Source organism: Oncorhynchus nerka, linkage group LG24 (assembly GCF_034236695.1).
Source record: "Oncorhynchus nerka isolate Pitt River linkage group LG24, Oner_Uvic_2.0, whole genome shotgun sequence".
In the NCBI taxonomy this organism is placed as follows: Eukaryota; Metazoa; Chordata; class Actinopteri; order Salmoniformes; family Salmonidae; genus Oncorhynchus; species Oncorhynchus nerka.
In genome coordinates this window covers 20,470,883-20,542,971 of record NC_088419.1, presented here as the reverse complement: position 1 = coordinate 20,542,971, position 72,089 = coordinate 20,470,883, and the positions used below count along the sequence as shown (strand labels likewise).

At 42.2% G+C, this 72,089-nt stretch overlaps 1 protein-coding gene and 1 pseudogene across 1 annotated transcript in view; one reads left to right on the top strand and one right to left on the bottom strand.

Moving 5' to 3' along the window:
- Positions 1-26,136: 26,136 nt before the first annotated feature.
- On the bottom strand, positions 26,137-63,431 carry LOC115107279 (meiosis-specific protein MEI4-like; annotated as a pseudogene).
- A 7,998-nt stretch (positions 63,432-71,429) lies between these two features.
- LOC115107278 (5-hydroxytryptamine receptor 1D-like) overlaps positions 71,430-72,089 on the top strand; it is a 1,542-nt gene continuing 882 nt past the window's right edge. The window contains exon 1 of the mRNA XM_029630665.2: positions 71,430-72,089. This exon is cut by the window's right edge and continues 882 nt beyond it. Coding sequence (XP_029486525.1) covers positions 71,656-72,089 — 434 coding nt within the window. The 5' untranslated portion in view covers positions 71,430-71,655.

Below are 72,089 nucleotides of genomic sequence, written 5' to 3'. Positions count from 1 at the left end.
CATAGAGAGTCAAAGGATGCAGAAAGGGAGGAGAGGAGGGTTGAGGAGGCAGAATCAGGAGATAGGTTGGAGAAGGTTTGAGCAGAGGGAAGAGATGATAGGATGGAAGAGGAGAGAGTAGCGGGGGGAGAGAGAGCGAAGGTTGGGACGGCGCGATACCATCCAGTAGGGGCAGTGTGGGAAGTGTTGGATGAGAGCGAGAGGGAAAAGGATACAAGGTAGTGGTCGGAGACTTGGAGGAGTTGCAATGAGGTTAGTGGAAGAACAGCATCTAGTAAAGATGAGGTCGGCGTATTTCCTGCCTTGTGAGTAGGGGGAAGGTGAGAGGGTGAGGTCAAAGAGGAGAGGAGTGGAAAGAAGGAAGCAGAGAGGAATGAGTCAAAGGTAGACGTGGGGAGGTTAAAGTCGCCCAGAACTGTGAGAGGTGAGCCGTCCTCAGGAAAGGAGCTTATCAAGGCATCAAGCTCATTGATGAACTCTCCGAGGAACCTGGAGGGCGATAAATGATAAGGATGTTAAGCTTGAAAGGGCTGGTAACTGTGACAGCATGGAATTCAAAGGAGGCGATAGACAGATGGGTAAGGGGAGAAAGAGAGAATGACCACTTGGGAGAGATGAGGATCCCGGTGCCACCACCCCGCTGACCAGAAGCTCTCGGGGTGTGCGAGAACACGTGGGCAGACGAAGAGAGAGCAGTAGGAGTAGCAGTGTTGTCTGTGGTGATCCATGTTTCCGTCAGTGCCAAGAAGTCGAGGGACTGGAGGGAGGCATAGGCTGAGATGAACTCTGCCTTGTTGGCCGCAGATCGGCAGTTCCAGAGGCTACCGGAGACCTGGAACTCCACGTGGGTCGTGCGCGCTGGGACCACCAGATTAGGGTGGCCGCGGCCACGCGGTGTGGAGCGTTTGTATGGTCTGTGCAGAGAGGAGAGAACAGGGATAGACAGACACATAGTTGACAGGCTACACAAGAGGCTACGCTAATGCAAAGGAGATTGGAATGACAAGTGGACTACACGTCTCGAGTGTTCAGAAAGTTAAGCTTACGTAGCAAGAATCTTATTGACTAAAATGATTAAAATGATACAGTACTGCTGAAGTAGGCTAGCTGGCAGAGGCTGCGTTGTTGACTATGTAGGCTAGCTGGCAGTGGCTGCGTTGTTGACACTACACTAATCAAGTCGTTCCGTTGAGTGTAATAGTTTCTACTGTGCTGCTATTCGGGGCTAGCTGGCTAGCTAGCAGTGTTGATTACGTTACCTTGCGTTAAAAGAACGACAATAGCTGGCTAGCTAACCTAGGAAATCGCTCTAGACTACACAATTATCTTTGATACAAAGACGGCTATGTAGCTAGCTATGTAGCTAGCTACGATCAAACAAATCAAGCCGTTGTACTGTAATGAAATGAAATGAAAAATGTGATACTACCTGTGGAGCGAGCGAAATGCGACCGGGTTGTTGAGTGCGGAAGTTCTGTTCGGTAGACGTTGGCTAGCTGTTGGCTAGCTAGCAGTGTCTCCTACGTTAAGGGCGACAAATAGCTGGCTAGCTAACCTCGGTAAATTAAGATAATCACTCTAAAACTACACCCTCTAAACTACACAATTATCTTGGATACGAAGACAGCAAAGACAACTATGTAGCTAGCTAACACTACACTAATCAAGTCGTTCAGTTGAGTGTAATAGTTGTGCTGCTAATCGGTAGACGGTGGACGTTAGCTAGCTGGCTAGCTGCAGGGCAGATAGCAGTGTAGACTGCGTTAGGACGACGAAATACGATAATTACGCAATTATCTATGATACAAAGACGGCTATGTAGCTAGCTAAGAAGAAATTGCTAAGATTAGACAAATCAAACCGTTGTACTATAATGAAATGTACTGAAATGTAATACTACCTGTGGACACCTACACCACCCGATGTTACAGGAAGGCCATAAAGATCATCAAGGACATCAACCGCCCGAACCACTGCCTGTTCACCCCGCTATCATCCAGAAGGCGAGGTCAGTACAGGTGCATCAAAGCTGGGACCGAGAGACTGAAAAACAGCTTCTATCTCAAGGCCATCAGACTGTTAAACAGCCACCACTAACATTGAGTGGCTGCTGCCAACACACTGTCATTGACACTGACCCAACTCCAGCCACTTTTAATAATGGGAATTGATGGGAAATGATGTAAATATATCACTAGCCACTTTAAACAATGCTACCTTATATAATGTTACTTACCCTACATTATTCATCTCATATGCATACGTATATACTGTACTCTACATCATCGACTGCATCCTTATGTAATACATGTATCACTAGCCACTTTAACTATGCCACTTTGTTTACTTTGTCTACATACTCATCTCATATGTATATACTGTACTCGATACCATCTACTGTATGCTGCTCTGTACCATCACTCATTCATATATCCTTATGTACATATTCTTTATCCCCTTACACTGTGTATAAGACAGTAGTTTTGGAATTGTTAGTTAGATTACTTGTTGGTTATCACTGCATTGTCGGAACTAGAAGCACAAGCATTTCGCTACACTCGCATTAACATCTGCTAACCATGTGTATGTGACAAATAAAATTTGATTTGATTTGATCCTGTGCCTGCTTGTTCACCTCTTCAGCACAGAAAGAGAGAGAGAGAGGTCTTTATTTATTTTGGAACTTTTGTGAGTGAAATGTTTACTGTTAATTTTTGTATTGTTTATTTCACTTTTGTTTATTATCTACTTCACTTGCTTTGGCAATGTTAACATATGTTTCCCATGCCAATAAAGCCCTTCAATTGAATTGAGAGAGAGAGGGGGAATTTGGTTGTGGGAGGATGTGGTTCTCGAGGGCAATTTTCTTTAGTGGGCCCCCCTCTTGATGGTGGAGAGAAACATTTACATTTTAAAGTTCATACAATTCTACCAATTTTGCCCTTGGGTGAAGAGAAATTGTTTCAGTCTTTAAGCAAATTTCCAGCAAATCTACCCATTTTGCCATGACCTATGCCATGTTAATGATATCTGAGTGAGAGTGACTAACAAAATCAATGTGGGCCTCCTGGAGGTCAGGTCCCCTGGGCACGTGTCCTGCGTGCCTGGTCGGTATTCGGCCATGATTAGTTTAGATTGCTGGCTAGACTTACTTACCAATCAAATAATTGTTAGCTGAAATGGCTACTTGAGTGACAGTCAATGACTGACATAAGAGAACAATTGCTGGTGCACAACCAAATTTCGAACATAAACCTTTTCTATTATACTATTCTAATTCTCAACAGTAAGTTGAGACCCCAACTGAGTCCCCCCCCCAATTTAAAAATAATAATATATGTATAATATATACACCACTTATGTCGCTTATGCCTGGAGCCGGCCCTGAATAGAGGACGAAATAGGTAATAGGGTGCAATTTGGGATGCAGCCAACCTCTCCTCTCAGTGTGACAGCCTCAATTCCCTCAGTCATTCCAAGTAGAACACCCTTACCCAGTCATGCTGCCATTTTGATTATGCACCAGTTAGAGCTATTTACAGGTAAACAACACCTACATTTCTTTCACCTTTATTTAACCAGGTAGGCCAGTTGAGAACAAGTTCTCATTTACAACTGCGACCTAACCAAGATAAAGCAAAGCTGTTCGACAAAAAACACAGAGTTACACATGGGATAAACAAACTTACAGTCAATAATACAATAGAAAAATCTGTATATAGTGTGTGCAAATTAAGTAAGGAAGTAAGGCAATAAATAGGCCAATAGAGGCTGGGTAATTACAATTTAGCAATATACACTGGAGTTATATATGTGCAGATGAGGATGTGCAAGTAGAAATACTGGTTTGAAAAACATCTAAAAATGCCGTTTGAAAACATCCCAAAATTCACTTTAAAAACAACAAGAAATTGAGCAATGTGTTGTTGCTACAGTAAAGATCCATGTTAGATACTGGTCGTTGGTAGGAACCCTTTCTAATTCTGGGCAGCGGCAATTTATTTGCATGTAATTACCGAGTCTTTCAATGAATTATTGTCTAAATTCACAAGACACTTTTATTGTCTATTTCCACATTGACTTTGAAATGTATTCCATTAAAAAGCTTGTTCCGCTGTCACCCTATCTTTCATCAATATGGAATTAGATTCATGTATTTCATCTGTCATATTTGGAGTGAGTGAGAACAACCTAAATCTATGCTCTTGCTTAGCTAAGTATGCAAATGCACAAAGCACCTGTCAATCTTGATGAGGTGTAAATTATGGATTCTATTGAAGTTCCAACCACTGACTTTCATTAATGTTGTGAAAATGACAGAGAAGAAAGAGAAAAATAACTCTGCGAGATGACTAGAACAGTTTTCAGTAAAAGCGTCAGAAAATGATTGATTAACCATCCTGTTGTGTTCCGGTCGTATTGGACCGATTTACACGTTTTCTCTCTGAAAAATGTAATTAATTTAATCTGATTGTCATTAGGTTCCATGACTTTGTCCACACAGTGCATCTGAACACCAAAATACATTTGGATGATTTTCATTACATTTTGGGTGTTTTATTTATTTAACTTTTGTACACCTGTGGTGTTCCCAGTCAAAAATGACCGGTCATTAGAAAGTAATGGGTGAGATTACAATTAGTGTATAAAACTGAGTTCATTCCCATTCATCAGATGGACACACTTCCTCTCTCTCTCCCAGACCCCACATGCATGTATGTTTGAGCACACACACACACACACACGCACGCACGCACACGCACGCACACGCACGCACGCGCACACGCACACGCACACGCACACACACACCTACCTACCTTCTTGGATTCCATGGCAACCCCCTCAGGAACCTTTCCCCAATATAATCTTTCTCCTACGGGAACCAACACCTGATGGCATTCTCACAAACAATCGAAACATTGTTTCAAAAATATATAGAACTTTTCTCGCAGCTCTGGTATATAAAGCTTTTTTAGGCCTTGCTCACAATTCATTCTGTGGCAGCACAATGACCAAAAAAAATACTGTATGTGAGGCGCTTGATCATATCTTTGATCATGACACTGGTGAGGAGGAGAGGCCAGCAAACTGACAGTGAAGATGCATTAGAGGAGGAAGTGTCAGAAGTTGAAGACAACACAAAATATGATCCAGACCAAGAGACAACCGATGTGGAAAAATCCAGTGATGAGGAAGAGCGCCCTGCTGAGGTTGTTGCGGTCAAAGATGGGAATTTGTCCTGGTCTTCATCCCCAACTGAGAGGAGAGGTCAACTGTGGGTTGAAAATGTTATCAGGATGATCCCAGGGCCAACGAGATACGTCATATTGATTAACCATCCTTGATGATGACATAAAATCCTGCCGCTATTAAAAAATGTGAAATGGTTTCAAAACAAATGTCATTGTTAAACTTTGACACAAAGTAGTCTGTGATAAATAGAACAATATGTTTCATCTGAGTATTTGTTATAGTCAAAATAATCCATACATTATGCTATTTGTTACTCAAAATGACTTGTATGAGCTCAGGTCAATGATCTTGTCACGTTCTGACCTTTATTTCCTTTGTTTTGTATTTATTTAGTATGGTCAGGGCGTGAGTTGGGTGGGCAGTCTATGTTTGTTTTTCTATGATTTGGGGATTTCTATGTTTCGGCCTAGTATGGGTTCTCAATCAGAGGCAGGTGTCATTAGTTGTCTCTGATTGAGAATCATACTTAGGTAGCCTGGGTTGCACTGTTTGTTTGTGGGTGATTGTCTATGTTAGTGGCTTGTGTCAGCACAGGTCTCATTTGTAGCGTCACGGTCGTCATTGGTTTATTGTTTTTGTTACTCTTTTGTATAGTGTTTCAGTGTTCTCTTTATTAAAATTCACTATGAACACATACCACGCCGCATTTTGGTCCTCTGATCCTTCTCGCCTCTCCTCTTCAGATGAAGAGGAGGAAGACCGTGACAGATCTCAGGTTATGAGGCCTACAGGCCATAAATAGCAAATAGAAGTTCAAATATTCACAAGAACTGAAGTTGATAAAAATATCTAACACAACATTAGGTGATAATATATGTATTATGGATTTATAAATCAGCAAATATGGAGTGGTCATTTTGGACCGAGAACAGAATTAATTAACATGAAACGAACGCAACAGGAGGGCTAATAGCAACCTGTCGGCCTTCTTGTTGTAATGAAGACAGGTAGATTATTTCATAACAAGCTGTAGACCACAATATCTACCTAGAGTTTTCATCTGTATTTTTCGTAGCTACATACCACCACAGACTCATGCTGGCACTAAGACCACACTGAATGAGCTGTATACCACCATAAGCAAACAGGAAAATGCTCACCCAGAGGCGGCGCTCCTAGTAGCCGGGGACTTTAATGCAGCGAAACTTAAATCCGTCTTACCGAATTTCTATCAGCATGTTAAATGTGCAACCAGAGGGAAAAACTGGACCACCTTTACTCCACACACAGAGACGCATACAAACTCTCCCTCGCCCTCCATTTGGCAAATCTGACCATAATTCTATCCTCCTGCTTACAAGCAAATATTAAAGCAGGAAGCACCAGTGACTCCATCAATAAGAAAGTGGTCAGATGAAGCAGATGCTAAGCTACAGGACTGTTTTGCTAGCACAGACTGGAATATGTTCCCGGGATTCCGCAGATGGCATTGAGGAGTACACCACATCAGTCATTGGCTTCATCAATAAGTGCATCGATGACGTCATCCCCACAGTGACTGTACGTACATACCTCAACCAGAAGCCATGGATTACAGGCAACAACCGCACTGAGCTAAAGGCTAGAGCTGCCACTTTCAAGGAATGGGACTCTAACCCAGAAGCTTATAAGAAATTCCGCTATGCCCTCCAACGAACCATCAAACAGTCAAAGCGTCAATACAGGACTAAGATCGAATCGTACTACACCGGCTCTGACGCTCGTCCGATGTGGCAGGGCTTGCAAACCATTACAGACTACAAAGGGAAGCACAGCCGAGAGCTGCCCAGTGACACAAGTTTACCAGATGAGCTAAACTACTCCTATGCTCGCTTCGAGGCAAAGAACACTGAAACATGCATGAGAGCATCAGCTGTTCCGGAAGACTGTGTGATCACGCCCTCTGCAGCCAATGTGAGTAAGACCTTTAAACAGGTCAACATTCACAAGGCCACAGGGCCAGACGGATTACCAGGACGTGTACTCCGAGCATGTGCTGACCAACTGGCAAGTGTCTTCACTGACATTTTCAACCTCTCCCTGTCTGAGTCTGCAATACCAACATGTTTCAAGCAGACCAACATAGTCCCTGTGCCCAAGAACACTAAGGTAACCTGCCTAAATGACTACCAACTCGTAGCACTCACGTCTGTAGCCATGAAGTGCTTTGAAAGGCTGGTCATGGCTCACATCTACACCATTATCCCAGAAACCCTAGACCCACTCCAATTTGCATACCACCCTAACAGATCCACAGATGATGCAATCTCTATTGCACTCCACACTGCCCTTTCCCACTTGGACAAAAGGAACACCAATGTGAGAATGCTATTCATTGACTTCAGCTCAGCGTTCAACACCATAGTGCCCTCGAAGCTCATCACTAAGCTAAGGACCCTGGGACTAAACACCTCCCTATGAACTGGATCCTGGACTTCCTGACGGGCCATCCCCATGTGGTTAGGGTATTAACAACAAATCTGTCAAGCTGATCCTAAATACAGGGGCCCCTCAGGGGTCCCCTCCTGTACTCCCTGTTCACTCATGACTGCATGGCCAGGCACGACTCCAACACCATCATTAAGTTTGCCGATGACACAACAGTGGTAGGCCTGATCACCGACAATGACGAGACAGCCTATAGGGAGGAGGTCAGAGACCTGGTTGTGTGGTGCCAGGACAACAACCTCTCCCTCAACGTGATCAAGACAAAGGAGATGATTGTGGACTGCAGGAGAAAGCGGACCGAGCACACACCCATTCTCATCGATGGGGCTGTAGTGGGGCTGGTTGAGAGTTTCAAGTTCCTTGATGTCCACATCACCAACAAACTAACATGGTCCAAGCACACCAAGACAGTCGTGAAGAGGGCATGACAAAACCTATTCCCCCTCATGAGACTAAAAAATTTGGCATGGGTCCTCAGATCCTCAAAAAGTTCTACAGCTGCATCATCGAGAGCATCCTGACCCGTTGCATCACCGCCTGGTATGGCAACCGCTTGGCCTCCGATCACAAGGCACTACAGAGGGTAGTGCGTTTAGCCTAGTATATCCCCGGGGACAAGCTTCCAGGACCTCTATACCAGGCGGTGTCAGAAGAAGGCCCTAAAAATGTTCAAAGACTCCAGCCAACCTAGTCATAGATTGTTCTTTCTGCTACCGCATGGCAAGCGGTATCGGAGTGCCAAGTTTATGTCAAAGAGGGTTCTAAACAGCTTCTACCCCAAGCCATAAGACTCCTGAATATCTAATTAAATGGCCACCCAGACTATTTGCATTGCCCCCCATCCCCTTTTACGGTGCTGCTACTCTCTGTTTATTATCTATGCATAGTCACTTTAATAACTCTACCTACAGTACATGTATATATTACCCCAATTACCTCGACTAACTGGTGCACATTGACTCTGTACCGGTACCCCCTGTATATAGCCTCACTATTGTTATTTTATTGTTGCTCTTTAATTATTTGTTACTTTTATTTGTTACTTTTTAGGTATTTTCTTAAAACTGAATTGTTGGTTAAGGGCTTGAAAGTAAGCATTTCACTGTTGTATTCGGCGCATATGACAAATAACATTTGCTTTGATTTGATTTGATTTAATAATTTAGTCAAAGTAAGTCTGAGGAAAGAGTCAGATGTGGGAGGGTTTCTAATGCAACTGACTCTTTAAGTATCACTAGTCACCTGGCTGAGTGCTGAAATGTTGAACGATGCAGAATCATTTGGGCACTATGTGCTAATCTTACCTCCTGTCATACAGTCAGCCCCTATAAAAGACAAGTTAATGGATTTCTGTAATTGTTTCTATCTTGACTCTCTGACACCGCAGCACTTACATCTCACAATTAAAATATATCAATGTTCTCCACACATGTGCAGAAACAAGTACAGATGGTCCCAGTCAAAAGTGTATGCTTTTTCCTGCTCCTTTTAAAATGCGTAGTGTAGCTCCTAGAGTCTAGAACTAGCTATGATGAAAACACAGTTATTTCTTTACTGAACAAAAATATCAACGCAACATTTAAAGTGTTGGTCCAATGTTTCATGAGTTGAAATCAGAGATCCCAGAAATGTTCCATACTCACAAAAAGCTTATTTCTCTCAAATGTTGTGCACAAATTTGTTTACATCCCTGTTAGTGAGCATTTCTCCTTTGCCAAGATAATCCATCCACCTGACAGGTGTGGAATATCAAAAAGCTGAATAAACAGCATAACTATTACACAGGTACACCTTGTGCGATAACTCTACCTACATGTACATTTTACCTCAACTAACTGGTGCCCCCGCACATTGACTCTGTACCGGTACCCCCCGGTATATAGTCTTGCTATTGTATTATTACTGCTGCTCTTTAATGACTTGTTACTTTTATTTCTTATTCTTATTCATATTTGTTTTAAACTGCATCGTTGGTTAAGGGCTTGTAAGTAAGCATTTCACTCTAAGGTCTACTACACCTGTTGTATTCGGCTCCTGTGACAAATATAATTTCCTTTTATTTGATTTGCATGTGTTATTGCCTTCATAGAGCCATTACTGTCAACATTAGATTAATCTAAAGTTATTGACTGATCGATCAGCCTGAGTGAACTTCTGTCAACTTCAAATAGATTGTGTACAGCCAGGTGGATGACATGTGACCTTATGCTAACTTGTTTTTGCATATCACATATCATGTATATGTTTTATTACCATAGCATGTTTTCTTCAGTGTGGTTGATTGGGGGACATTATAAAGTAGGGTATCTGCCTCATAGCAACACATTGATGTAAATACCGGTTCTGAAACACATCCATGAGGTGACATGGAGCTCCCCACCAACCATAAACTTCAATTAGTACACTCCTGACCCCTGACCCTTAAGGCCACATCTCCATTCAGTTCCAGTGCTCTGTATTTGTCCCAAAAACTTTTGAAGCAGTGCACTAAGTAGGGAATACAGAACAATTTAGGACAAAGCCTCAGTCTTGACTCTCAGCACCGTTTCCCTGCCTCACCGCTGTTTTGTTCTCCAGTCTAATTTATGTTTCTGTGAACATTGTTAGTGCGCTCGCATCCTCTGGGGTCATTGCTGACATTGTCAGAGAATATTAATGGTATGCAAATCCTCTTAATTATACCATGTTTATTCCTCTTCTCCTCAAGATATAGTTTGATTGCATCATCTATGTAGTTGAATGAAGACTGAGGAGCCACCACAGGCATGTGGGTGGCATTCTGTAGCCAGAGTGGACCATAGGATAGGAACCCAAGGCCACTTATTCCAGAAAATCTTCTTGCTAAGTGCTCTACGTGCTCGTTATAAATACAACAAGTAAGTCAAACTTTAATGCGTTTCTGATGGAATTTCATAATTAACTCATCATGCTGCTGTGTTCAAGAAAAAAGAAATTGTACAAAAAATTACCCTTGTAGGTCACCTAACTTTTAGAGGAGAAAGACAGAACATTGTTTATGTGCACTTTTGTACTCAGTTCGATACACTCTGCTGATGTTTTCAAATCGTAAATCGTAGATGGTGCCCCATGTGAGGAGGACAATCCTTTATGTAAAGATTCAGTAGAGGCTAAGTCCAAGAACTTGATCAATAGATGACACAACCTTGCTCCTGTGACATTGACTTCTTTGACCACCAGGGGCAGTATGGGGTAGGACCAGCCTCTAGGTTTCATCCTGGGATTAACATGGAAAACCTCAATAGTCAATACAGTAAGTCAATAGTTTGTCATAGTAGAACCACATACTTCCAGGGTCTGAATTATTGTGATTTGTGTGGAATGATGTGTAATTAACAACTCCTTTCCAATCCATTTAAGCATATCTTTTTTTTTGCTTGGTTGGTTACCCAAGGTTATTATTGGTTGGAGTCAATGATCACTACATTTAATTGAAACTGGATGTACAATAAACCTGTCCTATTACAATATCATTGTTACTCTGACTACTGTACACACAGGCCTACTGTAGCACTAGATTTCATCAGATCTCTGACTCCAGGGCCACAACATTATGTGAAACAATGAAGATTTCCTCAAATCATATTATCCACACCATAAACTATTTAGCCACAGCTAGCTATCAAACAACTAATCTCATTTTAACAATTGAGTTCAGCTTTCCTTGACCTTGAACTAACAGTAATTAGTCTGAGACACAGGAATACTGTTATGTAAAATGGAAGTCGGAAAAATGACTAGAAAAACGGTATCTAATTACAACAGAGTTGACTTTGTCATCCAGTTGCTCTTGTCTATACTTCATTAAGTACATTTCCATCTTAATAGGTCATGGATTATCTTCTCACGCTCCCTAGTCCAATCTTAAAATGTCCAAGGGATTTATAGGTTTTGTCTTCAGACTGTTGCTGTATGGATGTGGTATGCTCTATCTGGGGATGGAATGAACAACGTGAGAGGTTCCTGTGAGTATGACTCATTGTGGGTCTGTTAACAGAGATAGCAGACGCTCGTTATCCTCGTTATCCTGCGAGGACATCAGAATCCATTCAGACAGACTGTGTTTATGTTTGCAAGCTAATCAGCTCCATTGTCCTTCAACTAGTCTGTAACTGAATGAGGATGCAGGTTGGATAAGAATGGATGTTTACATTTACATTTTAGCAGACACTCTTATCCAGAGTGACTTACAGTTAGTGCATTCATCTTAAAATAGCTGAATAGAGTTTGAATACTGCAAGCTCTGCACCAGTGCTAGACTTGGACTGAAATAGTGGCGGCACTCATTATGGGTGCCGGTACTGTTTTCTATTTAGGTGCCGGAACTATGCAAAATGTTTAAGACAGTATTCTATAAGAGGTGCAGGATTCTGTATTCTGGTTTCCTGTAGGATGGCATATACAGTACCAGTCAAAAGTTTGGACACACCTACTCATGCAAGGGGGTTTCTTTATTGTCTACATTGTAGAATAATAGTGAAGACATCTAAACTATGAAATAGCACATATGGAATCATTTAGAAGAAGGCTGTAAGCTAACAAAATGTGGAAAAAGTCAAGGGGTCCGAATACTTTCCAAATGCACTGTAAGTGCAATACATGTCTCTTTGTTCTGGACCAACTGCAATTGACCTATGTCCCTCTTTGCCGCACATGACCATACAACTGGGCAGTAGTCCAGGTGAAACTACACATGACCATACAACTGGGCAGTAGTCCAGGTGACCATACAACTGGGCAGTAGTCCAGGTGAAACTGACCACACAACTGGGCAGTAGTCCAGGTGACCATACAACTGGGCAGTAGTCCAGGTGAAAACACATGACCACACAACTGGGCAGTAGTCCAGGTGAAACTACCATGACCACACAACTGGGCAGGTGTAGTGGGCCAGGTGAAAAACTGACCACACAACTGGGCAGTAGTCCAGGTGACCATACAACTGGGCAGTAGTCCAGGTGAAACTACACATGACCATGACAACTGGGCAGTAGTCCAGGTGAAACTACACATGACCATGACAACTGGGCAGTAGTCCAGGTGAAACTACACATGACCATACAAAAGTCCAGGTACACATGACCATACAACTGGGCAGTAGTCCAGGTGAAACTACACATGACCATACAACTGGGCAGTAGTCCAGGTGAAACTACACATGACCATACAACTGGGCAGTAGTCCAGGTGAAACTACACATGACCATACAACTGGGCAGTAGTCCAGGTGAAACTACACATGACCACACAACTGGGCAGTAGTCCAGGTGAAACTACACATGACCATACAACTGGGCAGTAGTGCGACAAATCTATGGCCTGTAAAACCTGTCTGGTCGACTGAGATGTCAAGAAGGCAGAGAAATGCCATCATGGACAGACCTCTTCCCATTTTAGCAACCATTGAGTCTATATGTTTTGACCATGACAGCTTGCTATTTCAGGTTACACCCAGCAGTTTAGTGTCCTCAACTTGCTCAATAGCCACATTATCAATAATAGATCTAAACAAGGTTTATCGTTGAGCGAGTGATTTGTGGGGTATTTAGCACCACCTTTTCGCTAGCTACCCCATTCTAAAACTGACTGGGGCTCTATGTTAAGGGTGTCAGTTATTTATTTTATTGTTGTAGCCAACGTTTATACTGTTGAGTCGTCAGCGTACATAGACACATGATGGGTCACATGATGAAACTAATTCCATTTCAGTCAGAAGTAAATTGAAGAGAAAAGGGATGCGAGGGACCGCATAACACAAAAGCTTTTCAGTGTCCTCGCCATTTCACTTAGTTGTGTGTCTTATTAACATATAATCACAGAGTCAGAGTGGAAGCGAAAGGCCCAAATTGCTTTCGATAAATTAAAACAGAATTTCAGTTCGGTGGGTGTCATGCTCTCTTGCTAAATTGAAAAACTGAATCAAGGGAATTTGGTGGTAATTTATACAAAAGGCATTTTGTGTCAGAGACAAAAACAACAGAGCTCAGTGGTGGAGTGAGAAGAACCTTCTTATTAACCAACCTGAACTCTCACGGACGACATTATAATTTATGACCGATTAGTGCTGTTTGTGATCTTCCAACCAAACCCTGTTTTTGAAGCACCACTGCCCACAAATGAACGACAAGAGTGGGCTAATTCCAACACATACTGCCTCTGCTACAGCATCAAAAATGTAATGGAAACATAATACACATTTTGGCAACATAATGTCAAAAGTAATGCACTATATAGGGAATAGTGTTTCATTTGGGACGCATTGCCTGTTTTGTATGGGGAGCAGCAGATCATGTCATTATAACTGAATAGCAGCTGTTTCATTAGGGTCGTGATGAGGAGCTTTAAAATACAAAGGTCACAAACAGGAGTATAACAGGATGGAGGTTCTGCCCCTGCAGAAGCGCAGGGCCCAGTGTTTCAAAAGCCATCTATCTGGATTTTGTCTATCGGATAGGATTAAACGCATAGAAATAGAATGAATAGAACTGATAAATCATTGACTTGAATGGGCACTCTCGTTATATTCAAATCTATTTCTAGGAATTTAATCCTATCCGATAGCCTAAATGGATCATTTTTGAAAATCTGGGCCCTGGTATATTGGGCCAACCGGACATGGCAGTAAATGCTGTACGGCCACTGCAGATGTCGGAATTACTTTAACACACCAGTAAAAAATAATTCATTGAGGCCTCCACACGTCACATTTTCCCCCTCGAGGCCCCCATTACTACCCAAATAATGATAATTCTGTGTAACCCTCCTAATTTAGGCAGGCCCACGGGGCTAAAGATGGACCAGGCCATCTGGACAGTCCGTTTCTGTCGACAGCACACCATCTAATGCACAGCTCTCTGGATCTTTAGGTTAAACTAGTGCGTCACACATGTCTGTCTTCGCTAACAACCTGAGTTCCATTATAAGAACACTACAATGTACAAGGTTCCAGTTTGAAAGTCATGTCGGCACACACATAGGTCGTTGAGTTTTTGTAATTGGAAGCTAATTTTCCTATTTGGTCTGTAAACCTCTGACCGGGTCAAAAGTAGTGCACTATGTAGGGGATAGGGTGTTATTTGGAACACACACATCCTAAGAATAACTAATACCTGCTTATGAGTTAACAAAGAGAGGGTTAGAATGAAAGACGTTCTAGGACATACCGGAGAACAAGTATTTGATACACTGCTGATTTTGCAGGTTTTCCTACTTACAAAGCATGTAGAGGTCTGTAATTTTTTATCATAGGTACAATTCAACTGTGATACGGAATCTAAAACAAAAATCCAGAAAATCACATTGTATGATTTTTAAGTAATTAATTTGCATTTTATTGCATGACAAGTATTTGATCACCTATCAACCATAAGAATTCCGGCTCTCACAGACCTGTTAGTTTTTCTTTAAGAATCCCTCCTGTTCTCCACTCATTACCTGTATTAACTGCACCTGTTTGAACTCGTTACCTGTATAAAAGACACCTGTCCACACACTCAATCAAACAGACTCCAACCTCTCCACAATGGCCAAGACCAGAGAGCTGTGTAAGGACATCAGGGATAAAATTGTAGACCTGCACAAGGCTGGGATGGGCCACAGGACAATAGGCAAGCAGCTTGGTGAGAAGGCAACGACTGTTGGCGCAATTATTAGAAAATGGAAGATCTCACCTCGTGGGGCATCAATGATCATGAGGAAGGTGAGGGATCAGCCCAGAACTACACGGCAGGACCTGGTCAATGACCTGAAGAGAGCTGGGACCACAGTCTCAAAGAAAACCATTAGTAACACACTACGCCGTCATGGATTAAAATCCTGCAGCGCAAGCAAGGTGCATGTCCTGGCCCATCTGAAGTTTGCCAATGACCATCTGGATGATCCAGAGGAGGAATGGGAGAAGGTCATGTGGTCTGGATGAGACAAAAATAGAGCTTTTTGGTCTAAACTCCACTCGCCGTGTTTGGAGGAAGAAGAACGATGAGTACAACCCCAAGAACACCATCCCAACCATGAAGCATGGAGGTGGAAACATCATTCTTTGGGGATGCTTTTCTGCAAAGGGGACAGGACGACTGCACCATATTGAGGGGAGGATGGATGGGGCCATGTATCGCGAGATCTTGGCCCACAACCTCCTTCCCTCAGTAAGAGCATTGAAGACGGGTCGTGGCTGGGTCTTCCAGCATCACAATGACCCGAAACACACAGCCAGGGCAACTAAGGAGTGGCTCCGTAAGAAGCATCTCAAGGTCCTGGAGTGGCCTAGCAAGTCTCCAGACCTGAACCCAATAGAACATCTTTGGAGGGAGCTGAAAGTCCGTATTGCCCAGCGACAGCCCCGAAACCTGAAGGATCTGGAGAAGGTCTGTATGGAGGAGTGGGTCAAAATCCCTGCTGCAGTGTGTGCAAACCTGGTCAAGAACTACAGGAAAAGTATGATCTCTGTAATTGCAAACAAAGGTTTCTGTACCAAATATTAAGTTCTGCTTTTCTTATGTATCAAATACTTACTGTATGTCATACAGTAAAATGCAAATTAATTACTTACAAATCATACAGTGGGATTTTCTGGATTTTTGTTTTAGATTCCGTCTCTCGCAGTTGAAGTGTACCTATGATAAAAAATTACAGACCTCTACATGCTTTGAAGTCGGAAAACTTGCAAAATCGGCAGTGTATCAAATACTTGTTCTCCCCACTGTATATTATTATTATTATCATATTATTATTATATTTGTCACAAAATATGACCTATTGTTGAAGCAGGTTTATCCCCACAGCTGTATTCTCAGTAGTACTGCTGGAACTTAATTGATAAATTACTGTGAAGAATTAGTGAGAAGATGCCAACATCTGTTTTCCCTGATCTAAATCAGTCCCGTTGAAAATCAAGATCCAAAAATAGCAAACACACTGTGGAGTTTTACAGTCAGTCATCATCAAAGGATTTTCCTTTTAGCATGACTTATTAATCATTACGTCAGATAACTGCAAACAAGCCGGAGAATCAACATTGTTCACAGTGGTGTTAAGTTCCATCCATAAATCCTCATAATGTACCTGTCCAATATGACCCATTGGAGTGTGAAGAACTGAAGACAGCCCTCATTTCCTTATATGAAGATGGACATGTATGTGTAGCTCCTCCTGAGTACTCTGACTGTTGGCACCCTAATCCCATTATAGTGCACTACTTTTGACCATGGCCTTGACACTATAAAGGGAATAGGGTGCCATTTGGGATGCAGTCACTGTGTTCCGCTTCCACTGAGATGTCATATTTCAGAATGTAGAGGGAAAATAATGCTGTCATCTTGACAGAGATGCCAAAACATGTAGAATTAAGACAAATGAGGATAAGTCAGCCTCAAATTACACCTTGTCAAAATACTGTATATTACATTAATCTCCCTGATTCCAACACATTCATAAGTAGGAGTGTGTGTATGTGTGAGTGAGTGAGTGAGTGAGTGAGTGTGAGAGAGTGTGAGAGAGAGAGAGAGAGAGAGAGAGAGAAAGCGAAAGCAACAGAGAAAGCGAAAGCTATCGAGAGAAAAAGAGAGACAGAGAGGGGGCTTGCAGTTGAAATAGCAAGAGAGGACATTCAAACAATATTAACAGTGGGTTTATTTATACACTATCATTCATTATACATTTTACCGGAAGGCATCAATGACAAGTGTCACATAACAGTATTCCAGAGCACAGAAAGATGATGTACTTTTCACAATTTGAGTGTCAGCAAGAGAGTCATTCATGGGAATACTTAAGGATTGACAAGGCCATTCTTCTTTTCTCCTATCGATAAAATGAGCAAATGGCAAACAATGGAATATGCTGAGGAGGACTTTTAATCCCTCCTCTGAAATGTCCTGACATGGAGACATCTGGGAGGGACAGGCATGCTTACTAATGGCATCTTAATAATCTTTCTGTACTGTATAACCTTGACAAGGTATGTCTATGAGTACAAAAGGGGAGAGTGTGGTTTCATGGGATATGCATGGTTGGGATCCTCAGTGATTTTTCACTGTCTGTATGACATTCCTGCTTTATGTGGTATTCCAGGGGCTCTTCTGACTTTTCTAAAATAAAAGTTGTAACTAAACCTGGTTTCACAAGAGAGAGAGACTTGATACTGCAACAGCATGAAGTTCAGATGAGAGTTAAAGTGGAAATCTGGGATTTCTACATCCATTTTTGGACATTATGTTTGTCCAGCCTTCAGCTGTTCACCAAAAAAAGTGACAGGGTCACTGCTTTGTTTTAGTTTGATACCCAGATTGCCCCTTCATACTAATATGAACGTAATTCCTACATACATGAACCCATGTCAAACGTTTCATTACTTTTATCAAGCTTGAAGATGGCTCAGACACCGTCAAAGAAATTGCATTAATTAACACTGTTACGACGGACGCATCATTGCCACAACTCAAGTGTGACATGTGGGCTGTAGGCTCAAGGGCAGTGCTGTGATCTATGACACAGACCCAGGAGTCATCCAGGAGTCATCCTGGGTCTGTGTCATAGATCACAGCACTGCCCTTGAGCCCACAGCCCACATGTCACACTTGAGTTGTGGCACTGACGTAAACCGACCGGGCACCACTTTATGACTAAGTAAGAGTGCTAACTGCTAACCATTCAGAGGCAATAAGTGGGTTGTATGTAATATACTGCATCGTCAGTAATATACTGCATCGTCAGTAAGTCATGTGTGTATATATATATATACATACAGTTGGAGTCGGAAGTTTACGTACACCTTAGCCAAATACATTGGAAACTAAGTTTTTCACAATTCCTGACATTTAATCCAAGTAAAAATTCCCTGTTTTAGGTCAGTTAGGATCACCACTTTATTGTAAGAACGTGAAATGTCAGAATAATAGTAGAGAGAATGATTTATTTCAGCTTTTATTTCTTTCATCACATTCCCAATGGGTCAGAGGTTCACATACAGTCAATTAGTATTTGGTAGCATTGCCTTTAAATTGTTTAACTTGGGTCAAACATTTTGGGTAGCCTTCCACAAGCTTCCCACAATATGTTGGGTGAATTTTGTCCCATTCCTCCTGACAGAGCTGGTGTACTTGAGTCAGGTTTTAGGCATCACGGTTGGGATGGTGTTCTCCGGCTTGCAAGCCTCCCCCTTTTCCCTCTAAACATAATGATGACTATTATGGCCAAACAGTTCTATTTTTGTTTCATCAGACCAGAGGACAAAATTTGTTTTCTGAGGTCTTGGCTAATTTCTTTTGATTTTCCCATGATGTCAAGCAAAGAGGCACTGAGTTTGAAGGTAGGCCTTGAAATACATCCACAGGTACACCTCCAATTGACTCAAATGATGTCAATTAGCCTATCAGAAGCTTTTAAAGCCATGACATCATTTTCTGGAATTTTCCAAGCTGTTTACAGGCACAGTCAACTTAGTGTATGTAACCTTCTGACCCAATGGAATTGTGATACATAGAATTATAAGTGAAATAATCTGTCTTTAAACAATTGTTGGAAAAAGTACTTGTGTACAAAAAGTAGATGTCCTAACCGACTTGTCAAAACTACAGTTTGTTAACAAGAAATGTGTGGAGTGGTTGAAAAACGAGTTAATGACTCCAACCTAAGTGTATGTAAACTTCTGACTTCAACTGTAAGTGGTAAGCCATGACTTCCTGTTTCACTGAGGTGACAAATATGAGGTGACACACAGACCAAGTACCATTAGTCATCCATCACTATGGCAAAGACCCGAGAACACAGTAATGATGTGCGACAAAAGGTTGTTGAGCTGCACAAATCAGGAAATGGCTATGAGAAAATAGCTAAATAGTTGAAAATGCCCATTTCCACTAGCAGGACAATACTTAAGAAGTTTAAAGCAACTGGAGATTTTAACAATCGGCCTGGAGGAGGATGTGTGTCTATATTGACCCCACGCACAGTGAGGAGGATGGTTTAAGAAGCCAAAAAATCTCCAAGGATCACAACTGGAGAATTGCAGACGTTAGTTGGGTCTTGGGGTCAGAAAGTCTCAAACTACAATCAGATGCCACCCACATAACCACAAGTTGTTTAGGAGGGTTGCCATAAAAATGCCTTTGCTGTCATCGAACAACAATCTCAAGCACCTACAGTTTGCCAAACGTTACTGGAACTTTCAATGGGACCAGGTTCTATGGTCAGATGAGACTAAAATAGAGCTTTTTTGAAACAAACACCAGAGGTGGGTTTGGCGTAGAACAAAAGATATCTATGCAGAAAAGTACCTCATCCCCACTGTGAAGTATGGTGGTGGATCTTTGACGTTGTGGGCCTGTTTTTTTCTCCAAAGGCCCTGGACAACTTGTTAGGATACATGGTATCATGGACTCTATGGTATCATGCCAGCAGATATGAAATAAAAACCTGACTGCCTCTGCTAGGAAGCTTAAACTGGGCCTTTGTTAGATCTTCCAGCAGGACAATGATCCAAAACACACTTCAAAATCAACACAAAAAGGGTTCACTGACTACAGAATCAAGGTTTTGCCATGGCCATCCCAGTCCCCTGGCCTAAACCTCATGGAAAACCGGTGGGATGAGCTGAAGAGGAGAGTGCACAAGCGTGGACCTCGCAATCCTAAGGATCTGGAGAGATTCTGTATGGAGGAATGGTCTCAGATCCCTTGCCATGTGTTCTCTAACCTCATTACACATTATAGAAGAAGACTCAGAACTGTTATCTTGGCAAAGGGAGGTTGCACACAGTATTGAATGAAGGAGTGCCAATAATTGTGGCACACATATTTGAGAAAAATATTTGTTTCATGATAAGAATACATTTTTTCTTTAAATTATTTTACTTGAATTAAAAGGTTAGATTTTTTAAATGAAAGACCAAGAGGATAAACAGTCAATTAAAAAAATTCATAGCCCGTTTTGCTCATATTTACCAAGGGTGCCAATATTGGTGGAGGGCACTGTAGTAAGTAATATACTGTATAGTCAGTAATATATGTATAGTCAGTAAGATACTGTATAGTCAGTAATATACTGTATAGTCAGTAAGATACTGTATAGTAAGTAATATACTGTATAGTCAGTAATATACTGTATAGTCAGTAATACATGTATAGTCAGTAATATATGTATAGTCAGTAAGATACTGTATAGTCAGTAAGATACTGTAGTCAGTAATATACTGTATAGTCAGTAAGATACTGTATAGTCAGTAATATACTGTATAGTCAGTAAGATACTGTATAGTCAGTAAGATACTGTATAGTCAGTAATATATGTATAGTCAGTAATATACTGTATAGTCAGTAAGATACTGTATAGTCAGTAATATATGTATAGTCAGTAATATACTGTATAGTCAGTAATACATGTATAGTCAGTAATATACTGTATAGTCAGTAATACACTATATATCAGAGTTGACTTAAGAGTAGTACTGTACTTCTTTATAATGTATGTTGTTTATGGCCTGTTCAGTAAGTTTAATATAAATGGAACCATTTATTTATTATAAATTATATAGATTGTTTCTAACCTCACAGGTATTTTCTTGATTAAATAAAGGTTAAATAAAATGGTATTCTACAGATTATTATAAAATTAAATATCTCTCCACCACTTTATATTGCAACTTTTCAAAGTAGAGAGACTTTCGATCTGCTGGTTCACATTCAACTGACATATCCTGAGGTTCATAATCCTTTCTCTGACCCCTAATGAATGCGTTTTAATGTTTCAACTCAGGATGGTAATAGCTTTGTAGTAATTCAATAATTACTTTCAGTAAACATATTATTGTTGATGTCCAAAATAGCTGCAAAATAAAATTGGTTTTCTATAACTTAAAAAAACAAGCATATGGACCAAGCAGACATCAATGACATCAGTCTTATAAGTTAATCAGGGTTGCAAAAAGTAAATTTTAAGTGCTTGGCCTTGGAGTCATTTTTGTCATCAGCTCATATAGTAATTACACTATGTTAAATGGATAGTTCAACCAAATGACATATTGGTTTCGATACCCTGTAAGCAGTATAAAGCAAAACCAAAACCAATGTCATTTTGTCATTTGGGGGAACACTCTCTTAAGGATCGGACCCTGTAGCTCAGGACCTGAAGCAAGAATATGCATATCATTGATACCATTTGAAAGGAAATACTTTGAAGTTTGTGGAAATGTGAAATGTAGGAGAATAACACATTAGATCTGGTCAAAGATAATCCAAAGAAAAACATTTTTTTTGTCCCATCATCTTTGAAATGCAAGAGAAAGACCATAATGTACTATTCCAGGTTAGGTGCAATTTAGATTTTGGCCACTGATTCAACCATTGCATTTCTGTTCAAAATGTTGTATCAAGACTGCCCAAATGTGCCTAATTGGTTTATTAATACATTTTCAAGTTCATAACTGTGCACTCTCCTCAAACAATAGCATGGTATTCATTCACTGTAATAGCTACTGTAAATTGGACAGTGCAGTTAGATGAACAAGAATTTAAGCTATATGCCCATATCAGAAATGTCTATGTCCTGGGAAATGTTCTTGTTACTTACAACCTCATGCTAATCACATTAGCCTACGTTAGCTCGTGGGTGGGACACCAATCCCATAGAGGTTTTAAAGATTAGTCTAATAAATACTCTGCGTGAAACTTTGCTGAAAAATATGTTTTAGAGGAGTCATCTTTTTCATTATCAACATTTTATTAATCTTATAGCATAATTGGTTGAACATTAAACCTTGATCTCACATTAGAGATGAGGGAATCATTCAGTGTCTCTTTTGTGTGTCGAGGTTAAATCCTCTACTCTGATAGGAGAGTATTTGCGCCCGTCGACAGTGATCTATAAACAGAGATGTAATGGTTCACCTGGAGCTGTGCATGCACCTTTAGGGTTGTGTCCCAAATGGCACACTATTCCCTTTATAGTGCACTATCCTAGTTGTGACCTTTAAGGTATGAGGAAAATCCTCTAGGACTTGGTCAAGGAGAAGGCAATACAGAGACAAGTAGAGCTGCCTGCCCGTGTGTGTGTGTGTGTGTGTGTATAGGTGCTACATTGTATTTCAGTCACTTTAACCCTAGAGGTACCCTTACCTCTAGGGTTAAAGTGACCGAAACTAAAAGACAAACTGTCTGGATAAAGCCTCACTATAACATGGATATAAGCTGGATACAACCTTGGCCAGGATCTGGAGTCAGGTGGGGGTGTAGTTACGAAGTATCATACACTACCGGTCAAAAGTTTTACAACACCTACTCATTCAAGGGTTTAGAACACCTACTCATTCAAGGGTTTACAACACCTACTCATTCAAGGGTTTAGAACACCTACTCATTCAAGGGTTTACAACACCTACTCATTCAAGGGTTTAGAACACCTACTCATTCAAGGGTTTAGAACACCTACTCATTCAAGGGTTTAGAACACCTACTCATTCAAGGGTTTACAACACCTACTCATTCAAGGGTTTAGAACACCTACTCATTCAAGGGTTTACAACACCTACTCATTCAAGGGTTTAGAACACCTACTCATTCAAGGGTTTACAACACCTACTCATTCAAGGGTTTAGAACACCTACTCATTCAAGGGTTTAGAACACCTACTCATTCAAGGGTTTACAACACCTACTCATTCAAGGGTTTAGAACACCTACTCATTCAAGGGTTTAGAACACCTACTCATTCAAGGGTTTAGAACACCTACTCATTCAAGGGTTTAGAACACCTACTCATTCAAGGGTTTACAACACCTACTCATTCAAGGGTTTAGAACACCTACTCATTCAAGGGTTTACAACACCTACTCATTCAAGGGTTTAGAACACCTACTCATTCAAGGGTTTACAACACCTATTCATTCAAGGGTTTACAACACCTACTCATTCAAGGGTTTACAACACCTACTCATTCAAGGTTTCAGAACACCTACTCATTCAAGGGTTTAGAACACCTACTCATTCAAGGGTTTACAACACCTACTCATTCAAGGGTTTACAACACCTACTCATTCAAGGGTTTTCTTTATTTTTACTATTTTCTATTTGCTTAGCTCCATTCCATTAATTTGTCATCCTGAAAAAAATCCCCAGTCCTTAACGATTACAAGCATACACATAACATAATGCAGCCACCACTATGCAAAAAAATATTGAGAGTGGTACTCAGTAACATACCACGTTGTATTCAGGACAAAAAGTTCATTTGATTTGACACATTTTTTGCTGTATTTAGTTCCTTGTTGCAAACAGGATGCATGTTCTGTAATATTTGTATTCTGTACAGACTTCCTTCTTTTCACTCTGTCAATTAGTTTAGTATTGTGGAGTAACTACAGTGTTGTTGATCCATCCATTTTTCTCCTATCACAGGCATTAAACTCTAACTGATTTAAAGTCACCGTTGGCCTCATGGTGAAATCCCTGATTGGTTTCCTTCCTCTCTGGCAACTGAGTTAGGAAGGATGGCTGTATCTATGTAGTGACTGGGTGCATTGATACACCAGCCAAAGTGTTATAAATAATTTCACCATGCTCAAAGAAATATTCAAAGTCTGTTTGTTTTTTTACCCATCTACTAATAGGTGCCCTTCTTTACCAGGCACTGGAAAACCTCCTTCGTCTTTGTGGTTGAATCCATGTTTGAAATTCACTGCTTGACTGAGGGACCTTAAAGATAATTGTATATGTGTAGGGTACAGAGATGAGGTAGTCATTAAAAATGTTTTTAAACACTATTATTGCACACAGAGTGAGTTCATGCAACGTATTATGTAACTTAAAAATGAGGCTTGCCATAACAAAGGGGTTGAATACTTATCGACTCAAGATCCCTTCAGCTTACATTTTTAAAATTCATTTGTAAAAAAAAATATCTAAAAACAGTGACAAAATGTAAATGTTTTCCCATTTTAAATTCAGGCTGTAACACAACATTTTGAAAAAGTAAAGGGGTATGAATACTTGAAGGCACTGTATTCCAGGCTTTGCATCTGGTTACCTTGACATTCAGCCTGTCTTAGTGCAGCATCACCTGGCCGATGACTCTACCACCGAATTAGAATGATAATAGAATTCATTATCTTTGTAAATTCTACGGACTCTACCTTCACTGCACTGTGGTTTGCTTTTGACGTATTAACGGAAGATAATGCCTCTGCACAAAGAGAGCGCCATAGAGATCATGCAGTTCAGCGTTCTATGTAATTCTATGAAGAGTGTGGCCTAACAATGACGCAAGTAGCAACCATGTACGTCTTTTGCCCATAGAGATGTGTTTTATCTTAGTGCCTTGGTCATTGCATGTACGTATGCAATGAGATATTTCTGCCTGCCTCCTTTATATTTCTGTTTCCCTTTGAACCAAAACACATTAGATGTCTAGGCACGTAAAAGCTGTCGTTTTTTTCTCTGCAGGCGAATCCTTCCTGGCCCTGCTAGCAACAGGATATGAAAGATGAGGAGATCACAGGCAGTGAGGCAGGCAGGGACACAGAGACAGAAACAATGGGAGTAATGCCTACCAGCAGAGCCAGGGCTTCTCAGAGAGCTAGTCATTCTCCATGCACCGCCTCAAACTGCACACTATTCCCTATATACTTTTGACAAGAGCCCTGGTAGTGCACTATATAGGGAATACACTCTTAGCATCTTTTCCCCCCCATCTAAGGTATTCGGCTTTCCCCTACACTCTTAGAAAAAAGGGTTCTGCGGCTGTCCCCATATGAAGAACCCCTTTTGGTTCCAGTTCTACCCAAAAGAGTTTTACCTGGAACCAAAAAGTGTTCTCCTATAGGGACAGCCGCAGAACCCTTTTGGAACCCTTTTTTCTAAGAGAGTAGGGTGCCATTTGAGATGCAAATGTATTAAGTTGTACAGCCATTTGAACTCATGACCATTAATTACACACAACACAAATAAACTGGTTTACAGCCGGGGCAAACATAGCAGAGCTGGCAGTCATCACAGGCAGTCTGCCTTACCTCCCCTCCCGTCCACAGCTATTTAGAAGAGGATAACAAACTGGGGAGGGTCATGCAGCACTAATATAACCTGTTCAGTCTGTTAGGACACAGCCATCGCTGCTATAGAACATGGCAGTAAATCAGACTTACTGTATCTATAGAACCTACAACAACTCAGACTTACTGAACACTACAAGTCAGACTTACTGTATCCCTCCTATAGAACACTACAACAACTCAGACTTACTGTATCCCTCCTATAGAACACTACAACAAGTCAGACTTACTGTATTGCTGCTCTAGAACACTACAAGTCAGACTCTCATGTCACTGACAATCTCTATACAATCATGTCTTAAATATCAGTACATATTTCTATAAACACTTATATCAAAGTCCAGTAACTAAATATTTACATGGACTTGAATCAAGGATACAATCTGGAATATGAACATTTTGGATTTTATTTATTTTCAAATCCATTTGTAAAATTGCTTCACTACATCTTGCTAATAGAATCAACAAATGAAAATGTAAATGCCTAAAAACTTTCTGGACATACCTTCTTTACAGTAAGATATTCCTGCTCATACAGCAGTCAGTATATCCATTCTACATTCACACAGTCTGTAAATAAAAAATATATCATTCTCATAAAAATGCAATTGCTTTCCATTGTAATTCTAATGCCAGCCACAATAGTCTATTTCACATTATAAACTGTGGTTCGAGCCCTGAATGCTGAGTGGCTGAAAGCCATTGTAAATAAGACAGTATACCACAGGCATGTCAAAACAATCATTTTTAATGCTCTAATTACCTTGGAATCCAGTTTATAATAGCAGTAAGGCACCTTGGTATATTTGCCATATATTTATTTTACCTTTATTTATTTAACTCAGCACGTCAGTTAAGAACAAATTCTTATTTTCAATGACGGCCTAGGAACAGTGGGTTAACTGGTCTAGGAACAGTGGGTTAACTGCCTGTTCAGGGGCAGAACGACAGCCTAGGAACAGTGGGTTAACTGGTCTAGGAACAGTGGGTTAACTGGTCTAGGAACAGTGGGTTAACTGGTCTAGGAACAGTGGGTTAACTGCCTGTTCAGGGGCAGAACGACAGATTTGTACCTTGTCAGCTCAGGGATATGAACTTGCAACCTTTCGGTTACTAGTCCAACGCTCTAACCACTAGGCTTCCCTGCCGCCCCGATATCACAAACCCCCACGGCTAAGGGCTGTGTCCAGGCACTCCGTGTTGAGTTGTGCCTAAGAACAGCCCTTAGCCGTGGTGTATTGGCCATATACTGTACCACACCCCCTCGGGTCTTATTGCTTAATTGCCACACTTTTCCCAACAAGAATAATGACAGGCTTTGGTTTAGCGCCACACTATTTATAGATTCTTCTTCTGAAGAGGTAGCCAACCTCAGTGAATAACGCACCTCCCACCACCTCCTTCTCCAGTCTTGTTAAGTCCTGTCTCTTCAATCCTGTCATGTCAGTCAAATTGACTGTATCTGCACCAACTTCTGCAGCCCTTTGAAGTGGAAACATCGTGGAGGTGGAATTACAGGCCTATGTGGCCGTGGTGGTGCCATGCTCGTTCCTGGAACAGAGGGGGCGAGGAGAGCCCATATCCTCCACATGTAGGCTAAACAGGGAAAGTCAGACAGGAGAAGGACGCTGTGGTCCAGGCTGCCCAGCAAGGCCCTCTGCTCCTACGTCCATTGGTGTCCTGGCCCCACTGCGGCCCCTGGAGGTCCATGTAGGAGCTGCTCCAGGAGTCAGACCAGGTAGGAGTTTTCATACTGGGACACGTCAACCTGGACAGACCCCTCACTGCTCTCCCCCTGGAAAACACACATCACACAGGAAATGAAAGTAAACTACATGTCTGGAATAAAGAACAAACTAAAAGCATCTCGCTCTTCATTGTTAATATTTGTACTCAACCTTTCAAGGAAAGCTGCAATAAAATATACAGTTTGGCTATATAATTGTACAGGCTAGTAAAAAGGGCAATGAAATAATGATCTACTCAACTGAAGTTAAAGGCAGAAAAACTATTGACAAAAAGTGAACTACAAAAAGTTGGACTTATGCAAGACGTGTACTTTGAGGCAATAAGAAGTCACTGTGTGCATATGTTTGTGTGTGTTTGTGTGTGTGTGTGTGTGTGTAGTTGTGTGTGTGTGTGTGTAGTTGTGTGTGCTATTTGTGTTTGTAGTGTTTGTGTATGTGACTGTTGTGTGTGTGTCTGTGGTTAGCGTTTGCGTGTGTGTGTGTGTGTGTGTCGAGTGTCAGTGAATATATTAGCAGCCAGATGGCTGTCAGGTGCGGCTCCAGGCGAGCAGCCTCCAGAGAGCTGACAGGATGTGGCATACTTTCTCCTTTCAGGCTCACTCAGAGCCCATCAGGGTTAGAGCACGTACATACACCTCACCTCCCTGGGGTGCTCATGTTTTATTCTCAATATTGCCGCCGCCATGACGTCTCCTGTCACATCTCAGGTGGCTGTCCTACTGTTAAAAGGTGCATTCCCAAACCACAACAACCTGGGAAAGTATGATCAAATGACTACAGAATTCCAAACACTTAGAAATGTTTCACAACCCAATGCATTCCCCTAATAGGTTGCATCATAGAAAACAAGATTGTACATTGGTCCATTAATATTACAGCAGGTTGGGAAACAAAATGTAGAGGAAGTCCCGAAATGTACTGCAACACCTCGATCAGTGGGGGTTCTGTGCACTATTCTGTCACTCCTCTCCCCTCAGGAAGAAGTAACTTTCTGCTACTGTCATTAGTAGAGCCTTGGATTGGTCTCCTGGTGCTTCTATAAATGGCAGCACCAGGAATCCTACCTCTCAACACAGCACTGTGAGGGGCCTTCAGTGTTGCACTGGATCTATCTGTCTGTCTACTCTACAGTAGGCTTGGTCGATACAGTTTATTAAATCTGGATATTGCCCAACCCTACTCTACAGGGATTCTCATCATTATGTGCTTAAACCTTGATAGCATCAGAGGATTGAGATAATGAAGTGGACCCTGAACGGAATTCAAATAGGCTCATTACCTTTAGGACAGTACATACTCTCTGATTGCAGAGCCAGCTCTCAAATTCAGAGCGAGAAAGCACGAGAGAAAGCGAGAAAGAGAGCGAGAGAAAGCGAGAAAGAGCATGAGAGAAAGCGAGAAAGAGAGCGAGAGAGAGCGAGCAAGCAAGAGAAAAAAAAAGAGAATTGGTGAGACGATGGGGAAAACAGAGAGCGAACGAGACAGATTGCGAGAGAAAGAGATTGTGAGCGTAGGACTAATAATAAAATATTTATTTTCGATGTAATTGTATTTCCATTGTGAATTCATGCAACATATCATTTCCCTGTATCAGTGCATTTGTTACGATAATAAGTACAGTACATTTGTTACGATAATAAGTACAGTACATTTGTTACGATAATAAGTACAGTACATTTGTTAAATTCAAATCGTCCGTTTGATTAGACCTGGGGCTCGTTACCGTTAGAGAGAGGGACAGTATGTAGTCTCGTTACCGTTAGAGAGAGGGACAGTATGTAGTCTCGTTACCGTTAGAGAGAGGGACAGTATGTAGTCTCGTTACCGTTAGAGAGAGGGACAGTATGTAGTCTCGTTACCGTTAGAGAGAGGGACAGTATGTAGTCTCGTTACCGTTAGAGAGAGGGACAGTATGTAGTCTCGTTACCGTTAGAGAGAGGGACAGTATGTAGTCTCGTTACCGTTAGAGAGAGGGACAGTATGTAGTCTCGTTACCGTTAGAGAGAGGGACAGTATGTAGTCTCGTTACCGTTAGAGAGAGGGACAGTATGTAGTCTCGTTACCGTTAGAGAGAGGGACAGTATGTAGTCTCGTTACCGTTAGAGAGAGGGGCAGTATGTAGTCTCGTTACTGTTAGAGAGAGGGGCAGTATGTAGTCTCGTTACCGTTAGAGAGAGGGGCAGTATGTAGTCTCGTTACCGTTAGAGAGAGGGGCAGTATGTAGTCTCGTTACCGTTAGAGAGAGGGGCAGTATGTAGTCTCGTTACCGTTAGAGAGAGGGGCAGTATGTAGTCTCGTTACCGTTAGAGAGAGGGGCAGTATGTAGTCTCGTTACCGTTAGAGAGAGGGGCAGTATGTAGTCTCGTTACCGTTAGAGAGAGGGACAGTATGTAGTCTCGTTACCGTTAGAGAGAGGGACAGTATGTAGTCTCGTTACCGTTAGAGAGAGGGACAGTATGTAGTCTCGTTACCGTTAGAGAGAGGGACAGTATGTAGTCTCGTTACCGTTAGAGAGAGGGACAGTATGTAGTCTCGTAACCGTTAGAGAGAGGGACAGTATGTAGTCTCCTGACTGCAGAGCCAGCTATCACAATCTCAGAGAGAGCGAGAGAGAGACAGAAATAAAGAGAATTCAGAGAGAGATTGAGAGTGAGAGAAAGAAACACAGTGATGTGGGAGGAACAATAGAGCTGTCTAAAGGATATAGAATGGGAAAATATATACAGTACCAGTCAAAAGTATGGACACACCTACTCATTCCAGGGTTTTCTTTATTTTTACTATCTTCTACTTTTTGACAGCTTTGAACACTCAAAGCTGTTGGTATTCTCTCAACCAGCTTCATGAGGTAGTCACCAGGAATGCATTTAATTAACTTTGAAAGTTTCTTCAAGAGTAGTCGCAAAAACAATCAAGCGCTATGATGAAAATGGCTCTCACGAGGACAGCCACAGGAAAGGAAGACCCAGAGTTACCTCTGCTGCAGAGGTTCATTAGAGTTACCAGCCTCAGAAATTGCAGCCCAAATAAATACTTCAAGCAACAGACATTTCGCAACATCAACTGTTCAGAGGAGACTCACAGGGCACGTGTGAAAGTGAAACCATCATTGAAATACTATAAAAGACTGAGATAATGGGAAATGAAAGATGGCTGATATTGCTCTGTTGGTAGATTTGGCACACGCTGCATTTCGCAGAGAGCATGTTTTTAGAGACAGGTGGGACTTTTTCGCAGAGGGTACAGATTGGCTAATAAGATACCGTTTCCCAAAACCAATCATATAGGATCTTTGTGAGGATTTCAGAAATATATGCTATTCTGTTGCACATCAAAGTGCTATCGGCATCTCACATCCCTCGATGAGCTAATGTTTTGGATGCAATCTTCAGCAAAATGAACTAACATACCATTTCCAGACACCATCGCACAGCAGGTTAAAGTCAAGGGGGGTTTCTCTGTCATCAATGGGTTCCCAAATAGCCTACAAACGGAGCAACAGATGACGCCCACATCGCCATAAAAGCACCATCCCAAAACAAACTTAAAATGATTCCACTATTATGTGATGCTCAAAAAACGCTGCTGAATGTGGTGGCAAGGTGACCAGGTGTAATGTACGACTCGTTCATTCTGCAGATCAGCAATATGCCTACAGCAGGAAGCTGTCTCTACAGCTGAATGGATGGCTTATTGGTGTGTTGCCTACTCATTTGAAGTATATTTGCCATCGTAAAGCAACTTGAATTGTCCTAATGGTCTTCTCTTTGTAGCAGTTTTACTGGTCAAACCACAACTGACGAGCCAAATAAAACCTTGTTTGTACTCAATTGGATTGTGATAGCTGCAGTTGTTTCTAATCTTCAATTGTATCTGTAACTTATGACACTTTGTCTTTTGTGTGTATTTAGTATTTTATGTACACGCTGCTCCTTCCCTGTTTAGTCTTCTTGCCAGGTCGCCCTCGTAAAATAGGTTTTAACCTCGATGGGTCTTACCTGGTTAAATAAAGGTTCAATAAAAATAATCTGACACTAGCACCTCCTGGTAAAAAGTAGTGGACTATATAGCAAATATAGTGCCATTTCAAATCTAATCAAATGTTATTCGTCACATGCACCGAATACAAAAGGTGTAGACCTTACAGTGAAATGCTTACTTACAAGCCCTTAACCAATAATGTTTTAAGAAGTTAAAACGTTTTTTTTTAAGTAAAAAAAAAAGTGAAAGTAAAAGTAACAAATAACTAAACAGCAGCAGTAAAATAACAGTAGCGAGGCTATAATCAGGGGGTACCAGTACAGAGTCAATGTGGAGGGTAGTACAGAGCTATATACATGTGGAGGTACAGGGGGTACAGAGTCAATGTGGAGGCTATATGGTACAGAGTCATGTGGAGGTACCGGTACAGAGTCAATGTGGAGGCTATAATCAGGGGGTACCAGTACAGAGTCAATGTGGAGGCTATAATCAGGGGGTACCGGTACAGAGTCAATGTGGAGGCTATAATCAGGGGGTACCAGTACAGAGTCAATGTGGAGGCTATAATCAGGGGGTACCAGTACAGAGTCAATGTGGAGGCTATAATCAGGGGGTACCAGTACAGAGTCAATGTGGAGGCTATAATCAGTACAGGGGTACCAGTACAGAGTCAATGTGGAGGCTATAATCAGGGGGTACCGGTACAGAGTCAATGTGGAGGCTATAATCAGGGGGTACCGGTACAGAGTCAATGTGGAGGCTATAATCAGGGGGTACCGGTACAGAGTCAATGTGGAGGCTATAATCAGGGGGTACCGGTACAGAGTCAATGTGAGGGGGCACTGGTTAGTCAAGGTAATTGAAGTAATATGTACATTTAGGTAGAGTTAAAGTGACTATGCATAAATAATAAACAGAGTAGCAGCAGTGTAAGAGGGGTCTGGGTAGCTCTTTGATTAGCTGTTCAGGAGTCTTATGGCTTGGAGGTAGAAGCTGTTAAGAAGACCTTTGGACCTAGACTTCGCGCTCCGGTAACACTTGCCGTGTGGTAGCAGAGAGAACAGTCTATGACTAGTGTGGCTGGAGTCTGACAATTTTTAGGGCCTTCCTCTGACACCACCTCTTAAAGAGGTCCTGGAAGGCAGGAAGCTTGGCCCCAGTGATGTACTGGGCCGTTCGCACTACCCTCTGTAGTGCCTTGCGGTCGGAGGCCGAGCAGTTGCCATACCAGGAAGTGATGTAACCAGTCAGGATGCTCTTGATGGTGCAGCTGTAGAACCGTTTGAGGATCTGAGGACCCATGCCAAATATTTTCAGTGTCCTGAGGGGGAATAGGCTTTATCGTGCCCTCTTCACGACTGTCGTGTTTGGAACATGTTTGTTGGTGATGTGGACACCAAGGAACTTGAAGCTCTCAACCTGCTCCAATGCAGCCTCACTCCTTGAAAGTGGGACTAATTTGGGATCAGTTGGATATCTTCTCTGTTCTGTTATCCCTCTGAATCTCTTTAATAGACCATATTTAGAAGAAAAACGGGCCTGGTGGTGCCCTGACTAACTCCAGCAGGCTACGCTGTCACTGGCCACTTAAAAAACACAACCTTCCTGATGTAATGTGGCTGTTCAAGAGTTTGGCTAGGCAATCATTACAAAATTATTTAACTGCTAGAGAAGGACAGAAAAGGTGATCGACTGATGGTTAAAATGGGTGATGGTAAAACAGCCTCCAATGTGGCCTGAACAGAATGAATATGCACTGTGGATAGACCAGTGATGCCTAGAATCTAATATTTAAAGTACTCTACGTCTAGTCAAATATGAAACAATATACAGAGACTATATATAGAATGTCTGTTTTGGCGGATGTACAATATACTCAGGTAGCGTTTGCTAATTTCAGAACAGAGCCAACAACACAAAAGCAAATAGACATTCTCATCACAAACACTGTTAACTTTACTTAAGCGCCATTTCATCAAAACGACAAAGCTTGTTTTTGTGGCAGATTCGCTGTACAATCCAAAATAGTAGAGAGTTCAAATCAAAATGTCAAACGAAACTTGCCAGCAGGCAGCATTATTGGAGGGTTACTCTTCCAAACTTTTAAATCCGATTTTGTAAATTGAATAGCCTTTGGGGTCTAGGTCACTTGGCTATCAAGAAAGAATGGGTGTTAGGCTTACACTTAGCATAAGTCACCTTATTTCAGCAGCCAAGAGATAACCAGTACCCATTTCAAATCATTCAAAAAGTGAACTTTTGAACTCCCATTTCAATCATGAACATGTGTTATAATGCATTGTACTACACTGTATTGTAAATCATGTTATGCTCTGCTGTGAAAGTCATTCATAAGCATCATCAAGCAGATAAATTATCTGTGCAGCTATGAGGTGTGAATATGATCAAAAACATCTCCTGGACCATAAATCACGATAAGCTACAATAAATCTCTTTCAGCAAAAACAAAACAACCGCTGCCTAAAAATGGCTTCTTGCCAGGACAGTTGGACCTGTCTTTACAATCCCATTTTATGTCATGAGGTCTGTGTAAACTGTGTAGCGCAGAGAAGAGCAGAGCAGATAGGCTTAGTGAATAAAATCCTTCCTGATAGCCATCTGATCTGGCCTATTGTAGCACTACAGAGTTGGACAACACTAGCTCACGCTGCCGTCATCACCCCAGCTCAAGACAAGGAATTGATTTTTCTTCTCCCTCAGAGAAAGCCACTCGTTAGAGTGTCTTTCAAGGCGGTGGACTGACAATAAAACGATTTCTCTGACAGCTAATCGATCCCATCTCATCCACGAATGCATTCTCCGAGTTCTATACGACTGCAACTTGACCGCTTCTAGTGTGAGACCATTTACTTTGTTACAAGACAAAAAAACATCAAGCTCCCTAAGCTTGTCTCAAAATCCACACTATTCAAATCTAGGCTATTCTCTGTGGAAGAAAATTACTTTGCAGTTCTTTAGGAAACAGTCTCTTGAGGTCTTGGCTCAGTCAGAACCGATGTGATGTAGTGAATATCTAGATGTTGACTCACTGGATGAGTGTAACATCAACCTTCTGAGGGGCTTATTACAACATGGGTTGAACTGCACTATTCAATATTCCATCCATTTCCCCAAATAACGGTGTATTGATAGCTAGATACTCCACACGCTATAGCCTCCTCTGCCTACCTGCCCACCTGCTTGAGGGCCTGATACCACAGTGAGTCCAGTCCACCTTCTCCTCAGTCACCTCTCTCCCCAGCCAGTACTTACCCAGGCACCTCTGCTCTCTTTATCAGGTCTGTTTATTCCTAAAAAGCCCCGAGCAGTCAGTCAGTGCAGTCAGTCTGTCTGCCCTCAACATGTCAGTCCTGCGGTTCAGCTCCCAGTCAGCCAGCAAGTGGCAGGACAGGACAGGACACAGTGCAACCTGAACCCTGACTCATGTACCCAGAACCACAAAACAGATGACACATAGCTTCCTGGTCGAGTCACACCAAACACAAAGAATGGGCCAGATGGCTCTCTGCACTCAGCATTAAGGAGATGGATTGGGGGTAAAGCCCTGCGACTGACTAGCATCCTGTCCAGGGGGTGTACTTGTAGTCTAGACACTTCTGTGTTTTGAGGCACATAGGAGACCACCAGAGAGAAGGTATGGTAATACTCCCCAGTAGAGGTCGAACGATTATGATTTTTCAACGCTGATACCGATACCGATTATTGGAGGACCAAAAAAAAGCCGATACGGATTAAATCGGCCGATTTTTAAAATGTATTTATTTGTAATAATGACAATTACAACAATGCTGAATGAACACCTGCGGACCTGGCATCCTTTCACTCCCTCCTCTCTACATTTTCCTCTTCTGTCTCTGCTGCTAAAGCCACTTTCTACCACTCTAAAGTCCAAGCATCTGCCTCTAACCCTAGGAAGCTCTTTGCCACCTTCTCCTCCCTCCTGAATCCTCCTCCCCTCCCCCCTCCCTCTCTGCAGATGACTTCGTCAACCATTTTGAAAAGAAGGTCGACGACATCCGATCCTCGTTTGCTAAGTCAAACGACACCGCTGGTTCTGCTCACACTGCCCTACCCTGTGCTCTGACCTCTTTCTCCCCTCTCTCTCCAGATGAAATCTCACGTCTTGTGACGGCCGGCCGCCCAACAACCTGCCCGCTTGACCCTATTCCCTCCTCTCTTCTCCAGACCATTTCCGGAGACCTTCTCCCTTACCTCACCTCGCTCATCAACTCATCCCTGACCGCTGGCTACGTCCCTTCTGTCTTCAAGAGAGCGAGAGTTGCACCCCTTCTGAAAAAACCTACACTCGATCCCTCCGATGTCAACAACTACAGACCAGTATCCCTTCTTTCTTTTCTCTCCAAAACTCTTGAACGTGCCGTCCTTGGCCAGCTCTCCCGCTATCTCTCTCAGAATGACCTTCTTGATCCAAATCAGTCAGGTTTCAAGACTAGTCATTCAACTGAGACTGCTCTTCTCTGTATCACGGAGGCCCTCCGCACTGCTAAAGCTAACTCTCTCTCCTCTGCTCTCATCCTGCTAGACCTATCGGCTGCCTTCGATACTGTGAACCATCAGATCCTCCTCTCCACCCTCTCCGAGTTGGGCATCTCCGCGCGGCCCACGCTTGATTGCGTCCTACCTGACAGGTCGCTCCTACCAGGTGGCGTGGCGAGAATCTGTCTCCTCACCACGCGCTCTCACCACTGGCGTCCCCCAGGGCTCTGTTCTAGGCCCTCTCCTATTCTCGCTATACACCAAGTCACTTGGCTCTGTCATAACCTCACATGGTCTCTCCTATCATTGCTATGCAGACGACACACAATTAATCTTCTCCTTTCCCCTTCTGATGACCAGGTGGCGAATCGCATCTCTGCATGTCTGGCAGACATATCAGTGTGGATGACGGATCACCACCTCAAGCTGAACCTCGGCAAGACGGAGCTGCTCTTCCTCCCGGGAAGGACTGCCCGTTCCATGATCTCGCCATCACGGTTGACAACTCCATTGTGTCCTCCTCCCAGAGCGCTAAGAACCTTGGCGTGATCCTGGACAACACCCTGTCGTTCTCAACTAACATCAAGGCGGTGGCCCGTTCTTGTAGGTTCATGCTCTACAACATCCGCAGAGTACGACCCTGCCTCACACAGGAAGCAGCGCAGGTCCTAATCCAGGCACTTGTCATCTCCCCGTCTGGATTACTGCAACTCGCTGTTGGCTGGGCTCCCTGCCTGTGCCATTAAACCCCTACAACTCATCCAGAACGCCGCAGCCCGTCTGGTGTTCAACCTTCCCAAGTTCTCTCACGTCACCCCGCTCCTCCGCTCTCTCCACTGGCTTCCAGTTGAAGCTCGCATCCGCTACAAGACCATGGTGCTTGCCTACGGAGCTGTGAGGGGAACGGCACCTCAGTACCTCCAGGCTCTGATCAGGCCCTACACCCAAACAAGGGCACTGCGTTCATCCACCTCTGGCCTGCTCGCCTCCCTACCACTGAGGAAGTACAGTTCCCGCGCAGCCCAGTCAAAACTGTTCGCTGCTCTGGCCCCCCAATGGTGGAACAAACTCCCTCACGACGCCAGGACAGCGGAGTCAATCACCACCTTCCGGAGACACCTGAAACCCCACCTCTTTCAGGAATACCTAGGATAGGATAAAGTAATCCTTCTCACCCCCCTTAAAAGATTTAGATGCACTATTGTAAAGTGGCTGTTCCACTGGATGTCTTAAGGTGAACGCACCAATTTGTAAGTCGCTCTGGATAAGAGCGTCTGCTAAATGACTTAAATGTAAATGTAAATGTAACACTTATTTTAACTTATAATACATCAATAAAATCAATTAAGCCTCAAGTAAATAATGAAACATGTTCAATTTGGTTTAAATAATGCAAAACAAATTGTTGGAGAATAAAGTAAAAGTGCAAAATGTGCTATGTAAGAAAGCTAACGTTTCAGTTCCTTGCTTAGAACATATGAAAGCTGGTGGTTCCTTTTAACATGAGTCTTCAATATTCCCAGGTAAGAAGTTTTAGGTTGTAGTTATTATAGGAATTATAGAACTATTTCCCTCTATACCATTTGTATTTCATTAACCTTTGACTATTTTTTTATATTTTATTTAACTAGGCAAGTCAGTTAAGAACAAATTCTCATTTTCAATGACGGCCTAGGAACAGTGGGTTAACTGCCTGTTCAGGGGCAGAACGACAGATTTGTACCTTGTCAGCTCAGGGATTTGAACTTGCAACCTTTCGGATACTAGTCCAACACTCCAACCACTAGGCTACCCTGCCGCCTCGACTATTGGATGTTCTTATAGGCACTTTAGTATTGCCAGTATCGCTTCCGTCCCTCTCCTCGCTCCTCCCTGGGCTCGAACCAGCAACACAACGACAACAGCCACCATCAAAGCAGCGTTACCCATGCAGAGCAAGGGGAACAACTACTAGAAGGCTCAGAGCGAGTGACGTTTGAAACGCTATTAGCGCGAGCTAACGAGTTAGCCATTTCACTTCGGTTACAACAGCCTCATCTCGGGAGTTGATAGGCTTGAAGTCATAAACAGCGCAATGCTTGACGCACAACGAAGAGCTGCTGGCAAAACGCACGAAAATGCTGTTTGAATTCATGTTTACGCGCCTACTTCTGTCTAGCACCGCTCAGTCAGATACTTAGACACTTGTATGATCAGTCAGATTATATGCAACGCAGGACACACTAGATAATATCTAGTAATATCATCAACCATGTCTAGTTAACTAGTGATTATGATTGATTGTTTTTTACTGACTGCATTCACGTAACAGGCAGTCTCCTTGTGGAGTGCAACGAGAGAGAGGCATCAGCTTACCTAGCTCTCTTTAGTTTTCAGTTACAGATTTGTTTGGAAAATGTCATGCAAACTTTGAAATAAAAATGGCCATGTTATTTAACTAGGCTCTCAGTAAAGACACAGAAGTAGGAAATCACTTCAGGGTCTATGATTGTTCTTCTATATATTCTCTGCAGTCTGCCTAGAGAGGTTGTCATGTGTTTGCTCTAGTGCTCATCAGCAGAGTGTGTGAGAGTCCATCTAGGACTGCAGAAGGGGGTGGCAATTTACCGGCGCACCGGTGACTACGGGCTTTGTCTCCTCATAACATGACTTTGATCAAACAGCTTGATTTCCCCCCTCGGTTAGAGCTCTAATGACATCTCTGCTGCTTTGAGGGGCTGAGGACAACTTTGATCCCGGCTATTTAATGGTCTAGCAATCCCTCTGCTGCAACTCCTAATCTGATCGTTCTTCAAACCTGTCACTGGCCTGGGCGGAAAAGCAATAGGCAGGACGCACAAACTGTGTAGAAATATATATATATATATATAAGAGCGAGAGTGAGACGGCAGTTTGTTATAGCCTACACACACATAACGTCTCGTAAATGTACGGGACAGAAATGTATAATGAGAGACATAGCTCAGTCAGAAGTGCCAGAGTTATAATGACCATCAGCATCATGAAATGCTGGGAGCCATAAGTCAAGTTCCCTAGCAGCCTTGTAGGCTTGCTGGATAGGAGGGGTCCCCAATTACATTCAGCAGTGGGCTGCTTACAGCGTAAGGAAAACAATATGCTTCAGCCACGAATGCTTGCTGGATACAATATATGGGGCTTCAGCCCAGTGCATGTCAGCTGGGAACATAAACAATGCCAAAATAACATGACTTTTATGCAGAGACAACTACGCAGATGCACGCAAACATGTACTAGTAAGCATGCTTACTCATGCTCACAAGCTTGCTGGCACAGAGACATGAACATACACACTGTTTTGGCAGAGGACGGCATTTTCCACCAGGTGCACTGCACACCATGCATTACTAGGCTATATGAGTTTGATATCCTCACGAACAGTCTACTCGTCACTTTCTCCTTTTAGAAGTGCCCAGAGCAGATAAAATACCTATTCCTTACAGATGTAGGATCTTAATTTGATCACTCTTTTGTGGCTGCAAATTTTCCTGCACAGTACAGAATGCAAACTTGTAGTGTATTCAAGGTTTAAAAAGGCTAATAAAGTTTGTAATTTCCGATTTAAAAATGTCAGACTTGATTTGCCCTAACGAAAAATGTGCGTCACTGGTGCGGAAGCCGTTCTTAAACAACGGTGTCTTTCTTCACTTATTACACTTCTGCTGACTCAGACGTGCTGGAAATCACTGACCTCACTGTTCTTTGTATGAGTTTTACAGTGAGTGAAAAGCTAAAATGACGACCAATTGTTTTAGTACAAAAGGACTTCGTTTTTTTCTGCGAGGAATAGTGTACCTAGAAAGAGGAGTTTGTCTTTGTAAATGTCTCCGGTCCTGCAGGACACCCTCTGAGTGTGTGTGTGTGTGTGTGTGTGTGTGTGTGTGTGTGTGTGTTCATGCGCATGTGTGAGAGAGAGGAATATTTGCCCTGACAAGTCTCTTTACAGTAAACCCAGGGCATAGGCAGGGTCTGTGTCCCCCTCAGAGGGTGGCTATATTTATATCCTGATGTACTGCGGGTATGGCATGTCCTAAGCAAGGTTTCTGACTATCACTAACTAATGGAGGACGTGTGTGTGTGTGTGTGTGTGTGTGGTTAGAGTCTCAGCTGCTGACTCTGTCGTGGTATGGCAGGCACTGTCCCGCAGCTGAAATAGCTTATGCACATGTGCATAACTGCACGAGCCTTCAGGCTGCCATGGCGACATGTACAGGATGTTATGATGAAAGTGCTTGCATCAGAAAGAGTCATTGAGATATGCAACGGGTAGTGGGCTGCTCTTAAGTCTATAAAAATGTCTCTAAAATGACACATCTCAAACTGACAATGACGACATAATTACGCTCTCAACTTTCAGAGATTGGGGCAGTCTGAATCCTCTCCAACTCAGGGAAGATTATCCTACTCAACTTTCTGTGGTCATCCTCCCCAACTCAGGCAAGATTAGCCTACTCTAGCCCAGTAATGAAAGGGGAAGCTAATTACTGTGTGGGCTTTTAGGCTTTGGTAAAAAAAAATGTGTTTGAAGTACAGATATCGCGCTGGTGACATTTAGGGATGAAAACTAAGGAGGTCTGCTTACTGTCGTTTTCTGGAGCCAAATAGAACTGTTTTTCGCTGCCATTGCATTGCCCTTTACAAGAACAAGCTCTGACACTCATTTCCTCCAGCTCTTTGCCTGGTGGCTCAAACTGCATTTTCCCGCCGCTCTATCGTTCACTACATACTTCAGTCTGAGACGGCCATCATTGAAGTCATTTGCGGGGATGTCAAAATGTTGTACAAAACAAAGTCATCAGCAATTGGATCATCTCTAACCAACCAGAGTATCAAAGCCAATGCAGAATTTAACACCTGTTAGCTGGTAATAGTCGACTTTTGGCCTATAAAAGAATTAAGCCGATAAATAAAACTGGTGCCAGCCAATTACCTCAACTAACTGGTGCATCCGCACATTGACTCTGTACTGGTACCCCCTGTATATAGCCTCACTATTGTTATTTTACTGCTGCTCTTGAATGATTTTACTTTATTTCTTCTTTTTTAGGTAAACTGTATTGTTCCATTGTTCCAGACTTAAGACTGGGCTAGATAGCACTAATTAGACCAGGGCTGTCCCCGACTTGGCCGACCGAGAGTCGTCTGTTCCTTCGACCAATCAATTGTGACTGACTGCTCGACTAAAGAAATTTTGGTCGACCAACAGCCTATCGACCAAACAATCGACCAGTCGACTAAATGGGGTCTAAATTAGACAAAATACAAATGTTTGCTGCTTGGACCCCCCAAGTCTGATAGATCATGTTCAGGCTATGGGGTCTGTCCTTGGAGTAACCCCTGATTTAGTAAGAGGAAAAAGACAACCACCAGTAAATAGCAGAGCCATATATCTAAATACATGGCTCTGGTAAATAGTGTTTGTACTAATTACAAAATGACAAGGCCAGCCATTGAACCATGATTTTAACTTTACATAAAGCACAGTCGGTCGGACAGAGAGGTACACACACAGTTATGCCTACACTCAGTGTTCTAGTGTTATTGAAGAAGTGGAGAGTGAGTGTTTGTACTGTTTGTCCTATGGGCTGTGGTTATTCTGTACTGTGTGTGACTGTCATGGCCTGTGACAAAGCAACACGGGTCCCAGATGGCTGGGCTTATTTGTATGCTACACTGGTTGAAGGGTAGTGGCAGCCCGCCCACCCGCCACCGTGGGGGCGCACTTGGGGTTCACGTCTGTCAGACAGCCCTCCACAGCGTTCTGCCTGCAAACTGGAGCCTGACTGTGCTAAACTTTGTGATGGAACAACCCTACTCCCTTTCTAAATCTGCCAATGAAATAATAATGTCTTAAGAAGAGTAATCATTCTCTTATTGATTCTTATTACTAGAGACCTACGCGGCAAATCCACTCTTTGGGTCATTATAAGGCTAGACATAGTAGCCTACGGCACATACTTGTAGAATAACACATTAGAAATGATATAATTCTCATAGTAATCATGTTTACAATGTCCACCGGGCAACAAAACAATTATCCAACCATTTAATCCCAAATGACTTCTTCTCAGAGTACAACCAGATCATGTAGCGCTCCGACTCATCGTTGAAACAATTTGAAACATAATTGAGCATCATCTCCCTGTCGTCCTGAGAACTGTGTTATAATTTGCCGTTTCTACACAGCTACATTAACAGAAAAGCAGGATGCAACTAGTGACATGGCTGATACAAGCATTGTTTTGGTCCCTGGGCAACCCCTGCCTGTGTTACCTTGGGAAGGGTCTAGCCTAAACAGACAGATGGGGATACGTTGCCTACCTCCCATTTCTAGTGGTCAGGGGTATGGGGCATTCTCTGTAAAAAAAAAAAAGCCAACTCAACCAATTGCTTAATCAGCGTTATTCTGTGGGGTGGACATAAAAAAGGACAATAATTGGAGCTGTTCTAAATATCAGAGTAAGAAATTGACGGACACCATGAAAGCTCCAACCAAGTTTATTCACCCCAAAGGATCAAACAGCTGAACTGACATAGATATTACTTCCCACCAGTGGTAGTATATTTATACACCCCAATTTGAGTGGAGTCTTCTCCTCCTCTCTAAGCATGACATCTTGATTGCTAGGCAGGAAGTTAAGTGAAACAGGCAATAAACTGTTCCTTCTCCCTTAATGTGACCAGACCTCGACCCCCTTCCTCACCAATCCACAGCTCTCCACCTTTATCAGTGCCTGCCAACATGTGATTGTCTTCCCTACATTTCAAGCTTAACTGCATCCACCATGTACATTCCTCCTACACATAACCATTCACTTTTGGTGTAGACCCAAGACTATGGCACCCCTCATGTCTCTAGTATAACTAAAGATGAATAATATTTAAAGTTCAGAAATCCAAACCTATCAGAGCTAATCTGTTAAAGTTTGTTTACTCAACAAACTCTGCTCGAAGTGAGCTGAATTTGAAAAAGATGAGTCAAATTGAGTAAAATTCCAAATTCATTTTTGCCTTTGAAGGCAACAAATTTTAAAAAGCCAACTTAAACCCATGGCTTAAATCAACATTACTATGTGAATTGAGGACTTCAAAAGGCCTAGAATTTGAGCTAATGTGTTAAAGTTGATAAATTACAAATTAATGTTTGCTCAACCATGCCCATCATTATCATATTTCCCAGCATGCTCTATTGCAGGTTGATTTTTCAGAATTGTTTGTTTCAGTACTTGTGTTTTTTTATGTGCATTGATTGGTTGATTTTTAATCTTATGCTACAAAAAAAGATAAAGCAATCCAATCTGTTAGTTGGAAATTTTGCAGCTGTTACTGAGATGGCTGTTCCAGTTTACATGATTTAGGTAGTTTCCTTAGCCCAGCTGTCATTCTCAATGCAGGTTGCGGGTGATTAAAAGTAAAAAAGGCCCTGGTCAAAAGTAGTGCAGTATATAGGTAAAAGGGTGCCATTTGTAACAGATACTTTAAGTCTGGCTCACAATTCTGTGTTCTCCATGGCCTGGACACAGAGTGAGTCCCTGTGGCCAGAGCTAGAAAATAGAGCTTGCTCAGTAATGAAATACTATGGTGTTGTTTGTTCAAATGTTTCCACCCTGGAATTCAGGTGTGATCTCACTGCAGCTGGGTATTTCAGTGATTTTAAATGTCTCCATTATAGGCAATCCAAAGCATTTTCAAGCAGCCTAAATGTCCAATAAACTGGACTCGATCATACTCTAGTAAAAGTGATTTCGGACTGAATTTCAAACAATAGAGAATAGACTGATTCTGAGGACTTTGTCAAGAGGAAGACAGTAAGTGCAGTCTGTTTTCTGTTATTGATAAAAACAAAAAAGAGGATTTTGGGGTGGACAGACAGACAGATGGGCTCTGGGCTTAGAGCCAGGGCTAGATTTGAATGTGTTCAGTCTTCAAACTTTATTTCCCAGGACTCAAACACAGCTCTACATATGTAGGATCTTAAGTTGATCACTCTTTTGTCGCTGAGAATGTTCCTACAGAGCAGGAAATGCTAACTTGTTGAGTATTCGAGGTTTAAAAAGACTTCAAGTTTGTAATTTCCACTTTAAAATATCAGATTTGATTTGCCCTAACGAAAAATGTATCAGCCCCTACAACCCCTAAAATTCCATTAATTATAATTCACATAATAATTCACGATTCCTGTTGCTGCAGGATTATTTTCCTGCTGTAGCAAACTGGCTAAAATTCTAAATCAAACCAATGAAACATGTTTTTAAATATATTTGCCACATGAGCTGAATTCCAACAATGCAGTTTCTATATTTATTTCACCTTTATTTAACCAGGTAGGCCAGATTTAATTTATTTAACTTCTTATGGCTGAAATCTCGTTCACAGGATCGTTTTGACAACAGCCAATGAGAGCAGGGCGCCAAATTCAAACAGAAATCTCAAAATTAAAGTTCCTCAAAACATACAAGTATTATACACCATTTTAAAAGATAAACTTGTTGTTAATGCCACCACAGTGTCCGATTTCAAAAAGGCTTTACAGCGAAAGCACAGCATATGATTATGTTAGGTCAGCACCTAGTCTTTGGCTAGAAAAACACAGCCATGTTTCCAGCCAAAGAGAGGAGTCACAAAAATCAGAAATAGAGATAAAATTAATCACTAACCTTTGATGATCTTCATCAGATGACACTCATAGGACTTCATGTTACACAGTACATGTACGTTTTGTTCGATAAAGTCCATCATTTATATCCAAATGCCTCCTTTTTGCTCGCACGCTTAGTTCACAAATCCAAATTCACACGGCACAGGCACTTAGTTCAGACGACAGTTCCATTACAGTTCGTAGAAACATGTTAAACGATGTATAGAATCAATCTTTAGGATGTTTTTATCATACACTTTCAATAAAATTCCAACTGGACAATTCCTTTGTCTTTAGAAAGGAAAAGGAACGCAGCTAACTCTCACAGGTGCGCGCGAGACTGAACTTATGGCTTTCTGCCAGGCACCTGACTCAAACAGCTCTTATTATCTCCCCCTTCACAGTATAAGCCTGAAACAAGGTTCTAAAGACTGTTGACATCTAGTGGAAACCTTAGGAAGTGCAATCAGACCAAATTTTACACTGTATATTGGATAGGCAAAGACTTGAAAATCTACAAACCTCAGATGTCCCACTTCCTGTTTTTTCTCTCAGGTTTTTGCCTGCCATATGAGTTCTGTTATACTCACAGACATCATTCAAACAGTTTTAGAAACGTCAGTGTTTTCTATCAAAATCTACTAGTAATATGCATATCTTAGCTTCTGGGCCTGAGTAGCAGGCAGTTTACTCTGGGCACCTTATTCATCCAAGCTATTCAATACTGCCCCCCAGCCATAAGAAGTTAATTTATAAAATGTATTTATTTCACCTTTATTTAACCAGGTAGGCTAGTTGAGAACACGTTCTCATTTACAACTGCGACCTGGCCAAGATGAAGCAAAGCAGTGGAACAAAAAACAACAGAGTTACACATGGGATAAACAAAAGTACAGTCAATAACAATAGAAAAATCTATATACAGTGTGTGCAAATGGAGTAAGGAGGTAAGGCAATAAATAGGCCATAGTAGCGAAGAAATTCCAATTGAGCAAATTAACACTGGAGTGATAGATGTGCAAGTACAAATGCTGGTGTGCAAAAGAGCATAAAAAATGTAATTAAACAATATGGGGATGAGGTAGGTAGTTGGATGGGCTATTTACAGATGGGCTGTGTACAGCTGCAGCGATCGGTGAGCTGCTCAGATAGCTGATGCTTAAAGTTAGTGAGGGAGATATAAGTCTCCAACTTCAGCGATTTTTGCAATTTGCTCCAGACATTGGCAGCAGAGAACTGGAAGGAAAGGCAGCCAAACGAGGTGTTGGCTTTGGGGATGACCAGCGAGATATACCTGCTGAAGCGCGTGCTATGGTTGGGTGTTGATATGGTGACCAGTGAGCTGAGATAAGGTGGAGCTTTACCTAGCAAAGACTTATAGATGATCTGGAGCCAGTGGGTCTGGCGACGAATATGTAGAGAGGGCCAGTAGATGAAAGCATACAGGTCGCAGTGGTGGGTGGTGTATGGTGCTTTGGTGACAAAATGAAGTGCAAATCACGCAGCTCAGCTCTCAACGTACTGGCCCCTTCTCCAAAGCATTTGTGTATTATTGCATAGAGAGCATATTCCAAGCCTCTTAATCAACCCACAAGAGGCCTGTCCTTGGGTTATGTCTCCATTTTCATGCAAACGTTCAACAACAACACAGATAAGCATGTAAACCAAATGAAGCCTGTTGTAGTTGTAATGTACCACAGTGCTAATGCAAGCCAACAGCCCATTCAAGGTCTTCTGTTGAGCGCACCTCAGCCCTCTCAACCCCATTACAGGGTCTGTGTCCCAAATGGAACCCTATTCCCTCTATATAGTGCACTAATTTTAATCAGAGCCCTATGGGCCCAGGTCAAAAGTGGTACAATATAAAGGTAATAGCGAGCAGTTTGGGACTTACCCATGGAATTCCATACTCCCAGGGGGATGTACTCATTAGCCAGTCTGATGGCTAAAGGGCTACGGTACAGCTGTAGCGTTTGCTGGCCCGAGAGTACTTAGCACCTCTGAACCTATTCTGCAAACCGAGTGTGCACCAATTTTACTTGTAGAATCGTGTGAAAAATGACGGGCAGTCAATCGTCTACAGCGAGTGGTCCCTAAAACACAGCGGCGCTGAATGATCTGCAGATGAACGCTAGATCTACATCGTTCTGTTTTGTTTCTACATGTGAAATCAGTGAGGATTCGGTTCTCAAATTACACTCACAAGTGCTAACTATTCTCGGCCAGCAAACGCTATTGCTGTGTCTGAGCCCTAAGTCTTCAAATGGTAGAAGTCTTCACAAGCAATTTAAGCCTCCCCTTATTTTGCGATGAGAGCAGGGGGGGTCAAGTGCTTACAATTATCCAAGGGCACAATGGCTTTAAAGTGCTTTGAAGTATCAAGACAATGTTAGAGGGGTCCGAGGCAAGTCAACAATACCAAAAATGAAGTGAGCAATTACAGATAATCTGAATACATTATCATTAGACCAAATGACAGTGGTTTGTTCCTTATCAGGAAGTTCAGTTTGCAGATGAATTCTTCAGTGTATTCCATAAATGTTCCCCTATACCTCAGTCCTGCTACAGCTATAGTAGCAGCCAGTGTACTTAAATAACCCAACATCAATATTCTCGGCAGAGAAAAGGTCGTTTTTATAAAGAAATCTGATGTGACAGAAATGGTATTTTCTCATTCACTTGATGCAGCAGCAATGTGAGTTTTGCTTTTGCTCAGGGCTGCTTCAGTAAGGGCTGTTCTGTATGGGGTGTAGGAAAGACCCACAAACATTCATGACTGACTGTCTCTCTACTGTGGGAGTAAAGCGACAAGGGAAGGGAGAATAATTATCGGCTTTCCTTTCCCCATTCACACATTAAAATTCCCCAGGACCGCTGGCGGCTGGGCTGTCTGTATACACTAGCATTCAGAGAAATGCACCCACCATCACACCATGAAGGCTAGGATAATCAAATTTTATCAGTCACATTCGCCGAATACAACTGTGAAATGCTTACAAACAAACCTTTAACCAACAATACAGTTAAGAAAAATAAGAGTTAAGAAAATAGACTAAATAAAACTAAAGTAAAAAATATATAAAATTAACAATAACGATGCTTTATACAGGGGGTACCGGTACCGAGTCAGTCAGACTAGCGCTGTGGGGACCACTAACAACTTTTTCTTCCACATTTACTTCAAGGAACTTACCTTTGTGTGTGTGTGAGAGAGTACTCTACATGTCCATAATAAGCAGTACTATAAATGATTTGAGTCATCCTATACACTTGTAACATCCTCCCCCCGTGTGTGTTCTGGTCCTTACCTGGCAGGTGATCAAGATGTGCTCTGCTAGCCGGTTGATCTCAGACAGGACATGACGGATGAGCAGGGACCTCAGCAAGCTGTTCCCTCTCAGCAGGGTCAAACACTCTGTCAGCCTCTCCTCAACCTGGAACTGACAGAGGCCAGACGGACACACTTAAACACGGGACACAGTAACACTCACACCACCACATACCCCATCACTCAACCTGGAAACTGACGGAGGACACACGTTAACACCACCCATCATATCCTATCACTCAACCTGGCCACTGTGCTGATCCACACGAGGTTACAAAGACCTAAACGCCTGTCAGTTCAGTGGATTTACTTTGTCCGCTGTCACCGACAGTATGAGTCAAACCAAAGAGCAGTTTGTTTGGTTTGGCCTTAGAGAGGGGGGTGAGATTATGGATTAGATGATGTTTTGGGAGATACCATTCACCTTTTCTTTTTCGAACAAAGGCCTGTAGGGATTACATTTTGTTTGGAAAAACCCAGACATGTAGTAGCATGAGGTGGGAGCAGCGATTACAGTAAACAAGATTGCATTGATCAATCCAGAGTTGCTCCATCAGTGCTAGCTAGCTCTAGTACAGTGTGTAGGATCTTCATCAGGGTGGGAAATGTACTTTTTGGTCCAACAAATCTATAATGAAGATAAATCACAGAAAACACTGTACCCCCACCCTGCTTTCAGCACTGTAGTGTTGAGATTCTCTCTCCCAAAGCTGACAGACACACACAAATACATCTGTAGGCGACTGAGGATTTGTTTGGAACAGCAGAGATGAGAACGGTGACAGTATAACATCATCTCTACACAGTGTGGATGCTATACAATAGGCTACTGTAAATACTATGATACAAGATGTATTCAGATGAGACTATAGGTCTAAGGTTCCACATCGCCAAGAGAATAAACTAGACAATGTAACCCTTCAGATGAGAGAGACAGCCAATAACTGAGCTCCCTCAGAGAAAAAGGGGGGCATGATAAAACAGTAAAAGTGAGACTAGTACGTGACCAGACAGAAAACCAAGCTGGGTGCTATTCTCAAAGACTGAAATGAAATACAGTCATGAAATAAAGCTAGTATTGCTATGAGAATGACATTTGGCTGACGCCTCTGGGGAGTCAAGATATGCAATTTCATTGTCTGGGCGCTTCACTTCGGCTTCACCTCCACGACTAGAGTAGACTGGCCTGTCTCTGGTCCTCTAGTCCTCAGTCCCAGACAGCTGCGGAGCCATTACAGACAGACAGGGGGCAAGAATTCCATTCAGACACAAGAGCCCCAGCATTGCCATCATCATCACCAAGACTGGGGGCTGCAGTCAGTGTAAACGATATATAGGCTATGAGTGTTGCCTATTGAGAGAGGCCTCTATAACCTAATTTCATCATCATGATGGAAACTGTCCATCTGTATTTCCATGGATAGAGAATACATTGTGTATTCAAAGACAAGGTAGAGATTTGATCAACATATCAGGTAGATATTCAGAGGCCGTAAAGGAACATAACATGCTCAACTCTAAATCCTTGTGTAAACTAATGAAAACGGTGCTTGGAACCAAAAATCGATCACATGATAAATTCAAATTCTTAGAGGCCTAAAGCGCAATATAGAGCAGGAATAGTAACACAACATACACTTCAATTAAGGGTTTCCTCCATCCATGCCCCATGTGAAGATGCTGATGAACATGAATACTTGTGTTAGTTGGGTCATTCCACTGAATTAGTGCTGTAAGAATATTTTAAGATAATACACAACGCAGAGGACTAGAGGCCAACAGGGAATTAACGATCAATGTAAATAACTGTTTTTCAGTTCAACATCTGGTTAGAATCTGTGTAGGAGTTTCAGTCCTGGACTCCTAGCTACATGTGGCAAGATCTCATTGGTCTGAATCGTCAATACATTGAGCCTGAAACAGGATACTTGTTATTGGGCCATTGGCCCAATTTTACTGCAATGAATTTGAATTGATCAACAACAGGCTAGGTTTGGGGGTTATAAAGTACATCCTGTCACTTTGTTCTGTGGAGAATCATTGAGGACAGGGAAGAATGAACATCGACCATCTACTTTCTGGCATAAAATCTATGATTTGTTATTTTTGAATAAACCTATTTTTCTCCCCCTGATTTGCTTTGGGGTCTGTGTTATTGAAGAATAACATCAACTGATAACAGTGCCTTTTGCATCCCTTTGATATTTTGTGCACAAACATTGAATTTTCTCCGTTCATCTTTCCCTCGATTCTGACTAGTCTCCCAGTCCCTGCCGCCGAACAACATCCCCACAGCATGATGCTGACACCACCATGCTTCACCGTAGGGATGGTGCCATGTTTCCTCCAGACGTGATGCTTGGCATTCAGGCCAAAGAGTTCAATCTTGGTTTTATCTGACCAGAGAATCTTGTTTCTCATGGTCTGAGAGTCCTTTACATGCCTTTTGGAAAACTCCAAGTGGGCTGTCATGTGCCTTTTACGGAGGAGTGGCTTCTGGCCTGTACCATAAAGGCTTGATTGGTGGAGTGCTGCAGAGATAGTTGTCCTTCTGGAAGGATCTCCCATCTCCACAGAGGAACTCTGGAGCTCTGTTAAAGTGACCATTGGTTTCTTGGTCACCTCCCTGACCAAGGCCCTTCTTCCCTGATTGCTCAGTCTGGCCGGGTGGCTGGCTCTAGGAAGAGTCTTGCTGTTTCCAAACTTCTTCCATTTAAGAATGATGGGGGCCACTGTGTTCTTGGGGACCTTCAATGCTGCAGAAATGTTTTGGTACCCTTCCCCAGATCTCTGCCTCGACACAATCCTGTCTCGGAGCTCTACGGACAATTTCTTCGACCTCGTGGCTTGGTTTTTGCTCTGACATGCACTGTCAACTGTGGGACCTTACATAGACAGGTGTGTGCCTTTCCAAATCATGTCCAAGCAATTCAATTTGCCACAGGTGAACTTCAATCAAGTTGTAGAAATATCTCAAGGATGATCAATGGAAACAGGATGCACCGGAGCTTTCGAGTCTCAAAGCAAAGGGTCTGGATACTTATGTAAATAAGGGATCTTTTTTTATTTTTTTTATACATTTGCAAAAATGTGTAAAAACCTGCTTTTGGTTTGTCATTATAGGGTATTGTGCGTAGATTTGAGGAAAAAACATAATTTACTATATTTTAGAATAAGGCTGTAACGTAACAAAATGTGGGAAAAGTGAAGGGGTCTGAATACTTTCCGAATACACTGTAGATAGGCTAGAAATGTTTTTTATTTTTTATAATTGAAATGTTTTAGTGAAGCTTGCATTAATTTCACAAGGGGATTCATGTCTGAATTAAGATTAAGTCGTCAACTTTGTTACAGTCAACCCTGTTACTTTATTTGGCACTTAATAGACACTTAGTATAGGCAATTATTTATTCCCCCCCTTTTAAATTGTATTTTTACACAATTTAAAAGGGTATCAAATTGGTGGATCAACCCAGTTGTTACAAAACCACCATTCCCTAACACGGTAAACACATATTTAACCAGCAGAAAGGCAAAGCTACTGTACAATGTGCTCTAGCCAGCAATAGGACTGGATCTGGCGTAATTTCCCAGAGGGGGTTAATTTGAATGAATCAACTTTAAATTAAATGAGGGGTAAAAATAGAAAATCACACAGCACCGGTGGATCCCACTACTTCCACACCCACAATCGCAAATGACATCAACAAGCCCCAGTAGCAGCAGCAGCTATTACGCTAATTACAGGATGGAGCTGGAAATCATTTCAACAACTCCTACGGTATCTATGATGACTCCATCTCCAAAAAGAATTCCCAGCAGCAGTGACACTCCTCCGGCATACAGCGTATTCTAGCGTCACCTAGAATCTACTGTAACAGGACAGAACTATGAGGCCCCCTCCATCTCCCCTCCTCCCTCTCCAAAAAAGAATACTCAGTAGTGACACTCCTCCGGCATACAGCATATTCTAGCGTCACCTAGAATCTACTGTAACAGGACAGAACTATGAGGCCCCCTCCTCCCTCTCCAAAAAAGAATAAAAGAATACCTAGAATCAGTAACAGGACAGAACTATGAGGCCCTCCATCTCCACTCCTCCCTGCATACAGCGTATTCTAGCGCCACCTAGAATCTACTGTAACAGGACAGAACTATGAGGCTCCAAAAAAGAATACTCAGTAGTGACACTCCTGCTGAAACAACATAAAGCCTACTCTAACATCATCGCTATGTGGCCACTAGAACGGCCCTATAACAGACTGGCACAAAACTATCTGGCACCCTCCATATGTACACAGTGAGATCAAGGAAGATGTTTGCATCGTAACGGTGCAGCAACAAAACTGTTAGCAATGACTAAAACCCATTACCCTTCCTCAGTCAATCAAACAAACTGAGCTTTTGGTCCTCAGCTCATGGTCCTCCTGGAGTCAGAAGTTTTTTTGGACTCAATGAAGGAATGTAGTCAGAAATGCTGATGAATGTCTTGCTCGAGCTGTGTATGTAACTGGTTCACCTCTGATGCTCACAGGCAATGTGAATTGGAAGAGATATCTGAATGTTCTGAATGTTCTTCGCCCAGCATACACCCCTCCAACCAGACATACTTTATCTTCTAATTTGCTGGATGCAGAGTTCAACAGAGTTTGAGTGAAGGTCAAGCAAATCAAAGAGAAATCAGACTGTTTTGAAATCAACTCTGATGGGTGGTCAAATGTTCGTGGGCAAGGAATAATTAACTACATCATCCACCCCTCAACCAGCGTTCTAAAAGGGCACAGACACAAGGGACAACAGACACACCGATCTCTACATTGCAGATGATCTGAAGGCAGTCATCAATGACCTTGGACCACAGAAGGTATCTGCACTGGTAACAGACAATGCTGCGAACATAAAAGCTTCTTGGTCTAAAGTGGAGGAATCCTACCCTCACGTCACACCCATTGGCTGTGTTGCTCATGCATTGAATCTGCTCCTCAAGGACATCATGGCACTGAAACAATGGATACACTCTACAAGAGAGCCAAGGAAATGATTAGGTATGTGAAGGGTCATCAAGTTATAGCAGCAATCTACCTCACCAAAGAAAGTGAGAAGAATAAGAGCACCACATTGAAGCTGCCCAGCAACACCTGTCGGGGTGGTGTTGTCATCATGTTTGCATCTCCTGGATTGGAAGGAGTTTCTCCAAGAAATGGCCATTTCACAGTCTGCCGATATGGACAGCCACATCAAGAGGATCCTCCTGGATGATGTATTTTGGAAGAGAGTGCTAAGCAGCCTGAAACTCCTGAAACCTATAGCAGTAGCCATTGCGCGGATTGAGGGAGACAATACCATCCTGTCTGATGTTCAGACTCTGCTCCCAGATGTAAGAGAAGACATCCGTACTACCCTGCCCACTTCACTGTTGCTACAAGCAGAGGAAACTGCGGTTCTGAAAGACATCAAAAAGCGTGACTTCTGCCTGGAAGCCCATACACACCACAGCGTACATGTTGGTCCCTAACTGTAGTATGCTGGCAAGAGCATCCTGTCTGGTGCAGAAATCAACTAGGCCTATGGTGCAATCACTACCATGTCTCGCCACCTTGGCCTGGATGAGGGCAAGGTTCTTGGCAGTCTGGCGAAGTACACTTCCAAGCAAGGGCTTTGGGATGGAGATGCAATATGGCATTCGTGCCAACATATCACATCAGCCACCTGGTGGAAGGGACTTTGTGGATCTGAGGCTCTTTCCCGTGTTGCCTCGATCATCCTCCAAATCCCACCAACATCAGCCGCCTCAGAGCGCAACTGGTCCTTGTTTGGGAACACACACCAAAGCACGCAACAAGCTGACCAATACAAGGGTTGAAAGATTGGTTTCCACCTGGGGAAATTTTTGGCTTTTTGAGCCTGACAACAAGCCATCCTCAACATGGTTGGAAATTGACAGTGAAGATGAGGCCTCAGAGTCTGATGTTCAAGAGGTGGACATTGAGGAGGTCCAGGGAGAAGACACGGAAGCCTGAGATGGAAGCCTAGACTATCATTGTATGTTGAAAACATTTTTGGGAGATGCGATGGATCATTGGGGATAATTCACTATTCCCTTTATTTTGTTGTTCAGTGAAATCATCCCATGTGAAGAGTCAACTCATTTAATTAAAGTTCAATTCGTAACTAAATTGTTTTTTTTGTATTTCTATTTGAAGGATTTAATCATTTGCAATTATGTCTACTTATGATAAGGTAAAAGGTATATGCTTCTGTCTCCAAATGATATGCTAAATATATCCAATATATCCAAAAAACATCTACATTTAAATGGTATTAGTTTTTTCCAACTGCTTACACACAAAATCTTTTCATGTCACACGATTTTTGAAACCTCTCACTCAAAGTTCTAAACTACACACCAAGTATCCAAAACATAAGTTATTTCTCAGCCTTTGACTCAGTTGTCAATTGCATAAAACACTTTTTTCAAAACACTACACACAATTCTCTACCTAAAACACAAAAGTCTAACAGGAAGTGACTTGCTTTCCTTTTCCAAACACAGCCAATAAAAATGCTACACTTATTCACCAGGTCACACACACACTCCTCACATGTGCAAACACTAATAGCTTAAATGATCACTAACCAATCACTGCTTTACTGTAGTATAGGCCTGTAAATAGGTCAAAGGTCAGATGACCTGTTTTGAACAATGGATGCCAATAATGGGCAGAGAGCAAGAGGAGTAGGAGGGAGAGGAAGAGGAAGAAGAGGACGAGGGCAAAGAAGAGAAGGAAGGAGAGCCATCTCTGATGAGATTAGGGCAACACTTGGACTGAGAGTCCAGCCCAACTTGAGTCGATTTACAGTGGCGTCCATAATTTGAACCTTCAGAAATGAGAACAGGTATGCAACTATCTAATGACTATTTTAGCATTACAGTAATGTACTGTAAAATACGTATGACTGCATGGTATTGCATAAACATTTGTAACTCTAAGCCATCCATTTACTGCACTGCATTGATTGAATGAGGTTGGTTATCATGTTGTACTACCTTTTTTTGTACATTGTTTACAGTACCTATGCTGAACACATACTGTGTTTGAATTCTGTACAGAGTGGAAAAGCAAAGACATCATGGAGGATGAGGACGCTTGTTTACAGATGTACAAGAGACTGCAATTATAAATATGGTTTTGGCCAACAATGCAATTAGGATTCGAGAGATAAGAGAGCATATATTGAATAATGACACCATATTTAACAACATCAATGCTGTAAGCCTGTTGACCATACAACGCATCCTCCAACGGCACCGAGTGACGATGAAACAACTTTACAAGGTGCCATTTGAGAGAAACTCTGACAGAGTCAAGAATATGCGACATGACTTTGTAGAGGTATGTATGCAACACTACTTCCAGTACTTCAGACATACCATATTTACTCATCTGTATATCCTTTTGTCTGTTACAGAGAGTATTGGAGCTGGATGCCCATGTAATTCGCCATGAATTTATTTATGTGGATGAGGTTGGCTTTAACCTCACCAAAACCAGGCGCCGCGGAAGAAATGTAATAGGACAGAGGGCCATTACCAATGTCCCTGGACAGCGTGGGGGTAATATAACTATGTGTGCTGCCATCACTCAAATCGGGGTCCTCCACAATGCCACACTGGGTCCGTACAACACCGGCCATATGCTCACTTTTCTGGGTGCAAATTACACAATGCGTGTCCCTGATCCAGATCAGGAGCCTGCTAGCTTTGTGGTTTTATGGGACAATATTATGTTTACCGGGCTGTTCTGGTCCAAAACTGGTTTGCCACTCATCCACAATTTGTAGTTTTGTACCTACCCCCATATTCACCTTTTCTAAATCCCATAGAGGAATTCTTCTCAGCCTGGCGCTGGAAAGTGTATGATCGCCAACCCTATGTCCGCATGCCGCTTCTCCAGGCAATGGAGGATGCATCTGGGGTCATAGAGGTTGCCTCTGTCCAAGGTTGGATACGCCATGCTAGGAGATACTTCCCTCGATGTTTGGCAATTTGGCAAGAGAAAACGTATCTTGACGAAAACGTATCTTGACGAAGTATTGTGGCCAGACCCAGCCCCGAGAAGAGATGAAGCGTAGCTTTGCACTGGTGACTGCCTCCCCCCCTACCAATTCCTGGACTGACCCCCCCGGGAGCCCACACACAATTGTGTTCTTTACTGTATTCTAAAGAATATACTTTTGGTTTACATATGTTTATGGTTTTGTTGTATGCTACTGTATACAACAGTAATGTTTGGCCTAATAAATATTTTCTGTTTCTACATTGCATTGGTGTTTACAGTGTACTTGTTACCCCTCTCAGAAGATTACTTTCACTGTAGAACATTGTATTGAAATGTAGATATAAGCCTATGAAAGACAAAAGAGATTTAGATTTAGAACAGTGTTTACATTGTATTATCCTAAAATATACTATTATGAAAGCAGTGTTTGCCATTTGATGCAAATGCTTCATTCTGACATGTGTTTATGGCATTTTGAATGCAGTGTTACATTTTGAAGGAGATGTGAGGCATTTTGCATTTTGTGTGCAGTTTTGGGAATTGTGTGTAGAGTTTTGAAAAAAAGGAGACAGTTTTGAAAACTTGTGTAAGCAGTTGGAAAAAACAAATATTAATTTGCATATATTTCCGCCAATTCCCATATATTTCTGTTAATTCCCATATATTCCCACGGAAAGTTTCCACCTCTGAATATTCCCCAAAATGTGCAACCCTGTTTTGGTTCTGTATTCTAGCACTTTGAATTTGTAAATGATACAATGAATATGAGGATACAGAGCAGACTGTCAGCTTTAATTTTAGGGTATTTTCATGGTTCCAAATCATTGGAATCTACCATGATTATGGATAGTCCTGAATTAATTGTGAATAATGATGAATGAGAAAGTTAGACCCACAAACATCAAACACCCAAAAATGCTAACCTCCCCTGTTATTGTAATCGTGAGAGGTTAGCATGTCTTGGGGGTATGATATTTGTGCATCTAACTTTCTCACTCATCATGATTCATTCAGGCCTATCTGTAATCATGGTACCATCCACATTAATGTTGAGTGTTTAGAAACATTATATTCTTATTTACAATAAAAGTGACTCCAAAATGACAATACAGTATTTACCATTAATTTCTACTTGCCACAAAATTATCTAGAACACAACCAAAACAAACAGCAAATGCATCCAAGAAGCTTGATGTAATCATTGCATGCTAGGAATATGGGACCAAATGTAATTTATTTTAATTTTATTTGACCTTTATTTAACTAGGCAAATCAGTTAAGAACAAATTCTTATTTTCAAAATACTAAACTTGATTACTTTAATACAAATATAAGTGCATTTATCCAAATACTTTTGGTCCCCTAACATGGGGGAGACTAGGTACAAAAAGTGCTGTAATTTCTAAACGGTTCACCCGATATAGACGAATACCCTCAAATTAAAACGGACAGTCTGCACTTTAACCCCATAATCATTGTATCATTTCAACTCCAAAGTGCTGGAGTAGAGCCAAAACAAAACCGAAGATTGTCACTGTGCAATTATTATGGCAGACACTGTGTATCCTCCCACCTATTAATCTTCATTTAGAAAGGGACAACACGCCCTTCACAACTCAACTGTGACAGCCTTTATTCAAGCCTGTTGACACTAAGGTGATTGTCTGTCCCCTCAGAAGCTAATAAGTATTGGTAATGCCAGTCAACGCATAAGTCATTACACACAGCGGGTGGGGTGCTGTTTAAAATGCCAGGCCTGTTCCCCCATTTCATATCTCATATCACACTTGTTCTCCATGCACTTCTTTACTTCCTCCTACAATATCACCAGTCTGGGAGGAGTTATACATTGCTGTTACGTTAAAATAGAAAAATGTATTATCTTATAAACGTACATGAAGAATGAATATCAGAAGCACTCTACCAACCTCACCATTCTCCCCTCAATATCCCAGTGGGACAAATTATGGCTGTCTATAAACTGTGTGGATCATTAGATTTTAGTGTCATGGGTCAAAGCAAAGGCCATTTCATCAGTTATAGCTTCGGTGGGCTTTGAATGAAGGTTAACAGCTGGCGATATAAGCACCTATAAACTTCAATGCCACTTGATGACCTTCATTTCTTTCCAAGGGTCATGAATTTATCGATCTCAGGTCAACTTGACATTAGATTTAGTCATGCGAAGATCTTACACATTGAGATTAAAATGAGAACAATATAGGTATACAGTTTTAGAATTAAGAAATAAGGCACGAGGGGGTGTGGTATATAGCATTTCGCTACACTCAAGCATTTCGCTACACTCGCATTAACATCTGCTAACCATGTGTATGTGACAAATAAAATTTTGATTTGATTTATAACAAGGCTAACTACACCGCTCGCGTCACGTGCGCGAGAGTTGCAAAATAAATGTAGAAATCTACGTTATTCAGTTAATGCGCGCGCCAACGAGCATCTGCGTTGCCACGGGCTAAAATAGAAGTCAGTTCTATTTCTGACGCAGATCGCACTGCAAGTCCTGCCTCTCCCATCTCCTCATTGGTTTATAGAAGCCAAATTGCTAGAGATGGCGCCGACAGAGATGGCCGCCTCACTTCGCGTTCTCAGGAAACTATGCAGTATTTTGTTTGTATTATTTCTTACATTGTTACCCCAGGAAATCTTAAGTTTTATTACATAGAGCCGGGAGGAACTATTGGATATAAGAGCGTCAACTTACCAACATTATGACCAGGAATACGACTTTCCCGAAGCGGATCCTCTGTTTGGTCTACCACCCAGGACGATGGATCAGATCCCAGCCGGCGACCCAAAACAACGGCGCCGCAGGAGGGGCAGAAGAAGTGGTCTTCTGGTCAGGCTCCGTAGACGGGCACATCGCGCACCGCTCCCGAGTTCACTACTCGCCAATCTCCAGTCTCTTGACAACAAGGTAGACGAAATCCGAGCAAGGGTTGCCTTCCCGAGATACAGAGATTGTAACGTTCTTTGTTTCACGGAAACGTGGCTCACTCGAGACACGCTATTGGAGTCGGTACAGCCACCTGGTATCTTCACGCATCGCGCCGGCAGAAACAAACATCTCTCTGGTAAGAAGGGCGGGGGGGGGTAACGAGTAACGAGACGTGGTGTGATCATAACAACATACAGGAACTCAACTTCCTTTTGCTCACCTGACCTAGAATTCCTTACAACCAAAGAATTCTCTTCGATTATAATCACAGCTGAATACCCCCCTCAAGTGCATTGGTGATGTTGTACCCACAGCAACTATTAAAACCTTCCCCAACCAGAAACCGTGGATTGATGGCAGCATTCATGCAAAACTGAAAGCGCGAACCACTGCTTTTAATCAGGGCAAGGCGAACGGAAACATGACTGAATACAAACAGTGTAGCTATTCCCTCCGCAAGGCAATCAAACAAGCTAAGCGTCAGTATAGAGACAAAGTAGATTCGTAATTCAACGGCTCAGACACGAGAGGTATGTGGCAGGGTCTACAGTCAATCATGGACTACAAAAAGAAAACTAGCCCGTTGCGGACCACAATGTCCTGCTCCCAGACAAACTAAACAACTTCTTTGCTTGCTTTGACAATATAGTGACAACGACACAGCCCACTACCAAAACCTAAGGGCTCTCCTTCACCGCAGCCAACGTGAGTAAAGCATTTAGACGTGTTAACCCTCGCAAGGCTGCCGACCCAGACGGCTTCCCTAGCCGCGTCCTCAGAGCATGCGCAGACCAACTGGCTTGTGTGTTTACGGACATATTCAATCAATCCTTATCCCAATCTGCTGTTCCCACATGACTCAAGAGGGCCACCATTCTTCCAGTTCCCAAGAACTGGGTCTTGACTCCGCCTTGTGCAACTGGGTCCTGCACTTCCTGACTGGCCGCCCCCAGGTGGTGAGGGTAGGAAACAACATCTCCACCCCGCTGATCGTCAACACTGGGGCCCCACAAGGGTGCGTTCTCAGCCCTCTCCTGTACTCCAATGACTGCGTAGTCATGCACGCCTCCAACTCAATCATCAAGTTTGCAGACGACACTACAGTGGTAGGCTTGATTACCAACAACGACGAGACGGCCTACAGGGAGGTGGTGAGGCCCTCGGAGTGTGGTGTCAGGTTAAAACCTCACACCCAAGTCAACAAAACAAAGGAGCTGATCGTGGACTTCAGGAAACAGCAGAGGGAGCACCCCACTATCCACATCGACAAGACAGTAGTGGAGAAGGTGGAAAGTTTCAAGTTCCTCTGCGTACACATCACGGACAAACTGAAATGGTCCACCCACACAGACAGCGTGGTGAAGAAGGCGCAACAGTGCCTCTTCAATCTCAGGAGGCTGAAGAAATTTGGCTTGTCACCAAAAACACTCTAACTTTTACAGATGCACAATCGAGAGCATCCTGTCAGGCTGTATCACCGCTCCGCCCACAACCGTAAGGCTCTCCAGAGGGTAGTGAGGTCTGCACAGCGCATCACCGGGGGGTAACTACCTGCCCTCCTGGACACCTACACCACCCGATGTCACAGGAAGGCCAAAAAGATCATCAAGGACAACAATCACCCGAGCCACTGCCTGTTCACCCCGCTATCATCCAGAAGGCAAGGTCAGTTCAGGTGCATCAAAGCTGGGACAGAGAGACTGAAAAACAGCTTCTAATCTCAAGGCCAACAGACTGTTAAACAGCCATCACTAACATCGAGTCAGTATGTTGGCAGCAGCCACTCAATCTCTAGCCACTTTAATAATTAAAAATTGAATGTAATAAATGTATCACTAGTCACTTTAAACTATGCCACTTTATATAATGTTTACATACCCTACACTACTCATCTCATATGTATATAATGTACTCTATACCATCTACTGCATCTTGCCTATGCCGTTCGGCCATCGCTCATCCATATATATTTTTATGTACATATTCTTATTCATTCCTTTCCATTCCTTTTGTGTGTATAAGGTAGTTGTTGTGAAATTGTTAGATATTACTGCGTGGTCGGAACTAGAAGCACAAGCATTTCGCTACACTCAGATTAACATCCGCTAACCATGTGTATGTGACAAATAAATGTTTATTTGAGCAGGTACCCACGTGCTATCTCCTCATTGCTTATACCCACATGGGTGACTGAAAGACTAACGAGGTCAGTGGCAGTAATGCACCTAATTTATGAAAGTTGCCAATCGCATCATAAAGTCAAGAGAAGAAAAAGCCTGGAAGGAGGAGAGATGACTAGAAACGATTCGGTTGACCGTTTAATGTGTGGATTAATTGTCGGAGTAGAGGACCTTGTGCATTTCAGGTAAAATAACAACTCAATGTTTATATCCTAGGACAAATTAGCTAGCAACAGCAAGCTAGCTAAATAGGACAAATTAGCTAGCAAGTGCAAGCTAGCTAGCTAAATTGCTATACATGTTTAATGCTTATCGACCTGTCCCCAAATTAATATAATTGGTTCAGAGTTTGTTTGGATATTTTAACCTGCGTGTCGTGATCGCGTTTGGTGTGGGGGGACAAAATACATTTATGCACGATGGCGCACGCGCGCAGGTGGTTTGGGTTCCGTGTAAGGGCTGTTCTTAGGCACGACGCAAAGCGAAGTGCATGGACACAGACCTTAGCCGTGGTATATTGGCCATGTATCACAAACCCCAGAGGCGCCTTATTGCTATTATAAACTGGTTACCAACGTAATTAGAGCAGTAAAAATACATGTTTTGTCATACTCGTGGTATACGGTCTGATATACCATGGCTGTCAGCCAATCAGCAGTCAGGGCTCGAACCACCCAGTTTATAATGTAAGAATGATGCATTTCAAACACCTACACACATATCAAACTATAAAAGTTATTCTCATGAATTCACTACGATAAGCTGTGCACTATGTTCTCTTACCCTGTTGAGCTGGTCATTGCATAATAGCATCTCAGTGAGCTCTTTCAGGGCATCTTCCATGTGTGCCACAAACTTCAGGGAGGGCTGTCTGTGGGCGAGCCAGTGGTCCACTGCCTGAGCTGCCACTAGGGACGCCACAGGAGCAGTGAGTGAGGGGGCAGGGCCCTGGCATCCCTACTAGCTGCCACCACACAGGACAGCAGCTGGCACACTGAGTCTTCCACCACCAACCTGTCCCCATCTCCATCCCTGTCCATGCTGAGCCCTCCAGCCTTTGCTCCCATCACCTCCACCTCCCACCTCTCCCACCCTGTTCAGCCAACATAGGCATTGGAGGAACTGCATACAGAGCAGCATGGCCTTTCCCCGAGGGCCTAACTCACAGACTGGAGAATGGTATCTGGGGAGCCATGGTGGTGACAGGTGGGAAGGCTGGCTGGGCACTGGGTGGTTCTGCAGAGTCTTGAGTGAGTTGCAGTGTCTGTTGTTTTCTGTCCCACAGCCAGAGTCCATGTCTGAGTTGAGCTGATATTTCAACGAGTCTGGGCCCACAAGGTCCTGAGAGAGCCCATGAAACCATCTCCTGCAGGTTGCACCAAGTCAGACAGACATGAGCTTATTAGGATCACCATTCACATCTCATTGTCAGCCTCATTATATTCTGTGACACTGAATGAAGCATTGTATCTAAAACATTGCTGTTTTCACCCAATTAGCTATGTTATTAAACCTCATTCAATCATGTCTCACCTTTATAGCAATCCACTGTCACCGTGTGTAATTTCATATAGCCGCATTCTTAAATGTGTTTTGCACATCAAAGGACGATGGGACTTGTTTCCAAAGCAACCTTGTGTGTCCATAACCTCATTAATGAGCTAGATGCATTAGAAACAATGCCCTTCAGTTCAATAATACACCCGGCTAATAGATAGACTCTGAAAACAGCAGCTTGTCCACTCCTCACATAGACATTGTAATCCAATTACCATCCATGCCAGACATGCAGAGCAGTCCTTTACTAACTGACAATGAGCTACATTTAATGAGCATGAATTAGGCTGTTCATCAATTGAACAAAATAATAAACTGGAGGGAGGCTATTTACCGTGGCAGTACAAAGCTGTAGAGCCACTGTGGCTCTGGGCATCTCCAGCAGCTCTAAAGTACAATGGGCCTACTGTATTGTATATGTGATTGACCAATCTTGGTGACACATTTTTAAATATTATGAGGTGTACTATGAGTCACACTTGGGGGAGAGGGGGTTAGCTAGCAGGGGGAGGGGATGGATGAAAGAGACCCACCAGCACCTGCTCCACTGGTGTTCTTCGGCTTTGAAAGCATCTGGGTGAGTAGGAGCTCTTGTCGCAGTCTAAGCATTTCCTCCTGGTTGCCCTGGGCAAAGATTTTCATAACCAAACCAAGATAGACCACGGTCTGTCATTTCCAATGGGAACAAATGAGCCATAGTGGGCAGAGCACGCAAGGAGGGGGGCTGAGCGAAGCAAGATCAAGCGAGATCCTGTTGGTGCGTTCTAGAATCATCTGCATATTTACGTTAGGGAACGCCTACCCTGTGAAATGTGCAATAACTACATTTAGCCTTTGCACCCCTTCTAAACAACTTTTTCAAAAGGGTAAAGTGTACAAACATCAATCCACTCTGTTCATAATAGATTCTAGTTTTGGGAACAGAAAACTGTATTGAGATCAAATGTTTAATCTATGAGAAAATGTGCAGAATGTTGGCCAATATCTCGTTCCAATCTCCTTACTGCTCGCCAGTGGGCTTTCTCAATTAAATTCAATAGACTTCATTGACATGGCAAGTTAAATTACTTACATTATCAAAGTATACATATAACAAAAATGGTGGGGCCAACAGCAATAATAATAGTAGTAAACGCCAAGCGAATGCTTCACATTTACATTCATTCATCCTGATCAAATGTTCTGCGTGCTGTCGACCACTTCTCCTGGAAGATTTACTCTTTATTAGGACAACAGCTTCTGCGTGTTGAGCTTTCCGATCACCCCATTCCGCGATGTCTATGCCTGAAAGCAACCGAAAACAATTATCTTGTCAAAGTAGCTATGTAATGTTGTTCTGTTACCTAGCTAGCTATCTCCTAATCATGTTCACTACTAGACACGTCCCCCTACACTAACTAGCTCAATTAGCCTGGGACCCAGACGGGGGATGAGATTATTAGCCATCTTCGACGAAAAAGCTAGCAACTGTTAGCACAACGTTTGCAAGAAGCCGGCTACTAGCCCAGCAATGTCTCGATAAATTGCTGCACAACCCTGGAAATTGTAAATAAACCTTGGTTAAAACAAACAAACGAGTCATGCTACAAACTACCACTAACTAACCAAACGTTAGCTTGCTCACCATCGGTAACGTTAGCAGGAGGACTTTGCTCCATTTTGTGATCCATCAAGCCGAGTTCATCACCCGATGAGGCGGAATACCGCAACGGTCATTTTAGCTAGCTAACGTTAACCATGTCATGCTGAAAATATCAGGTATTGACACCTGGACTGTCGGTTTGTATAGGAGCACATTAGCTGGCTAGATAGTTAATTGGTAGTTGGTTAGCCTCTCGCGCATGATGATCGCAGTCAATCGTTTCAGAGCGCGCACACATGTTATTGATCTTAACTGCAATCGTTTTCACTACTGAACATATCCACTACTTCAAAAATAATTATTTTAGCTGTTCATGCCATAATTTGGACTTGGTATTTTACCAAATAGAGCTATCTTCTATATACCACCACTACCTTGTCACAACACAACTGATTGGTTCAAACACATTAAGAAGGAAAGAAATTCCACAAATTAACTTTTGAAAAGGCACACCTGTTAATTGAAATGCATTTCAGGTGACTACCTCATGAAGCTGGTGGAGAGAATGGCAAGAGTGTGTAAATATGTCATCCAGGTAAAGGGGGGCTACTTTGAAGAATCTCAAATATAACAAATATTTTGGTTACTACATGATTCCATATGTGTTATTGCATAGTTGGGATGTCTTCTGTATTATTCTACAATGTAGAAAATAGTAAAATAAAGAAAAACCCTTGAATGACTAGGTGTTTCCAAACCTTTGACTGGTACTTGTATATATACAAAAGTATGTGGACACGCCTTAAAATTAGTGGATTAGTTTATTTCAGCCACACCGGTTGCTGACAGGTGTATAAAATCGAGCACACAACCATCTCCATAGACAAACATTGGCAGTACAATGGCCTTAGTGAAGAGCTCAGTGACTTTTAACATGTCACCGTCATAGGATGACACCTTTCCAACAAGTCAGTTCGTCAAATTTCTGCAGCAGTAAACTGTAAGCGCTTTTATTGTGATGTGGAAACGCATAGGAGCAGCCACAAAGTGGTAGGCCCCACAAGCTGACAGAACGGGACTGCCGAGTGCTGAAGCACACAGCAAGTAAAACTCGTCTGTCGTCAGCACAATAACTGTTAGTCTGGAGCTTCATGAAATGGGTTTTCATGGCCGAGCAGCCGCACACAACCCTAAGATTGCCATGCGCAATGCCAAGCGTTGGTTGGAGTGGTGTAAAGCTTGCCGCCATTGGACTCTAGAGCAGTGGAAACACATTCTCTGGAACGATGAATCACACTTCACCATCTGGCAGTCCAACGGACATATCTGGGTTTGGTGGATGCCAGGAAAACGCTACCTGCCCGGATGCATAGTGCCAACGGTAAAGTTTGTTGGAGGAGGAATAAGGGTCTGGGGCTGTTTTTCATTGTTCGGCCTAGGCCCCTTAGTTCCAGTGAAGGGAAATCTTAATGCTACACTATACAATGACAATATAGACGATTCTGTGCTTACAACTTTGTGGCAAAAGTTTGGGGAAAGGCCCTTTTCTGTTTCAGTATGACAATGCCCCTGTGCACAAAGCGAGGAACAAACAGAAATGGTATGTCGAGATCGGAGTGGAAGAACTTGACTGGCCTGAACAGAGCCCTGACCTCAATCCCATCAAACACCTTTGGGATGAATTAGAACATTGTCTGCGAGCCAGGCCTAACTGCCCAACAATGCTCGGCCTCACTAATGCTCTTGTGGCTGAATGGAAGCATGTACCTGCAGCAGTGTTCCAACATCTAGTGGAAAGCCTTCCCAGAAGAGTGGAGGCTGTTATAGCAACAAAGTGGGGACCAATTCCATATTAATGTTGCATATGCCTTATAGTCCTTCTCATCACTTATTATTATTATTATTATTATGACAAATAGAAGATTATCATTCCCATAATGGTGCTTGTTTAGTAATGTTAGATCTAAGCTGAATCAATGTCTTGCAAGATCACATAACAGTTCATTAGTATTTTATAGAGCAGAACCGAATAGCATAGCAGGCCTATAACATTACTGTTACACCAAAAACACCACATTTTTTATGAGATTTTAGGATGGTTAGCTGAAGCTGAATAGTCAAAAAATATATATAATAAGCCAAAACTCAGAGCCACTATGCAGGATATATGCTTTGATTAAAACAAAATACAAGAAAGGCTAATATCATCTGCTCTAACTCGCTAACGAAACAGTAATTCAACAAGATCGAAATGCATAGTCTATTCCCATGACACTGATTGAGATCAATCAAATGATTGGCATGCAGATGCAGTTTCACCGGTAAAACGTGAAGAATTATCATTCCCGATGGACATTGATGATGGCCTATTTTGAAATGAGGTATGCCTAACTTGGTGTCTGAGGGTATTAAAATAGAACATGTTCTTGAGACAATATGTGTGGGCATAGGCAGACATTGCAATTGGAGGATGCATTTTATGCACATTTTATAACAGGAATATCCAACTCTGTTCCTGGAGAGCTACCATTCTGTATGTTTTGCATTCCAATCCTAATCTAGCGCACCTGATTCCGATAATTATCTGGTTTATAAGATGAATTGGGTTAGTTACAACTGTGGAGTGAAACCCTGCAGGATGGTAGCACTCCAGGAACAGGGTTGATGGGCTCTTCAATAGGCTTCATCTGTTGGTACAAATTTTTGCCGCTACCTCATATAAAAAAAGAACACTACACTGCAAGTGAGATCTGCGGTAGGTCTGTAGCCTTGGTGTCATGTGCTGCTTGTGGTCCCACTGGCTTCATCCATCTGAGCAGAAGCCAAAATAAAACTGTCCCGTTCTCATTATGAACAGGGTAAATAAAGGATCTTGAATGACAGCAACATGGACCACTCCACTGTTTACTCCGAGACTTAGTGCCACTATTTTGATCTGCACTGACCATGTTTTAACCTTCTCCATTTACAGTGCATTCGGAAAGTATTCAGACCCCTTGACTTTTTCCACATTTTGTTACGTTACAGACTTATTCTAAAATGTATTCTATTGTTTTTCCCCCTTCATCAATCTATAAACAATACCCCATAATGACAAAGCAAAAACAGGTTTTTAGAAATGTTTGCTCATTTATTACATATAAAAACCAGAAAAATTACATTTACATAAGTATTCAGACCCTTTACTGAGTACTTTGTTGAAGCACCTTTGGCAGTGATTACAGCCTTGAGTTTTCTTGAATATGACACTACAAGCTCGGCACACCTCTATTTGGGGAGTTTCTCCCATTCTTCTCTGCAGATTCTCTCAAGCTCTGTCAGGTCTCTCCATTTTCAGGTCTCTACAGAGATGTTCGATTGGGTTCAAGTCTAGGCTCTGGCTGGGCAGCTCAAGGACATTCAGAAACTTGTCCCAAAGCCACTCCTGCGTTGTCTTCGCTGTGTGCTTAGGATTGTTGTCCTGTTGGAAGGTGAACCTTCACCCCAGTCTGAGATCCTGAGTGTTCTGGAGCAGGTTTTCAACAAGGATCTCGCTGTACTTTGCTCTGTTCATATTTCCCTAGATTCTGACTAGTCTCCCAGTCCCTGCCTCTGAAAAACATTCCCACTGCATGATGCTGCCACCACCATGTTTCACTGTAGGGATAGTGCCAGGTTTTCTCCAGATGTGAAGCTTGGCATTCAGGCCAAATAGTTCAATCTTGATTTCATCTGACCAGAGAATCTAGTTTCTCAGGGTTCAAGTTCTTTAGGTGCCTTTTGGCAAACTCCAAATGGGCTGTCATGTGCCTTTTACTGAGGAGGGGCTTCCGTCTGGCCACTCTACCATAAAGGCCTGATTGGTGGCGTGCTGCAGAGATGGTTGTCCTTCTGGAAGGTTCTCCCATCTCCACAGAGGAGCTCTGTCAGAATCACCATCGGGTTCTTGGTCACCTCCCTGACCAAGGCCCTTCTCCCACGATTGCTCAGTTTGGCTGGGTGGCCAGCTCTAGGAAAGTGTTGGTGGTTCCAAACTCCTTTCATTTAAGAATTATGGAGGCCACTGTGTTCTTGGGGACCTTCAATGCTGCAGAATGTTTTTGGTACCCTTCCCCAGATCTGTGTCTTGACACAATCCAGTCTCGGAGCTCTACGGACAATTCCTTTAATGTCATGGCTTGGTTTTTGCTCTGACCTGCATTGTTAACCGTGAGGCGTGTACCTTTCCACATAATGTCCAATCAATTGAATTTACCACAGGTGGACTCCAATCAAGTTGTAGAAATGTCTCAAGGATGATCAATGGAAACAGGATGCACCTGAGCTCAATTTTGAGTCTCATTAGCAAAGGGTCTGAATACTCATGTAAATAAGGTATTTCTGTTTTTAATTTTTAATAACTTAGCAAAACTGTATAAAAAACAGTTTTCACTTCATTATTATGGGGTATTGTGTGTAGATTGATGAGGATTTTGTTAATTTAATCAATTTTTGAAAAAGGCTGTAATGTAACAAAATGTGGAAAAAGTCAAGCGGTCTGAATAGTTTCCGAATGCACTGTATATACATTTTGTCATAGCCTACACTTGGATTAGCCTACACTGTAATTCATTAAACTGCACTGGGTTATTTTACTGCACCAGCATTGCAATCCAATGCATGCACGATTTCTGCAATAAACCGAGATATATTTGGGCGCTGTACATGTTTTGGGTCTGTGCTACAGAAAGCTATATCAGTCTTCTAATACAGGACTAGTAAAGGCTCAGTGCACTGCTATCCTCAAGGCCATCTCTTGACTCACAGTGACAAAGGTGTGACAAAGGAAAACAGCAAGGACGCTGTCACTATCATACCAGCCATGATGGAACAAGACCTTGGCCAGCGTCAGATAGACCTACAGTCAAATACCTTAACATAGTAAACAACTGATCAAAGAAGGCCTTCTCAGTTACAACAGAGAGTGGGGAGAAGTTGTGTCCCAGTCATAAAATGTATTAGAGTCTAAATTGAGCTGATTAAAGAAACAAATTGATTTGACAACATGAATTAACCCATGATATTCAGGATTCTCTTCATAAAGAAACGATTTTCAGAACAGTCATGTTTCTAGCATCCAATCTACGTTCAATAAATAGGCTAGTTATGATAAACATCCTCTATTGATTACATTTAATAGGATTACACATTGACATGATTATGCCTATTAGTTCCATATGTGAAGATGCTAGTGATAATCTACTAGGTCAATCCCCACTCGGCACACAGGCGTTCAATGTCCATTTCTGATTTATATTTGGTTGAGTTGTCAACTAACGTGAATTCACTGTGAAATCAACAAACAATTTCACCATGTCATTAGATTTAGGTTAAAGGTTATGTGAAAAAATGCAAAATTCCCATAATTGTATGACTTGTTGCATATCCAATCAGTTTTTCACATTGATTCAACTTCATCACATTGCGTTATTTTGTTGAAATTATGTGGAAACGTTGATTCAACCAGTTTTTGCCCAATGGGTCATGATTAGCATTTAAGCTCGCCTCCCTGATGCTGATGCAAATTCCACAAGATTGCAGAAAGTGTGTCTTTCAATGGAAATCCAATAAGAAACTGCTTGACCTCATTTCTCTCACAAACAGATTATGATGATTATTATCTATTCTCTAAAGCTTGACTCTGTGCAACACCTGGGTGGGGAACTAGAATGAACACCAAATCAAATTTGATTGAAAATGACTGCCTAATAAAAATTCATAATGCCCCACCTAAAAGTGAAGTTTAAGAAGAGTGAAGGTAGAAAATGGAGCTAGACATAACATCTCCACATGATAGGCTATAGAGACTTATTGGCTTCAACTTCTTTACTTGAAAGGGAACCAAAGAATGTTCAATGTGCAGTGCACAATTGATTTCCTCTATTATAGAGTGACTTGAGGGATTGTGAGGATGTAACTAATTTGAACATTAAGAGATTGGCTTCCCTTTATATTTGCACCAACATATTAATAATTTACAAAAAGTTAATCACGAAGTTCACAAAACCCATCTCAGTCTCAACTCTCAATTTTCAACATGTGGAGATAAAAAAATACATGCTATATATGCCATACAAAAAGACAGGCAGACATGTGATTGATTTTGTTCTTTACCATTTGCTCAAGAAAAAAATTGGCTAGCAGCTGAATCTAATTGATCATCCCTGGGCTATGCCATTGTGGTTTTACATTGATTCAGCATATACATAGGCCTGCACCTACAGCATGAACTTTGGAGCCCTGCAGGTCTGACTGGAGCACTGTAATCATTTGTCCAGTGGCTCCCTAAAGGCCTAAACAGTAGGCTATAGTGCAGAGAGGTTGCCACATTGGCATTCATTTATACAGCCTGCAACGTCTGTATGTTTGATTTCTTGAGAGAACAGAGCACAACCAGTATTCTATAATCTAAATACACTATAATAATATCACCAACAACATGATAAGCAGAATAATCACAAGTCGTGACTTGACTTTTGTTAATAAACTAATGTTAAAGAGGAGCTGTCTGTGGACTCCCGGAGTGGAGCTATCCAAGGTTCTGATTGACAGTTTTCTGGCGTTGCACTTTATCCCAATGTTATGTGGCCCAGTGCACTGTAAATGTAAGTTATATTTTTGAAGATGTTAGTTAGGCCTATTGCAGATATCTTACCATAACAATATATGCATGTCATATAGTTTTCCTTGCTATGATGTATACTAAACCCAAGGGCATTAAGACCTGGAGGATGAAACCACTTGATCAGCCTGGAGAGAGAGAGAGAGAGGGGGGTGCAATCGATGATATCTGTAGGGTTCTGACAGCGCGTGCGTTCTCTATAAAACCAAGTGTGAAGCCTCGCCCGAGCCCAACTTCTGAAGCGCAGCAGATCCAACACAGTGCCTTGGAGAGCAGATGAACAGACTCAAAGAACAACGAATAAAGATCACAAACTAATATAGATCATTATCTTTCCTTTTGATTAATGATACTGTGATACATAATTCGTTTAATTGTTTAATTGTGCAAACTAACGACAATCAGTATTGGATATAATGGAACTGCTCTTCTCATATTTACATTTAATTGAAAAGCTGAATATACAACCAACAATAAAGTAAATAAATGGGAAGTCAAGACAATAAGGATATTTCAAGAAAAGGGTTCACATTTTCTTCCTGTGGTTGTTGGATAATCAACGTGCCACTGATGGACACCGATGGGGATTGAGCTGCGTTTAACCAGGAAAAGATGAAAAGAAATGCAACGTTTACGTTGGTTAAGCAGTCCTAGTGCTCCCTTTTTGAAGGGTTTTCTTCAACGCTCGATGACATCTGTCAAAAACGTGTCGAGGAATGGAGCGCGCCAGTCAGTTGAAGCCAATGTCTTTTATTTATGGAGAGTTCTGGAATATGTCAACCAATGATACCAATGTCAATTTAACGACACGAGGAGAGGAGGAGAAGGATAGTTTGACTTTTCAAGCTGGTTTAGCAGTTACATTATCCCTAATAACTTTTGCAACAACATTATCAAATGCATTTGTTATTGCTACTATTTATCAATCTAGAAAACTGCATACGCCTGCAAACTTACTGATAGCATCGCTCGCCCTGACAGACCTTCTGGTGTCCGTATTGGTGATGCCAATCAGCGCGCTATACACGGTGAGTCAAACATGGACTTTGGGCCAAGTTATGTGCGACATATGGTTGTCTTCAGACATAACGTGTTGTACCGCATCCATTCTTCATCTGTGTATAATTGCGCTGGACCGTTACTGGGCAAT